General features: G+C 49.2%; 3 protein-coding genes across 4 annotated transcripts in view; all 3 read right to left on the bottom strand.

Moving 5' to 3' along the window:
* Positions 1-10,654: 10,654 nt before the first annotated feature.
* Positions 10,655-26,275, bottom strand: RBM38 (RNA binding motif protein 38). The gene is made up of 4 exons (XM_065921740.1): positions 25,860-26,275; positions 24,979-25,102; positions 24,463-24,517; positions 10,655-12,216 (listed from the first exon to the last, which is right to left on the bottom strand). Exons 1-4 carry the CDS (start codon positions 26,094-26,096, stop codon positions 11,913-11,915), a joined length of 720 nt encoding a protein of 239 aa, XP_065777812.1. The 5' UTR covers positions 26,097-26,275; the 3' UTR covers positions 10,655-11,912.
* Positions 26,276-40,472: 14,197 nt separating this feature from the next.
* RAE1 (ribonucleic acid export 1) lies at positions 40,473-57,429 on the bottom strand. Its single transcript, XM_065921741.1, has 12 exons — positions 57,243-57,429; positions 54,360-54,456; positions 53,677-53,781; positions 52,655-52,747; positions 48,871-48,957; positions 47,816-47,902; positions 47,612-47,683; positions 46,555-46,662; positions 45,093-45,199; positions 44,933-45,008; positions 44,165-44,359; positions 40,473-40,925 (listed from the first exon to the last, which is right to left on the bottom strand). The coding sequence occupies exons 2-12, from the start codon at positions 54,447-54,449 to the stop codon at positions 40,839-40,841; spliced, it is 1,107 nt and encodes a 368-aa protein (XP_065777813.1). The 5' UTR covers positions 54,450-54,456; positions 57,243-57,429; the 3' UTR covers positions 40,473-40,838.
* Positions 57,430-67,683: 10,254 nt separating this feature from the next.
* SPO11 (SPO11 initiator of meiotic double strand breaks) overlaps positions 67,684-70,851 on the bottom strand; it is a 14,143-nt gene continuing 10,975 nt past the window's right edge. For both annotated transcript variants that reach the window (XM_065919705.1, XM_065919704.1), the window contains 3 exons: positions 70,585-70,661; positions 68,287-68,398; positions 67,684-67,803 (listed from right to left, as the gene is read on the bottom strand). In XM_065919705.1, the coding sequence (XP_065775777.1) occupies positions 67,684-67,803; positions 68,287-68,398; positions 70,585-70,661 (309 nt within the window). The remainder of the gene's footprint in view (positions 67,804-68,286; positions 68,399-70,584; positions 70,662-70,851) is intronic.

Consider the following 70,851-nt stretch of genomic DNA (forward strand, 5'->3'; position numbering starts at 1 on the left):
TCATGGCTATGTCACTGCCTTGCTGCTGAGAAATCTGGAGTAACAAGCACAGATATTATTTGGAATTGGAGGGGCTCTCCTTTTGCACTTTTCAGAACTCTGTAACCTTCCAGTGTTTTACTCTGAGGTTGTATTTCTTTCTACTCTTTTTTTTTTATAATCATAGAAGCAACACACCTCCACAGCATCACATTCAAACAGAAATATGTATAGAGTAAAAAGTAAAACCCATATTCGCCAGAGAGCAGTCCTCAACCTGTGAATTCCATGAATGCCCCTTTAATCAGAGCCCTCCACCCCATGGGTTACACGTGATGCCCCCGTGTCCACCACAGACTATAGTGATGGAGGCCCAGGGCCAGACTAGTGTGGGTGAAGGCCTTGGAGAGGTCTGGGTCCCCTCTCCATCTAGGCTAAGCCCAGAGCCTCCCCTCCCCTTGTTCCCTGGAGACGAAGTCCAGCGCAGGGACTGAGCCCATGTTCGCAGCCTCTACCCCACGGTTCTAGCCAAGCAGACACCCGGGGAACAAACATCAAGAAAGGTTGGGAACCTATCACATGCGTCATCCAAAACAGGAGTGGTATTCGGTGATAAATCAGTGTGGGAGGGCCCAGAGCTCTGCTTTTTCCCGTGGTGACTTTCGTGGCTCTTTTGGAATACTCTTTCATTGTCTTTTCTCGTTTTTTCAGTGTCACTGCTTTGCTGGTTTCATGAGACCTGCCTGGTGAGGCGGGCCTGGTACGTGGCAGGCCACCCCTTGGCCCCCCGGCCCCTGCAACCACCAGGTTACTATCGCTATGGATTTGCCTATTCTGGACATGTCATACGAAGGGAATCATGGGAGACATGGCCTTTTGCAACTGGCTTCTGCCCGCTATGATCCTGTTTTCAAGGTTCACCTGTGCTGTAGCATATATCAGAATTTCATGTGTAGAAAACAAACGTGACTACCAAAAGGGGAAAAGGGGGGAGGGATAAACTGGGAGGCTGGGACTGACATATACACACTACTATATATCAAGTAGATAACGAATAAAGACCTACTGTGTAGCACAGGGAACCGCTACTCAGCACTCTGTAATGACCTATATGGGAATAGAATCTAAAAAAGAGGGGATATGTGTATATGTGTAATTGATTCACTTTGCTGTACAACAGAAACTAACAAAGCCTTGTAAATCAACTATACTCCAACAAAACTTTTAAAAAGGAAATTTCATTCCCTTTTATGGAAAATAATATTCTTTGTATAGGATACTATATTTTGTTTATCCATTTTTCAATGGTGGACAGTGTGTTCATTTCCACTTTGGGGCTATTGTGAACCGGCCTGCTAGAATGTTCATGGACAAGGTTTTGCATGCATGTATGTTTTTTATTTGTCTTGGTATACACCCAGGCGTGCAGTTTATGGGTTGTATGGTTATTGCTGCTGCTGCCACTGTTTAGTCACTAAGTCATGTCCCACTCTTTACGACCCCATGGACTATAGCCCGGCCTGCTCCTCTGTCCGTGCAATTTTCCAGTTTCTCAGGCAAGAATACTGGAGTGGGTTGCCATTTCCTTCTCTGGAGATCTTCCTGACCCAGGGATCGAACTTGGGTCTCCTGCTTAGCAGGCAGATTCTTTACCACTGAACCACCTGGGAAGCCCCATGGTAATTCTACATTTAGTCATTTGGAAACTGCTGGACAATCTTCCGTTCATATTCCCGCCAGCAGGGTGAAAGTGAAAGTTTTTCGGTCGTGTCTGACTCTTTGCGACCCTATGGGCTATACAGTCCACGGAATTCTCCAGGCCAAAAATATTGGAGTGGGTAGCTGTCCCCTTCTCCAGGGGATCTTCCCAACCCAGGGATCGAACCCAGGTCTATCTGCATTACAGGCAGATTCTTTACCAGCTGACCACAAGAGAAGCCCAGAGAGTTTCATTTCCTCCCACTCCACCAACACGGGTTCTTGCCTGACTTTTCCTCCCAGCCACCATAGGGGCTGTGAAGTGGCATCTCACTTTTTTGCTATGATTGCATTTAGTGTTATTCTTTTTATAAAAACCCCACGCTATATTCACAGAGGGTCTCAGAGCCACATAAAGGAAGTGGATGAGGGGCTCCCCTGCTCTCACCAGCTATACTCCAAGGGGATTCACAAAAAATATTTTTAAAACTGAATTATCAAAACCCTACAAAGAAGACAAATTTGAATTCTTCCTTCAACTACAGAGGACAGTCTTTTTGAACCTCTAAAGAAACGAGAGAGGATAAACAGGAAAAATGGACAGGTGGAAACATACAAAACATTAAATAGAACTAAACATGGTGGTTCTTAGGCCAAACTTCACTTTAAAATCATCGCGATGCTCTTTAAATAATACCCATGCCCAGAACCTTCTCCCAGGGACCAAGCTTCAGCTGGTCCCAGTGGGGCCCATGCAGTGTGGTTTGGGGAAGTTCCCTGGAGCCAGGTTCTGTGGGTGCCACCAGGAAACTGTTCCCTGCAGACTGTTTTTGCCTTTGGGGGGTTATATCTGTCTGGTTAAAGCCAGAGAGCAAGGGGTGCTATCAGTATTGGCAGCAGTCCAGTGAAATCCTGAGATCCTCAGAATGGAAGGGGAGAAAATGCTGAGTTTCCTCAGGGACTGACCTGTTTTCCTTGGACCAAGGACAACAGCATTGACTGTACTAAAGGGCTGGCACTCCTCAAGCTCCTCCCTCAAACTTAGCCCTCACTGCTTTTTCCACAGTTATCCCAGGAGGCATGGATGAGGAAACTGAGGATCAGAGAGGGTGAGTGACTCACCCAAGGTCACACAGCTTGTTAAGGAAAGAAACTCAAATTCAGACTCATGTCTGTCTAATTCCAAACGCTTGCACTGGACCCTTGCACTGACTTCACTGGAGTAGGGATGGGGGCTGGCGGTCTATCTAACCTACCATTCATCTTTCCAGCATCCCTCCATCCACCAGTCCTCCCTTCCCTCTCTCTCTGTCCACACTTTCTTCCATTCATTCATCCCTCCCTCCCTCCATCCATCCATCAAGGCTTAACTACATGAACATCCTCCACTTAGACGTTGATGAGGACAAAATGGATGTGTATCTGATGTGGCCCATGCCTTTCTCCCCCACTGACTCCCTCCTATGACTCCTAGCTAGCAAACTAAAACACCCACCAGAGCTTGGTGAGAAGTACCATCAGGACTAGTGGGGACTGTGGCGAAGTGGAGGAGCGAGTGTTCTATCGTTGCTCTGTAGGACTGTGGGCCAGAGAAGCTTCTGCCTGTGGGTGTTCTCCTTCCATGGTGCTCCATGAACATCTCTCCAAGTCACAAAGGTACCTCTACCTCATGGTTCTTCATGGCTGCACCAAATTTCACACTGTCATTCCTTCCAGTGGAGAAGCCAGCAGCAGCTTGAGGGGGTGGCTTTGGCATCAAACCCGCTGAGGTTTGGACCCCAGCTCTGCTGGCTTCCTAATTACTTTGGACCTCAGTTTCTGCATCTGTAAAATGGGGACAATGTACATGCATGCTGCATGGGGTTTGTGAGCTGACAGCCAAACGGTGAGCACAGCGCCTGGCAGAAGCTAGGTGCTCAGTAAGTACAGGATTCTCTGTCCGGCCTGCCCCACAAGGAGGAACACGGCAGCCTCATTCATCCCGGCCCCCCATGCCTTGTGACCTTGGAGGCTCCTATTTAAACCTCAGCTCCAGGCTCAGGATTGTGGCCTTTTTTGCAAGTCCGTCCCTCATCCTCCACCCATGAGAACCAAGCAGGCTCTTCACCTGGGCCAGGTGAGCTCATGCAGACCAACTAGGCAGAGGCCGGATCCGCAGCAAACAGGGGCAGGCGTCCTGGATGTGCTGAAGGCTGGTGAGCTGGGATGGTGGGAGGCCTTGGGTCAGGCAGGAGCAGGATGCCAGGAGAACACAGCCCAAAGGACCCAATCAGCTCCAAGGAGGAAGAAGGAGGATGCAAGAGGCAGCCTGGACCCGTTCCTACCTAAGATACTCTGAGGCCACACCCAGGCTCTTGTTCTGGGTTATGGCAACACAAGGAGAGACAGCCGCCCCGAAAGGGAAGAAAAGTCAGAGTGAATAAAGCTGGGGAGTGGGGGTTAGGGAAGCAGCTTCGACAAGGAGGTCTAGGAAGGCATCTTGCAGATGGGGAGCAGGGGTGACATCTGAGCTGAGACTGGTGACTTTTGAACTAAGGCTGAGGGACAGAACACCTGGGGGGAGAGTGGCTTGTAAGAAAGGCATCTGCGAGGTGGCAGGGCCAGTTCAGCCATGGCATAGAACTGAGGTTTTATTCCAGGGCAATGGGGAGCCACAGAGGCTTCTATGCCACGGAATGTGCATGTTCTTCGTTACCTTTTTAGAAGATTGAGTGGGTCACCCTAGATAAGAGGTGGGAGGAAGCAAGGAGAGCTGGGACCCCACCCAGCTCTGGCTCATCAGAGACACCCAGAAGACCAATATAAGCAAGCGGACGGGCACTGAAATGACCCCACCCTGGTAGTATTTGGAGTATGTGCACAGAAATGTAGCATCAACCAGATGCCAAACTTCGGTCTCCAATTTTTCCTGCTCAGTTGCATATTGTATAGAATTGTGTTAAGAAAAACATAAAACTTCCCTGTAGTCCTGGTGTTATTAACACCCCTGGTGGATCAGATGGTGAAGAATCTGCCTGCAATTCAAGAGACCCAGGTTCAATCCCTGGGTATGAAAGATCCCCTGGAGAAAGGAATGGCTACCCACTCAGGTATTCTTGCCTGGAGAATTCCATGGACAGAGGAGCCTGGCAGGCTACAGTCCATGGGGTCGCAAAGAGTCGGATGTGACTGAGCGACTATAACACTTTCACACTAGTTTCTTCCTCTCGTTTATTATACACACAAGTAAATTATTTGAATAAATTCCCCTTATTTTGGAATTTTCCCCCAACCTTGCTATTGTTATAATTTAGAAATAGAAGACCTTTATTTTTAATTTATCTACAAGTGTCTCCATCATGGGGCCCAGGGAAGCCAGCAGAAGGTACCTTGGACTCTCGAGTTGTCTCTAACGTAGCCAGCTTAGTTGGCTGGTGTTCGGGGCTTGGCGTGGGGGGTGGAGTTGCCCCATCCTTGATCTCCGGGCTGCTGTGTACACACGACTTGAGGTGACCAGACAGTGGAACAGGGCTGATAAGCACAGCCGGGCAGTTATCGGCCCCAGCAGGAGGCCCAGGTGGTATCTGGAAGGCCAGGTGCCCACCCCACACCGTGGCCCATGCCCCGTGCAGACACCCAGCCCAGGGCACGCTGGGCAGCTGCCCTGTATCTGGACAGCCCCCAATCCCAGGGGGCTCCCGGTTCCATGTTTACATCTTGGGGACAAGCACAAGTGTGACTCAGCTCTCTAGGCAGGGACAAGCGGGGGTGGAGGGTGAGGAAGGAGAGAATGGGGCAGGGGTGGGGGAGGCCAGAGCACAGCCCTTGGGGCAGGGTGGCGTGTGCCCTCGAGATTCAGGATTCTCGTGCCCAAATCCTGGTGGCCACACCAGCTCTCTAGCCACGGGCAGGCAGCGGACCCTCCCAGTCTTGGTTTTCCTGCCTGTGAGCTGGGCACAGTCAACCGCCTGTGGGTTGCCAGGAGGATTTAGGGAAAGAAGAGGAACAGACTATGTAAAGCCATCAGGAGTGTTCAGTGACGGTCGATTGTCATGACCCTGGGGACAGCCTTAAGTTCCAGAGCTGAGGGTAACGCAGGGGAGGGTGTGCCTCATCTGCTGGAAACATGGGGTCCTTTATCCAAAGGCGGGCGACCTAAAGGCAGCGGGCGGCTTTCACAGGAATTGGGGTGGTTTTCTCACCTCCACCCTCCACTGCTTGCTCAGCTTTCCCACGGGCACGGGGCTGAGGCTCTGGGAGCCGGGTGCCTGCCCCACAGCACTGAGCACGTTACCTAAGTCACCCTCTTTCATCCTAGTGGTGGTCTGGGGAGAGGACCGTGGTGATCAACCTGTGTGCAGGTGGTCCTGACCCAGTTACTGCCTAGGGACAGGCAGTGACGAGGAGAGACAGAGCCAGAGGCACCCACGTATCTAGTCCTTTGCACTGTAACATGTTGGCCTAGTGGGGTCTGCCTGCCTGGAGGAGGTTTGTGAGCAGGGTGGTGGGGGAGCCCTGGTCAAGACATTCCACCTCGAGCTCCCGGGGGCCACAGAGCCAGAGGCCAACATCACAGTCAAACCCAAGCCTGGACCAACCATGTAGCCCCTCTGAGTCTCAGTCTTCCCCTCTGTAAAATGGGACTATTAACCCACACCTTGTGGGAGGGTTCTGACCAGGAGGAATAGAGCCAGCACACGGGAGAACATCAAACGGTCCGCCCAGGGCAGCACCCCACTCAAGGACCCTAAATGTGAAAGCACCTTGGGCCGCAAGTCCTACAGGGGGGTCAGATGCCCCATGATGACTGTTCACCAAATCTGAGCGACACGATGAGGCAGAAACTTCAGCTGCCATCTCAGAACTGCCCCTGGGGAGCAGGGTGACCCTGGGCAAGTTCTGTGCCCACTCTGAGCCCCAATTTCTCCACGTGAGAAGTGGGCATGACGATGACAGACCCAGCTCACCTGGCTGGTGTGAAGGTCGAGAGAGGGACTGAGTAACAGTGTGCATAAAGCCCCTGTGAGTCGGATGTTAGTACCCTGGACTCACAGCTAACTGCCAGGAAAGTTTGAGACAGAAACTGCATGATGGACAGTCCCACCTTCCTCCTTAGTAACAAAAGGCTTTCTGTATTCCAGGTAAAAATCCAGCTAAACACCTGCATTGCCCACCCGCCCCTCATGGTTGAGTGTGGCCATGTGACTAAGTTCTGGTCAGTGAGATGGAAGAGAAATGTGCGATTTCTGTGAAACCTCCTTGGGAACTCCCAACTTGAAGTATTCCTTTCACTTTCCTCCTTCTTTCTTCCGTCTAGAACTCTGAGATGATGACTGGATTTCTGGCAGCCACCTTGTTTCATGTGATGTCTTGAGAAAGTAAACCACGCACTAAAACAGTGACATTCGAAGTTAGAAGGAGCCTGATTCTGATGACTGGAGCTCTCATTTAAACACTGGACCTTCTGCTTCAAATCTCCTTTACATGAGAAAAACAAAGAAATGAACGTGCAACTTGCTAAGAACCACTGTTACTATTTTTTTAATTATATATCACTCAGCCTAATTTTAAGTAATGCAGACCCTTTGAGATTGTATATGTCCAGAGTCTTGACTGCAAAAGGACAGAAAAAAATAAAATTAAATTGGGGTAAGTGAAAAAGGAAATTTATTAGCCCTTATAATGGGGGAAGTCCAGGGTCTAATTCAGGCACAGCTGGAGCGAGAGGCCCCATAGATGTCACTGAGACCTTGTTTTGACTCCTCAGCTCTACCTTCCCTAGTGCGGTCTCTTCATAGGCACACAGCCCTGCCTCTCCACTCCATGCCTTCGCCCCACCCACCCCCTCCCCCCGCCCCAGCAGCTCCAGGCTTATCTGCTCCCAGATTGGCTCCCCAGCAGACAGACAGCTTCCTTCCCCCAAGAGGACCAGTAGAAATCCAGAACTGACTCCCATTGACCCAGACTGGGTCATATGCCTAACCCTGAACCAATCACCGAGGCCCCTCTCTGGACACTGCCTGCTGGGGATGCAGCAAAGAAGGGACAGAGCCCTGGTCTCAGGGGGACTGCTGTGGCCCCTTTCTCAGGGAGGCAGAGACCCAGCTGAGCTCACCCTGCCAGCCTCAGAGGGTACCAGGGCCCCGGATCAGGCGCAAGCCCTTCACCTCCATGGCAGAGCACCTCCCACCGCCACTCCTCGGAGGCCCAGGCAGTGGTGACTCCACTTTTGTGTCTCAATTTCCCCATCTGTGCAAAGGGGCCATCTGAATGTCCCCTCGTGGGTAACCAACCATCCAGGAAAAGCGCTCGCACACAGCGCCTGAGCCAGGTCAGCACCGTGGATGTCGGCAGCCGAATTCACTATCCTCATTTACAATCATCGTCAGGGCATCCCATCTGCACAGACCACCGCCTGCCGCCCTCAGCTTGCTCCTGCCCTGCACCAAGTGCCCTGACTCTGGAGGTTCACTCTCCGGGGTTTACCACCGTCCAGAGCCCTCAGTCCCGGACCCCAGGAGGATGAGTATGAGGCCTCGAGGCCGGTCCCAGAGGCTGCCACCAGCCGATAGCGACAGGAAATGGGCTGGCCGCGAGTGGCCTTCCAGATAACCCTGGCAGCACCCGCCACCCACTCCCGCCACTCCCCCCCCGCCCCCAGGCCTTATCAACAGCAGCAAATGTCTTCTCGGAGCTGGGAGCCCCGTGGTGACCTTCATGACCCCTTGCCAGTATTTGCAAACTAAGACGCAGCCAGAGGGAGAGAGGCAGGGGGCGGGGGCAGGTGTGAGGGGGCATCAGGGGTCCCTGGTGAGACAAGGAAACCCTGCCTGGCAGGATCTCACCTGACTTGACCCCGGGAACCCTGACCCTTCCCTGGGCAGAGGCTGGGGGCCTGGACCACAGAAAGGGGGAATTCGTAAATCTCAGAATCAAAGGGACTGAAACAGACTCAAGGCGATCCCATGGGGACCCCAGGACAGCACAGTGTAGGTGGCTCCCAGTCTGCCTCAAGCCACCTGCCTGAATCAGGGTGAGTCATCTTGCTTCAAAGCCAAAGGCTGACCACGTGGAGTTGTCGGTGGACCTGGGGTCAGACCCAGCCACCCAGCTCTGGGCAGGCGCTACGTTCCCCATGCGTCATCTGCCCTGTTCCTGCGGATGCTGCGGCAGCTCTGGCCTCTTCCGCCCCTCCCCTCCCCTGGCCCCAGCTCCTCTCGTCTCAGATCTGCCCAGCACACTCCAGCCTGGATGGATGGTTCCAAAACTCCCGCTGGCGTCCTCCGCCAAAATCAAGTTCTAAATGCCAGCAGGCCTCAGTTTCCCTGCTGTGCCTGGCACAACACTACATGTGGAGGACATACAGGACACAAAGCAGATGCCCCCCTGGTGTCAGTGTTCCAATGGGGATGGGACAGGGACAGGTGAGGTTACACCTGACAGCGAACACAGTTCAGCTGTCTGGACTGAGACTGGGTCCAGAGGAGGCTGCCAGAGGACAAAGATGCACTGAGAGCTGGAGGAATTCAACAGGTAAAAGCTGGAGGATTTGACAGCAAGTACAAAGGTCCTGTGGCGGGCTCTGCCTGGTGTGGGGGGCTCTCCCAGAATACAATGACAGCCTTGGCTTTTTCCTTGAGGATGGTGGGGAGTCACAGAGGGCTCTGAGCTGGGGGAGCAGGGAACCCCACTGATGTCAAACAGGGCCCTCTGGCTGCAAGATGCAGACCATGGACCACCAGAGGATGGAGGCAGAAGCAGTGAAGGGGGCAAGGAGTGGGCAGACGAGAGATAGGCTTAACAGAAGTTGCAAGCAAGGGTGAGGGAGGAGTTTTGCGGGACCAGAGGAAGCCTGGCTCACCTACTGTGCAGGAGGTGAATGGGGGAGATGGCACAGACGTACACGCTCTGAAAGGTCCGGGAGGACAAGCATCCTGGTGCCTGGAGAGCAACTGCCCCAAAGTAGGCCAACCCTCGACCTCCGAGCTCTGCTCAGACCGGCCTCCCCACCAGGAGCACCCACATTTCCCCAGATCACCAGGAGGAACCCCTCCATCCAGCTGCCTTTGGTGCCTCCTCCTACCTGTGCAGTCCTCCCCTCCCGTCCCCCAGGGCATCAGCTACACTGTGCTGAGCTCGCCAGGCAGCGGGCGTCTCTGCACTGTCCCCCCCCAGTCCCACCCAGACTGTGCTCACAGCATGCTCACTGGTCTCTGCTGCCCCCTCAGCCCCGCCACCTCCTATGCTCACCTGCCACCCTGCCTCCCCTCACGAGCCTCTCCAGCCACCTGGGCCTCGGCGCCTGCTGTTCCTCTGCCTAGAACCCAGGCCTCCTCCTCCATCACCTGGTACTGCGTCCTGGCCGGTAGGTGAAATCACTGCATTTGCATGTTTCCTGCGTCTCCCTCACTGCTTTGCATGCTTGCTGTGCGTCCCTGCTAGATTCTAACCCCCCGGGCAGGACTGCGTGCTTTGTTCGTGACTACTCCCAGGGCTCTGCATGTGACCTGGCACAGAACAATTTCTTGGAATGAATGAGTGAGGGAACAATTGAGGGAATGAGCAAATGAACCTCCTTCTCCAGCCTTCACAGTCCTTCCAGAAGGCCTCCATGATCTCCCACCACTGACAGGGCTCCAGGTGGGTGGTGGAAGAGGTTGGGACTTCCCTGAGATGGGACCCCTTACTCACACACCCTAGACGTCTCTTCTCCACCCTGACTTGTGTCTGGCTGCCAGTGCCCCAAGGGTGGGTGGCCTGGATACCTGCTTCTCAGCTCTCTTAGCAGGTGCCACCCAGGTTCCACCAGCAGCACCCGGCTTTCTCTTTCATGGGGCTCTGGTGGCACCGTCAATGACAACACCCTCCCCAACCCCCTGGCCTCTGCCCCCAGGGCCCTGCTCCCAGCACATCAGCAATGCTCAGCCTGGTCGCTGTGGGGGTCGGAGGCGCTCCCTTTGAGGGGGAATAAACCACAGACCCACTTTTTCTTTAAAGAAAACAAGTTTTATTTTTTATAATCAGAACATTCTAATAAAAATATTATTATAATATTAGCTACCTTTACTTTCTGGGCTTTGACTCTGCACCAGACGTGCAGCGAAGCCCACGTACGTCAGCCCCGAGGCCTCCCGCGTCCCTGAGGTAGGTCTGAAGGAGCACCCCAGTGCCCCCAACCTTCCAGCCCGCCCGCCCCTCAACTCTCCCCTGCTCCTCCAGGGCGGGGTCCCATCGTGGTGTGGGTGAACCTCCGCCTCCTCTCCCCGAGCTCCCAAGGCAGCCAGATGTGTCTCAGCTCAAACCCGCAGGTTGTATACAGCAAGCGACACAAGGGGGTGGGGGGTGGGGTGGGGACCACCCTGTGCTCTGAGCCTCTATCCTGCCAGCCGGCCGGGATGCGGTGGTCCAGCCCCTCAGCCAGCACCCCTTCATGGCCTCGGGGAGCGGGTAAAGCTTAAGAAAACTCACTGTCAAGATGCCCACTCTCTGAGGAGCTCGGGCTGGCACTTATCAGAAGAACACCACCACCATCTCTTCAGGCGGACGAGCCATCGACCAAAGTGAGTTTCAAAGTCAAAAAAACAGGTTTTGGATTCTTGGCCATTGGAGTCTCCATTGAAAAAATAGACTGAAACTCTGAAATCATCTTAGTAGCAAAACAACAATGATAAGAAAAAGAGCCACAGTGCTTTGATGGAACGAACGGACCATGGCTGGCTGCCCCAGTCGCAGGTCACCGGGGGCGCCCTGCTGCACCTGGGAGCCCTGGGGGGTAGGGGGGTGCCCCTGGGCAAACATTTAGATAATGGGAATTCTGGGGGTGGGAGAGCCCCCTACCTGCGGTTCACAGTCATGCAGATGGAGTGACAACAGTCAATGCACTTCTCTGCGATCCTGGGCTTCCCTGGAGTAATAAGGCCTCACCGAACGGGACCCAGAGGGCGGTTGGGATTTATGGAGGGTTCAGAAGACCCCGCTGGGTGCTGGAGGGACCGCCTGCGGGCTCTAAGGTGTGAGAGGGTGGGGACGGTGCATGTGCGACATTCAGGCTGATCTTCAATTAGCTTTCGGTCGTTCAAGTCCTCTCTCGAGACATGATGTCCCAGGTGTAAAGATCAGTAGTCTCTGGGCCATCCAGGGTGCCGGCGGGGTCCCGCGGGGCCCCCTGAGGTCCAGGGGTGGGTGTGCACCCCTGGACTCGGCCAGCACCCCCCCAGCCCACAGTGATGGGGCCGTGGTCGCAGGGGGGGACAGCCTCACTGCATCCGGTCAGGCTGCAGCTGCGGAGGCTGGTACTGCAGGAAGGTGGTGCCCGCGGGGGCCGCAGCAGAGAGGGCCTGGGGCACGGTGGCCGGGTAGCTGTAGCCCATGAAGCTGGCGGCTGTGGCGGGTGAGGCGGCGTACGGGTACTGGTCATAGGCGGCCGGCGGGTACTGGGCGTAGGCCGGGCTGGCCGGCGTGTACTCGATGTAAGGCGAGGACAGCGGTGGGACCGGGGCGGCCGGGATCACCACGCTGGGCTGGACGATGGCTTGTGGGTAGATGTAGTGGGGGGTCAGCCTGCGGGGCCAAGCACAGAGGGTCAGGGGACAGAGCAGGGAAACACAGCTGGCTCCAAGGAGGAGTGGACGAGCTGGGACTGCTGGGCGATGCTGTCTCACCCTCCTGTGTCTCCACTTTCTCATCTGTAAAATGGGTGCAGTCTGAGCAATAAGGCTGCTCCCACCGCAGGGCTGTGGCACTGGCCATGCCTACAACTGCACAGCGACCCAGCACTTTCCCCAGCGACCCACAGGGCTCCCACCTCTCCTCTTCAAGTCTACACTCAAAATATCTCCTCAGTGAACCCCTTCAGGAACCCCCCCTCAAACCACCCTACACCCCAAATATCATCCACTCCTGACAGGAGCAACAACATGACCTGGGGGCCAGGGGGAGTTTAAAAATCATAAGCAGTTTCAGCACCAGAGCATCAAACCCAGCACAGGCCCTTCTGAGCACAAGTCCCCATGTGATCAGCCAGGGCCCAGGTCCATGAAGCCAGCCCTGTCCCCACCCCCACTTCCCTATTCATCTTCCAGCATCTTGCCACGCCCCCAAGTGACACCCACACAACTTACTTATTTCCCACAGCTGTCTCCCCCCAACTAAAACGTCAGCCACCTATGGACTGACAACACAGACCTTGGCCCCCAGCACGGGCTCACTTGCTGAGGGAACAAAGACAATGATGCATCGAAGTATAACCAGATGGAGGGACTGAGAGCAGAGATGACGGCCAAGCCTCAGGAACAGGGCTCAGCAGCCCAGCGGCCACGTCTCACCTAAGACTAACTGGTGAACCTTGCCCTAGGTGGCTCTCCTAATTATCCCAGTTTACTATAAACACTGGGCTCGGAGGCACACTGCCCGGAGTACCAGAGTGGAGGGAACGGGATGTGGCCCCTGGGCATCAGTCTGAGAGCTGTGACTTGCACCTGGCACGCATCGCATCCGGCAGGCTGCCCACTGTGGGTGCTGTGCATGCCGCACACCCAGCCCTCCACCACAGGGGTGATTCTGCACATGGCCAAAGGGCAAAGTGAGGCTCAGGAAGGCGGTATCAGCAGGTGCCTGCTCTGCCAGCCAGCCCCGAGCCCCACAGCCAATCTGCAGCAATGTCCACGATGGGGGTGGGTGCAGAGCCACCGGAGCGGGCATCAGCTCCTCGTCCTCCTCTCAGACCTGCTCGAGGTACACAGGACAGGGCCTCCACACCTGTAACACAGGCCAGGGAACCCCGTCCTGCCGCCCTTCCACTTGAAGAGAAGTTGCTTGGAAAGCAAAAGGGAAAACGTTCCCTCCTGGCAATCCCGCAGGTGGGGCAGCTGGGGAACTGCAAGTGGACAGCAAGCGGGGCCGTGGCAGCCAGGTTCCCTCCCCTGCCGGGCCCCTCAGCATCCGGGAGCCCTTGCTTCTGAACAAAGACGGGGCTCAGTGGGTCCTGGCCGCCCCCTTGGGAACACGGAAAAAGCAGAGGAACCCCAGTGTCATCCATCGGGACAAAGCAGCGCCCGGGGTCCCCCAGACCAACCCACAGGGCAGTGGGACAAAGTCCAAGCTCAACCTCAAGCCACTCCCTCTCCACGTGGCCGGGAGAGAAAACCAGGTCACGGAACAGACGTGCTGTTTATGCAAAACTGTTATATTTATACTGAACGGTGATAATGTTCACTAAAAAAAATCAGATGTGTGTTTATACCAATGCTAAGGATGGGTGAGATGGAATCGTATGAAACTGCCATTGTTACAGGCCCAAAAAGTTGACTGACAGCAACTTTATGTGGCCCAATGTTTTGAATGCAAAGAAAAGGCCGGGAAGGGGGCTGTGGAGGGGGCAGGGGGACGGGCAGTTAGTGCATGTGGGTCTGAGTATCTCCATGAGGCAAACGGACTCACGGGCACAGTTAAGAGATAAGAAGCACTATTCGCACCAGGCACAAAGGAGAAGCAACCCAAGCTCCCGTCCAAGGATGAATGGGTTTCCAGACTGCGGTGTGTGCATGCCAAGGAATGTTATTCCACCATAAAAAGGAGTAACACGCTGACACATACCACCACTGTGTTCATCCTCAAGGATGAACCTTGAGGACATGACGCTAGGTGAAAGAAGCCAGAAGGGAAAGGCTCCGGACTGCACAATTCCACTCATGGAAACCTCCACAGAAACGAGTCCAGAGAGAGAGTGGTCATAATGGAGGGGCAAGCAGGAGAGGGGAGGCGGTGCTATGGGGTCTCCTCCTGGGTGATGCAGAAGTTCTGAATCAGATGGTGGTGATGAATACACAACTCTGAAAATGCTTACTGCCCTACAACGGCAGATTTTCAGTTATATGTACATTTACCACGGGGCTTCCCTCATGACTCAGCAGGAAAGAACCTGTCTGCCAGTGCAGGCGACACCGGAGATGTGGGTTCGATTCCTGGGTCAAGAAGATTTCCCCTGAGGAGGATATGACAACCCACTCTAGTATTCTTGCCTGGAGAATCCCATGGACAGAGGAGTCTGGTGGGCTACAGTCCACAGGGTTGCAGAGGTGGACAGGATTGAGTGATGGAGCACACCCTCACACGTTACCACAATAAACGCACACACACGTAAGAAGCAATCCTGAGCCAGGGGTGAACCACCCAGCGAGGGCAGAGCTGAGGTGGGGAGGGGTACCACGGCCCTGTGAACCCAGCAGCAAACGCCTCCCTAGGGGTAAGAGCCTGGGCACACCTGGCCAGTCCCAGAGGAGCCCCAGTTGCCCACGGCCAGGAAGTTCTCACACTGAGGCCCCCCATCCCTGCTATGTGCCCTCCTGGGTGGCAGCACCCCTACGGTTGCCATGGCGACCCACTCCTGCTTGCCAGGAGGTCAGACAGCTTCCTGTAGGAACCTGCACACTGGCCCCAGGCCAAGCTCTCTCTCCCTTATTAGGGGCTTCTGCCGTCCACCCCCTCCTGCTTCTCTGGTGGGAACAAGAGCCCTGAACGGAGTAGGGCCTGGGTTCGAATTCCACCTCCGCCTCCCCAGGCTTCTCTCCTGTCTGTGGGTGTGCTCTGGGCAAGGACACAGCAGCGAGAAGATTACATGGCCCCTGGCCTCTCAGAGCTCGGAATCCAGGAGGAGGAGAGACGCAAATATGCCAACCCGCGAACCAGAGTCGGGAGTGGTCAGGGGAGGCTTCTTGGAGGAGGAGGCAGCTGCTCGGAGCCTGAGCTCCTGATCCATCTCCCCGTCTGGACCTCACATGAGTGGGTGGAAGCTCTACCCGGCACCTTGCCCAGGCCCCTGGATGGGGAACGGGCTGGGCATTCGGTGCTGACACCAAGACAGAAGAGGGGCCGCACCAACAGTTACATTTCTTGATATCTAGTCTGCCTACAGGAAATGACCTAAGTGTTTACACAGAAATATATGAGGACTTGAGAATCCACAGCAAACACGCCCCTTATTTAAAAGGGTATGTGATATGAAGCATATGAGTTGCCTTTTGGGTCTCAGTTTAATAACTTAACAATTTTATAATTTAATCAATTGGTAACAATGGAAACAGTGCCATCTATTTCACAAGATGGTGATAATTTCAAAAGCTATCATATATTTAAAAAAACAGGCAGAAAAAAAAACAAGGAACTAATATCCTGATCAACATTCTGCGTCTATTTCTTGGGTACCCACTACGTGACAGACTTTCTTTTCACCTTCATGGAGCACTTTTATTTTCAGTCTAATCATTAAATAAAAAAAGAGGGGCCCCAGCAGTCCAGACCGCTCCCTAAACAGAAGCCAGTGGAGACATGACGGAGTAGGTCTCGGAGCAGTGCTCCGGACACCCCAGGACATTCCTGAGGGTGAGGCTCTGGAAGTTTTGAGCCCAGAACTTCTCCCAACACAGGCAGGGACACCCCTGCTTCAGACAGCGGACAGCTATGTCTGATGGGGTCTGGGAGCCTGCATCCGGGGACGCAGGTACACATTGCACTGCAGAAGTACCCCCCAGACCAGGCACCGCGCAGGAGATGTACCCAGGGCGCTGAAATGGCAGGATTCTGGCCATGCCTGCCGCAAGGCTGCCGGCCAGGAAAGTCGGCATGTTCACCAGGTTTCCAACACTCAGCATCGTGGGGGGCATGGAGCTGCCCTGCTAGGGATGCTCAGACATGGTGGGCGAGTAAGCTTCAGGTTGGGAGGAAAGGGGTTCCCGTTTCCTGGCCTGTGGGGACATTTTAAATCTGCATCTGTTCACCTGTGTCCCTCAAGCACCCTGCCCCACCCTCCACTCTGAAAAACCAAAGATAACATACGAAGCATTTCACAGCCAGAAAATAGGTGCTGATGTTGCCCCATTTCTCAGGAAAACTTAGGCTCCAAGAGGCCAAGGGACTGCCAGTCACACAGCCAGGAGACAAGAGCAGGGCTCTGCCACTGCGCAAGCCCTGCAGAGTCTGTGAAGCTCCCCCCCAAACAGGGGACTGGGCCCCTCAGATCTGCATTCAAGTTACAGAGCTTCCACGAGCCTCAGTTTTCCCATCTGTAAAATGGGTCTGGCAGAAGCTGACCTCAGGGCTTGAGAGGTGAGACCCTCCACCCGACCAGCATTTCTCAGCCACAGTGACTTCACCCCAGGGGTCACTCAGCATAAATATGACATTCCTATTTGTCACCTGGCGGGTAGGGAGGGCCACTGGCAGCCAGCGGTGGAGGCTGGGGACACTGCTAACATTCCACAGCGCACAGGACAGTCCCCGCACAAAGAATCCTCCGGCATCATGCTGAGGTCAAGACCTGCTGTCAACTACAAGGCAAAAGGTCAATATACGGAGTCCTTACCACTGCCCAACCAGACACCCACACAGAGGGCTGGGAAGGCAGCCAGGTGGGGACCAAGGAGCCGAGCTGGCACATGAACACAAACACGCAGGAACGAACACACACACACATACACGCACCCACCAGAATCTCCAGTGAGAAGGAAAACCCAGCCAAACCAGCAGCTGGCCCCATCTGAGCACAGCCCCCTGGGTCCCTCCCCAGGCCTACACACCACGAAAGGACACAGGGTGCGTGTGCCCAGCGGGTTCCTCGGTGCCCCACCTACTCCCCAGAAAGGTCAGGGGCCGCCGGCCTCCACGTACTCCATCTACAGGCTTCTGAAAAGGGCACAGGCTTGGCACGTTCTGTTCCCAGACTGGACATGCTTCTCTCTGCACAGGGCCTTTGCACCTGCTGTTCCCGCTGCTGGCAGGCTCCTTCCCACAGCTCAGTCACCTCCACAGAGGCCTTCCCTGACCACCACCCCCTCACCTCCTGCCCACCGCTGGCCATACTTCCTTCCCACAGCCTCAAACCACTTTGTCATCCGTCTGTCTTCCCGAGGGCAGGGATATGGCCTGGACCGCATGGTCCCCAGCACCTAACCAGCACCGAGAGCCAAGGGCCTTGCTGGCAGTGGGTGAAAAAGGGGCGTCCTCCGGGGCCCTGCTGCTTTCTGGGCTGGGAGTCTCGGCCCTTGGAAGGCAGCGGAAGCAGCAGCCTGACCTGGAATGGCCTCTAGGGCCAGCACAGCTTGGCTCGGCAACTCACGCCATGAACCCTGGGGAGGCAAGAACCACAGCCTCCGTTCAAGTCTCACCCTGCACCTGTCAGCCTCAGGGCTGTCCTGGGGGCTTGGACTGCCCCGTCTGTACCCCCAGGGACCTCAGCAGCAACAATGACCCCTCCTCCTCGAGCCTGAGGGAGGGCAAGAACATCCCACCCAGCCAGGATGGACAGAAGGCCCTCCCAGCCCAGCCCCATGGAGGGCAGACCAGAGACCTGGAGGGAAAAGCAAATCAGCAAGCAGGACAGTTAATGGGTCAGAACTCAGGTGACCCAACGCCCAGGCCAGGACCTGAGCAAAACAAACCCACAAAACCCCAGACTGTGGGAAGTGGAGGGGGCTACAGTCGGCCAGGTTCAAAAGGCCAGACCATCTTGGGGGGGCACATGCTCAGGCCGAGCAGCCCCTGCTGAAAGGGTGATGGCAGAGATCTCTGCCTGGACCGGCGCGCCCAGAGTGAGCAGCTCCCAGCCAGGAGTGACCCAGCTGTCTCGGGCCGATGGAGACTGGGGTGTAGGACTGAGAACCCCGAGTCTGGATCTTGGCCACGGCTGCCCCAGCCCCTCGACCCTCTCTGGCCTGTTTCCCTGTCTGTAAAGCAAGGGTGACACAGAGCGTGACACAGCCTCCCCTGGACCCCTGGTGGCAGAAGTCTAGGGGTCTCATCAGCAGGGTCTGTGGACTCCTGGGCAGTCGGGGGTGGAGGGGGGCAGCTGAGGGAGCTGGCGCCAGGAGACAGACAGCCTCACACCACACACACTCAGAGCGAAACTCACAGCGCAAAGGGATGGGTTGCCGTCCCAGGCGCTCACTCTGTGAATGCACGGTCACCCTCGAAAATAAAAATAAAAAAGGCAAATGAGCCCATTTCACTTTTTCTGTTCTCTGGAGGTTTGGCTTGATGGGCTGGAGAAGTCGGCAGCTGCTGGGGTACAACTCATGATTCTCAGGCCAGGGAGGGGGCCCCCCAGGACTTCCCGGAGGGGGGCCTCCAGGCTCTCTGGGGCCACTGGATCAGAGCAGGTGCGATGCATCTCCCGTGGGGCAGTGCCGGGCCCTGGCTTGGCCTCTCCACCAGAACCTGTCCAAGCCCAAACGCCGGCTCTTCCCCCCAGACTGCAGCCTCCCCTCACTGCCAAGGCCCATCGAACTGCCGTGAGCTCAGGCCCAATGTTCTGGAATCCTCCTGGACTCCCTTCTTTCTCACCTTCTTTAAATGTACACAGAATCCCACAACTCCACATCCCTGTGCTGGTCCAGGGGCCCACCAGGCCCCCAGTGGTTCAGGCCCACCCAGCAGCCAGAGATGCTATAAAGATGCAAGTGACTCGGCCCTCACATGCTCAGGGCCCACGGTAGCCCCACATGACTCAGAGTAAAATCCAAATGCTCCCACTGGACCACTAAGGCCCTATGTGAGCTGAGGCCACCCTGCTGGGTCCGTGACTCCCTTCAATCTCCCACTTCCTCCCACCGGTCATACCAGCCTCCCATCAGCCGCTCCCTTCCCCCAGGAGCACCTGTCACCACCTCTGCCAAAGAAAGTTCTGTAATCACAAGCAGGACCAGGGTTCCCTTCATCCCAACCTGCCACAAACCGGCAAACGTCCTTTGAACAAACTGAATGGATGAGCAGGGCTTCCTCCCCACCCCTGACGTGGGAGGGGTCAGGAGAACGATCCGGGTGCCCCCCCAGCACTCTGCAGAGTGCTCATCACATCCACGCGGCAGCCGGGGAAGCAGAGACTCGAAGAGACAAGGTAGTCACAAGAACAAGGAGTCACACAGGCAAGTCATGGGGCTCCCAGGCTCCCCACACAGCCTCCTCCCGCTGCAGTGTGAAGGGCCTGGCCCACCTGGGAGCACCCCCCCACACTCCTCCCCACCCATGGGGCCAGGATGCCCGCGTCAGCCTGAGCATAGCCAGGCCTCTCCCCTGGGCCCGAGGCTTCTGGACGAGGCCCTGCAGCCCTCAGCACAGGGTCCCTCCTGCCAGGGCCAGCGCGGCTGGCGGGGAGCTTGCCCTTGGATGAGAACCCAAGAACCACCCGGAGGCCGGTGTCTGTTACAGCAGACGGCGACAAACAACAGGTGTGCACGGGTGCCCGCGGGGAGGGCCACGCGCCGGCCCACGCCTCGCTCCAGTGAGAGCTAAACAGGAAGCAGCGGGGTGGGGAGGGGCAGGACCACCCCAGACACCCTGAAAGTAAAAACAAGCCATGTGATGCCACACAGGGAGGGTACCGGCTTCCTCTCTGCCCCCCCCCCTGCCCCCCCGCCCCCCCCCCCCCACAAAGCCTCCACTCTGACCTCACTTCCTGCCACACCTCCAAGGTGCTGGCCCACCCCCCTGCCCCCCCGCCCAGGTGCTGGCCCCTATCCTAGGCACTGCAACTACCCCTGGCTTTATTTATGTCATATCATGAGATAACAAGGCTCTCCAGGTACAGTACCGGAGGCCCCCTGCAGTGTCCCCAGTGGTGACGTCTCATAACGCAACACGCCACCAAGCCCAAGAGTCCACAGCAGGCACGCTGCTTGTAGCTGGCTCCAGGCCTTGCTCTGATTTCACCATCTGGAGGTGTCCTAGGGTGCAGGTCTGGGACTGTCATGCTCGCAGATCACCCTCCCTACCCTTACATCATGAAAGAGGCCTGTCCTGCCCCCACGAGGCCTCCTGCAAGCCAGCTGCTCTGTCCAGCTGCACCCATCACATGTGCAGATGGATTTCGAACGGTCTGGCATCCCTGCCAGAAAGCGAGATGGAGAACCAACCACGTCTTTCAAAGTATCCAGCAGGTGTTCAATAAATACTCGAGGACAAAGCATTCTGGGAACAGCTCATTCCCTTCTGCCCAGTCCTGTGTGCTCCATGCTTTTGAGAAACAGACATCTTCCTGTCACCCTATGGCGCCCCCCGTCCCCGCCGCCCTGGGGACCCAGACACTCCACTCAGACCCCCTGCCTGGGCAGATACCCACGACCTGATGACAACAAGGGCAGTGGGTCTCGACCTGGGCACTGGGAACCATCCCAGAGACGGAGAAGGGGCCCAGAAACCTTCAGCCAGATGCAGTGCGAAGGTGCCGAGGGTGGAGCCCCTGGGCCCTGGTCAGTTCTGGGGGCTCTGGCTCTGCCTTGCCCAAGAGCTAGCCAGACAGCGGTGCTGGGCCTCGGGGAAGGAGGGAGGGGGCTGGAGCCGCCAACACAGGCTCTAGTGCCTGTGCCACGCACGGTCAGCTCTGGCGAGTTTGCCCGCACCCAGCACCCACACAGGTGGAGGGGGCGACAGACTGGCCGAGCCGCCGTGATAGGAGTCACTGTGCGCCCGTCTTCCCGTGGGCCCGGCCCTCACTGCGCAGTTCTGCACCAGGCACGGGCCCATCCCCACTCAGCCCGGCGAGGTGGCGCTGACACGGTCCCCACCCTGCAGATGGGGAGAAAGGGGTGGGCCTGACCCCGAGCCGGTCAGGCCTCCAGGGTGTCGCTCCGACACGAAGCCTGCCTGACACCCAACGGCCACACGACCCTGTCCTGTCATCTGGGCCCGAGGGCTTGGCCTGCTCCCGGCACTGAGTGGGGCTGGTGGTGGACAGGTGTGGAGCCACAGTGAGGCCCCCTTAAGAAGTTGGGGCGGGGGAGGTGAGCCTAGAGAAACAGGTAACCCTTCAAAAATACCCCAAGGAGAGGATCCTGGCGCAGTCGGGCCCAGGACACATCTCAGCTCCTACGGCCCTCAGGCCCAACCTGGACAGACAGCTGGCTGTCAAACAGCCCTGACACCAGCCAAGAAGCCCCTTCCAAGCCAGATCCGACACTCTGCCTGGACCCGTGCCTGTAGGCTGCTGACTGTCCCACTCGGTGGGTCGCTCAGCTGGGTGGTCTCTGGCTGTAGTTGTCTCCCCGTGAGACCGGCCACTTGCCACCTCCCAAAGAAGTCTTTTCCAGACCCAAGCCTCAGTCCCACAGAGTGAATGTGACAGAAATGTCCCACTCGAGGTAGATCCTGAAAGACCCTGTTCTTGAAGAAAAGATAAACAGGGGAGGAGGAACCCAAGCAGAAAACAGAATGTCAAAGTCCTTTGGCAAATCTTCCCACACTGATGTTTATGACCCGGTCAGGCGAGGATTCTGCAGTAGCTGAGCCCGGGAGTGGGGGGTCTGGGGTCTTTGGAGCTGCCCCGGGCACAGGAGCAGGGCTGGAAAGACTAGGGAAAGTTCTGGCGGGCAGGAGAGGGGTTAACGGGTTCGCAAACTCTGGGCTGCCCGGGCCTCCCTGCCAGCCTGGAGCTGACACAACTGACCGCTGAGTCAGGCCCGACCGGGCTCCCGGGCCTGATTGTTTGTAAAGACAAAAGGGACGCTGACAGCCCAAGTCTCCAGCCAGGCAGGCGGGCGCTGGGAGGAGACAGCTGACCCCGAAAGCCTGGCCGAGGCCCCTCCTGCCCCTGGGTCTCAGCGCAGCCTGGTGGGAGGCGACCATCCACCAGCCGCTGGAAAACGCAGAGCTGGACCATCCCCCCGACCCCTTGTCCCTGTTTGTCGACTGTCCTTCCACCCCTTGGCAACCAACAAATAGAGCCTCTGCATCATCATGGGTCTTAAATGGCCGGCCAGCAGATTCAGTTACAAAACACTTTCGCCAGCGCTCAGGAGCACATGGCAGTAAAATCTGAGTGACCCCTGACCACCCTTGCGTGGGCGGCGCTCTGAGGACCATGAGGGAAACCGTCTGGGCACCCTTCCCACCTCCCACCCCAGAGAGCAGGGGCTGAGAGCACAGGCCCAGAGCCAGCTCATGGAGGTTCAAGTCCCCTCACTTCAGCCACCCTGGATGGGTTGTTAACTGTTTTTAACCTTTCTCTGCCCGTTTCCCCACCTATGAGGGAGGGATGACATCCATCCCAACCTCAGAGAAGTGCCACGAGGGTGTGGAGCACCTAGCCCCATGAGCCAGCATTGCCTTTGTCGTTATTATTCCCATTTTCCAGATAAGGAAACGGAAGGCTCAGGAAGACATCACTTAGCAAGGAGGACCCCACTGGTAAAGTGACAAAGCCAAGATCTGAACCCAGGTCCGCAGGCTCCAGAGTCCCAAGTATCAGGACTCTGAGACTCAGTCCCAGAAGCAGCTGTGATGGGTCAGAACAGAGCCCAGGCCCAAGCAGAAAGTCACGGAGGCATTTTAAGCAGAGGAAAGCTGCGTGTGCTCAAGGCTCACACCTGGATCTCAGTGCTAGCCCCTGTCCCAGTCCCTACCCCAGGAAACAGAACCAGGACTGTGAAAAGTGAGAAACACCCTCCCCGTGTGGCCTGAACCCAAACAGGAAGAACCTGGGTGACAGCAGGAAGATGGGGGTGTCCCCAAACACCTTCCAAGACGCCTACAGACACAGATGAAGCAGATCCTAGGGTGGGAAGGAAACCAGAGCCCCCTACTCCCGGCTGCCCTCCAGGCTTCCTCCCAGGAGGACACACAGGCACCAGGCCCACACACAGTCTCTGACCCACACGGGGCGGGGGCACGGGACAGCCACAGAGACCGCCTGTCAGGACAAGGAGTCCCGAATCATGGCCAACCTGCCCAGTCCCCCCGAGCCCAGCTCCCAACCTGCTCCAAAGCCTGGTCCACACCACCCCAGTGAGCCAGGGGAGCAATCAAACCAAGTCTCTGGGGCAGACACACACACACACATTTGCAACTTTCAACACAAAACACAGGGCCTGGAATCTGATCTCTGATAAGCTTAAGAAGTTCTACCATCCTAAAGGGGGCTGCCTATTCTATAAATGGTCCCCCAACACAAACCCCCCATCGGAATCAGCACATTCCCCACACCAGGGCATCGAGCCGACATCAATCATGGGGCTGAGAATTCAGCCAGTACGGCAGGCTCCTTTGTGCATCTAAAGTTTGTGTCCTTTCTCAAGCAGCTACCAGGCCCTATTAGATGCTTTTTTTGTATTTAAAAAAAAAAAAAAAAAAAAAGAAGGCCCTTTTCGGGTGGAGGAGGGTGGGACACTGTACTCCAAAGCATGTTAGACAAAAGGCCCACAGGCTGAGCCCACTCGGGCGGAGACATCTGGCCCTGATTCCAGCTCACCTGCTGCAGCTTCACAAACACCGGACCGGTTGGCAGTGACCTGCTGCCGCCATCTGTTGGGCACCGGAGCAGGTCAGAGAGGCGCCCTCAGAAGAGCCTGGCCCGGTTCCTGGTCAGCAAACACTTCCAGCATGCTCACCTACCTGCCTGGCCTCCACCCACAGAACTCAGAGGTGCTATCACTATCCCATTTTACAGGTGAGGAAACCGAGGCACACAACCAATCAGGGGAAGCTTGGTCCTGAATTCAGGCCCATGTTCCCCATCTCTCTTCAGTGTGGCCTTTGCTGGGGGCAGAGAAATGCAATCTGCTTTCTCTCCCTTCTCCCAGCTGAACCCCTCCCACTCCCACAACACGATCATGCTTCTGAAAGACTGGAGCAAGTGACAGGTCTCAGACAGAGAAAGGGAGCTGCAGACAGCACCACCAAGGCCAGAGGGTTGGCGGTCCTGGGGTGATAGGCTCCCTCAGACTGAGGGCCACCTCCACGGGGAGACCCAGGAAGCCCACGGCCCCCTGGCCTAGTCTCCAAGGGCTGTGCGCCCCCCGGCCCCAACCGGCCACGTCCACTCACCCATAAGTCCGCTGGATCAAAGTGGGGGGCACCTGCTGCACGCCGATGGCAAAGCCTAAAATGAGAGACCAGTTAGGGAGGGGCCCAGCCTCACCCAGGGAAGACCCCCACAGCCTACTCCAAAGGGGTAAACAGCTTCCTCTCCCCTCCTGGCCACCTCCACCTGAACCCCAGAACTCCCGGCCAAAGGGGGCCCACGGAGCTGAGGGGCAGCAGCCCCTGGGCTTGCGTCCTCCCGACCTCCAGCTCTGGGACCCACTTCCTCCCTCCGGTGAGGACAGCTGACAAGCGGGTGACCTGCCCTCCTCGCCGTGTCCCACTGGCACACGCGGCAGGAGGAAGGGGTTTCACTTCTGAGCTGGGGGATGACTGCCCTGTGATGGCTCTCTTGGAGCACATGACAGCCGACTGCTACTCCTGGAGCAGTGCGGTGCGGGGGGTGCCTCTTCCACCCCACAGAGAGCGAGGCTGAATATAGCAACCAGAAGCACAGGGAAGGAAAGCACGGACTCTCACCCGTCTGGAGGCTGCGCGGCTTGGCACCCAGATAGGCCAAGTTCACGTTTGCCTTGCGACCATCGATGTTGGGGTTAGGGTCTTTGCAAGCCCTCTCAGCGGCTGCGCGGTCGGCCATGGTCACCTGGGGGTGCACAGAGGCATCAAGGGCTTCCCCGGAAGGTGGGGGAAACAGTGGGCTCTAGAGCCCAGGCACCCCCGGCATTCACTTCCCCTGACCTCAGGTGCCCGCTACCCAAGGCATCCGCCCAGCCCCCGTCCAGCCAAGGCCCCCCCACGCCAAAGCTGCCCCTGGTCCCCAGCTCCTCCCTCCGAGTTCAAGTGCTAAGAAACGCGGCCTTGAAGGGCAAAAACAATCCCCGGGGACTACAGCAAATCCGAAGGGAAGGAGGAGTCCTGGGGTGGCCTACCCGGCCCGTGGGGAACACCAATTTCCTCACGGGAGGGGTTTGGGGACACCCTAGTTAGAAAAGGAGTTAAGAGAAGTGTCTTCAGGCCAACTCTGACTTAGGTTGTTTGGGGTGTCTGTGGGAGTTGCTACAAAATAAAACACCGGTTGCTCAAAGGCTCCTAAGTGCCCCAGGGTGAAGCCCTGTTCCTCGCTCGCTTGTTGCTCCAGGAAGTGCCGAAAAGTAGCCGGCTGTCCCCAAAACCTCTCCACAAACTTAGAAGAGTCCTAATTGAACAGAGCGGCTCTCCCTTTTAAAGCCGGCGTGGCGTGGGGGCAGGGAGACGGGGGCAGGACCGGCTGCAGCCCGAGAAGGGTCAGCAGGTGCCGAGCCGGCGGGAGGCGCCCGGGGCTGGCGTGCGCCCGCCGCTTGACTCAGCGCCCTGGCCGCGATAAGTGAGGGGCGGGAGCGCACGGCCGCGGGGCCACTTACGAAGCCGTATCCGCGAGACTTGCCCGTCTGGCGGTCGGTGATGACCACGGCCTCCTCGATGTCCCCGAAGCCCTCGAAGTACTTCCTGAGCGAGGCGTCGGTAGTATGGTAGGGCAGGCCGCCCACGAAAATCTTGGTGAACGTGGTGTCCTTCTGCGAGCCGTGCATGGCGCCGGGGGCGGCCGGGGGCCGCGAGAAGCCCGCGCTCGGGGCGCACGGCGCGGGCTGCAGCAGCATGGGGGGCGCCCCGCCGCCTACGGACCCGGGCCGCGTGGGGCTGCGCTCATTGGGGGCGGTGGCGGAGCGAGCGCGGCAGCAGGGGCGCCGGTTTAGCCGACGGGCCCTTCCACGCGCGGGCCGCTCCCGCCGTGCGCGCCTCGCTGCGCTGCGCTGCGCTCCTGCCGGCGTTGCGGGCACTCTGCACCTCAGCGCCGGCCCCCGGGCTTTGTAGTCGGCCCCGCCCCCGGTCCGCCCAGGCCCCGCCCTGTAAAACCAGCCCCGCCCCCCAGCCTCAGCCCCGCCCCGCCCCGGGCGCGCGAGGAGCGCCGGGAAGCGTAGTCCAGGCCCCGCCCCACCGCGCCTCACGTGCGGTGGGGAAGCACTTGGAGCAGAGCGCGCACTTGCGGAGGGAGCACATTCGGGTTTTCTAGGGTACCTGTTTAGTGCTCGCTGAGTTCCGGGCCCCTCTCCTCGTGGAGAGCACAGTCTAGCGAATCAGATGTATACAATTCAGATCATGTTTAGTGAGACTGCGTTTCTCCCAGTGCTACCTCCAGTACAACAACATACTGAAGGTGAAATGATTTTTGTCTACGCACAGGTGCTAAGTAGCTTCAGTAGTGTCCCACTCTTTGTGACCTGCCAGGTTCCTCTGTCCTTGGAATTCTCTAGGCAAGAATACTGGAGTGGGTTGCCATGCCCTCTTCCAGGAGATCTTTCCAGTCCACAGACTGAACCCTCATCACTTATGTCTTCTGCACTGGCAGGCAGGTTCTTTACCACTAGAAACACCTGTGAAGCCCTGTTTGTCGAGAGTGTGTGTGTGTGTGTGTGTGTGTGCGCGTGTGTGCGTGGACTATATACATGAATATAATTAGTTCAAGGAATTTTAGTGTGTGGGTGTGTGGTCTATATACACGAATATAATTCATTCAAGGACTATTTATTAGGGTGCGGGGGTTGCAGAAATACACAGAAGACACTCTAGCCCCACCAAGCCGCTATGAACAAGACATAATGAAACGGATTCAGTTCAGTTGCTCAGTCTTGTCCGACTCTTTGCAACCCCATCAACTGCAGCATGCCAGGCTTCCCTGTCCATCACCAACTCCCAGAGGTTGCTCAAACTCATATTCATTGAGTCGGTGATGCCATCCAACCATCTCATCCTCTGTCGTCCCTTTTTCCTCCTGCCTTTGCTCTTTCCCAGCATCAATCTTTTCCAATGAGTCAGTTCTTTGCATCAGGTGGCCAAAATATTGGAGTGTGAACTTCAGCATCAGTCCTCCCAAGGAATATTCAGGACTGATTTCCTTTAGGCTTGACTGGTTCGATCTCCTTGCAGCCCAAGGGACTCTCAAGAGTCTTCTCCAACACCACAGTTCAAAAGCATCAATTCTTTGGCACTCAGCTTTCTTTATAGTCCAAATCTCTCCCATCCATACGTAACTACTGGAAAAACCATAGCTTTCACTAGACGGGCATTTGTCGGGAAAGTAATGTCTCTGCTTTTTAATTATACAATATATTACCCATTAGGAAATAAATCAGGGCACTGCCATCCAGGAGTGGCCAGGGTGGTCCCGGAAGCCCCTCTGATAAGGTGATTGGGCAGGGGGAGTAATTCTGGCCTCATTAAAAGTCCATCCCGGTGTTCGGGATTCCTCCGTCTCTGTCGGCAGCCTCTGGGGCAGAGCAAACAGAAAGGGCAGTGCTAGTCCCTTTGTCCCTTCTCCAACCATAGGGACAGGCCCACCCCTGGGACTCTGGAGCAAGACCTGCTGCAGAATTGTCAAGGCCACTTGTTCAAAGTTACTAGGAACTTCCTGTCTGACCAGAGCACTGAACACAAGGCCCCGGCACCAGCAACCCCCACCAGTGGGTCACACGGCTATGCAGAGCCAGGCCCTGAAGGGCTCAAACCCTCCACATGTCCAGGCACCAGCATTGAGATGTCCTGTGCAGTGGACATTAAGCCATCAGCCACTGTAGCCACCTGACTACACCCTGAGGGGATTCAGGTTGGGGAGGAGGCAGGATACTGATCCTAGATGGTTAAGGTACACACCAAAGGAATGATTTCCAAGAGCCCAGACTCTTGCATCTTTGCATGCATACAAAAGCGCTAAATTCATTAACTTATCTGGTTTTTCTTTAATTCACAAGAATCCTTTAATGTTCGACTTTTGGGTTTTTATTACAAAAACTCCCTGTATCCTGCCCCCTCCTTTACCGTTTAGGAACACTCTCTCACACTTAGGAGCACTCTCTCTGGGCTATCCTAGAGACTGCTTCCAGAGTTTGAGTCTGCATAAAGCCCCTTGAATAAAATACAATCCTCAGCTTCTAGTTGTGCACCTTTTTTTAAGTTGATAGTGCTCAAAGTGGGGTTGAGGGGCACAGGAAGGCAGGCGAGGTGTTTACTAGTCTTTGCGATTATCCAGTACATTCTGTTAGGCTACATTTGACCCCAGGCCCAGACCAGCGGTGCCTGAAGACCCCGACTCCTTAATCCCACTCTCCCGCAGGCAACCACTGTTCTGATCCTTGCCTCCCCCCAAGACGCCCGCTTCAGCCCCCTAACGCTGGGAATCGAGCCCCGAGTCTTCACGGAATTTCCTGGGGACACACTTTTCTGATTCCCCTGATTTCTCGTCTTGTCCTCGGTGTTACCCCCAGCTCCCCAGGCCCGCTCCTGCCTCGGGGCTTTGTCACACCGCTTGCCCTTTAGCCTTCTCTTATCCATTCATTGCACTTTTCACCTCCCCAAACCCTGGTCCCCTATTCGCGGGTTTAAGTTCTCTCTCTCCCCTGCGAGGTGGGGCCTTGGATGTTTTCCTCAAGCTGTACGGTCTGGCAAGCAGAAGTCCCCCGAGGAAAGGTTTGTCGAGTGAACGAAAGCATGGTGGAAGGAAAGAGCCGAGGAGAGCTCTCGACCAGAGAAGGGACCCTCAGCGCGCCCTTGGAAAACTTTGCTAAAGTGTCACCTACAGTTGTTGGGCCAGGGAAGGCGGCCATCTTGCAGCCGCGCGATCTTGGGCACGGTGGATACCTTCACCCGGCCTCAGTTTCCCCTTCCGTGATTGGGCCTCTAAGGGCGGGGGCAGGGCGCAGGCGGCTAGGCCTACAAGTCCCAGCACCGCCCGGGCCGGTCCCGCCCCGCCCACTCCGCGCCCCTCCCGACTGAGCGGCAGCGCGGGGAGGGGCGCCGCAGAAAGTGAGGCTGCGCCCTGGGCGGCCGGCGTCTGCTGAGCACGTGCTGACGCCGCGGGATCTGGAGGGTTCAGACCCTGGGTGGGCGGCCGCCCTGGGCGGGAACACGGGGTTAGAAAGGCAGAGTGCGCAGGACCCGTGCCCGACGTTTTCCGCTCGTGTCCGGCAGGATAGCTGCGGGCCCCTGGCGCTCCTGCCCTGCCCGGAAGAGGGCATGGGGCATCTTTTTCGTAAAAATGCGGATGCTCAGCCATGGTTCATTCAGTTGTTTATCCTCCGGTTCCTAGGTTTCTGCGTCACCAACCTCTCCGCCCGTCGAGTGGTCCCGTGTCCCCACGTGTCACCCCCTTGTGCCTGAAAATCGGCCATTCTCCCAACACGTACTTAATGATCTGTCAGGTGCCGGCAGGGTTCTAGACCCCAGGAAGACTGCAAGCAGGAAACTAATAACGTCCCCCACTCCCTCCACCCCCACACACGTCCAGGCTTACGTTTTAGGAGGACTAGAGAGAAAGTGAATGAGTGAATACTATATTTACTTTTAGGTAAATTTTTCTAGGCAGGTGCAGAGACAAGGGCAAAGAAGAGTGACAGGTGTTCTCTAGAAGCAAGTTAGGAGTCTAGGGGATCGAAAGCCAGAGCAGAGCCATCGGCGCAAAGGGCACAGGAGACCGAATGTGAAAATTCAGAGCAGGAGGAGATCCAGGCGCCATCACTCATGCAGTAACGTCTGAGTGCTGGGCACTTTTATGTGACTAATCCTCCCACACCACTAATAATAATAAAGGTCAATTGTTTTAATGCCTGTTGGGGTTAGGTCCTGAACTGGGTAATTTATATATTAGAAAGTGTGAAAGTGAACATGTTAGTTGTTCAGTCATGTCTGACTCTGCAATTGCATGGACTATAGCCCTCCAGGCTCCTCTCCCTATGGGATCTCCCAGGCATATTGAGGATACTGGAGTGGGTTGCCATTCCTTCTCCAGGGGATCTTTCCTACTCAATGCAGGGTCTCCCGCACTGCAGGCAGAGTTTTTACTGTGATTTAACCTCCAGACACCCTTTGTCACAGGGAGGGAACTGAGGCACTGAGTGACTTCCGCAACACCACCCAGAGCAGCAAATGGTCGCCCAATCCATGATCCTGTTTTTGTCCCCTCACAGCCTTTAGAGACGGCCTTTAATTTTTATTTATTTATTTATGCCTTTGCTGGTCTGCGTTGCTACACAGGGTTTCTTTAACTGTGGCGAGCAGGGACTACTCTCTAGTTGTGATGTGCTAGCTTCTCATTGCAGCCACCTGGACTGAGGTGGTGGTCCTGGACTCAGGCCCTTCCTCTGGAATTGTTGGCCCTTGTCTGAGGCCATGCCTGGGTGTGGGTATTTGCTATGGGTTGGATTGTGTCCCCCAAGAATACACTCAAGTCCCTGGTGCTCATAAATGTGCCCTTATTTGGAAATAAGATTTTTGTACTATCATTCATTTAAGTCAAAGTCATATTGAAGTTGTATGGGGACTAATCCAATGACTGTTGTCCTTATAAGAAGACTATATGAAAACTCAGACAAGCAAGGAGAAGGCCATATGACACCAGAGGCAGAGAGGTTGGAGTGATGTGCCTGCAAGCTGAGAACATGGTGATTGCTGGCAACCCCAGAAGCCAGCACTGAAAAAGGCATACTGGGAACAGAGTTCTCTCTCTGAGTGCCTTAACCAGGACCGTGGCCCTGCCGACACCTTGACTTTGGACTTCTGGCCTCCAGAGCTTGAAAGTAAATTTCTGTTGTTCTAAGCCGCCCAGTTCAAGGTCAGACGCTGCAGCAGCCCCAGGAGACCAGCACAACTGGAGGGGAGAGAAAGCCAGAGCCCCGGGTGGGTGGAATCGTGGCTGTGGGACTCGTGGTTTGGAATGACCGACCTTCAGAGTCACACAAGGGTATTGGGGCTCATTCCAGGACTGGGAAGCACTCCTGTACCTCCCTGGGCTTCAGCTGCTCAGCTAGGGAAAAGTCCAACTAAGCATCCTTTTACTTAGAACATTGCCAGTTTATGTCCTGTCCTGTTCTTCGCTGCCCAACCCACACTGGGAATGAAACTGATGGCGCCCACTTCCCTGACCCCTTCCTGGCCGTCTCCTGAGTCTGGGCCCTTATACTCAGCAAGCAGTCAGGCTGGGACCCCACCTTCCATCCTCACCTACATTTTGAAGGCAGCATCTGGCTGCAGCCCCATGACCCACACAGACCCTCTGTTCCCAGTCTGTGCTGAAGGGCAGCCAGCCTGGTGTCTGAATCTGCTATCGCTGAGCTGGACGCTCCCAGGGCCTGGGACTCAGACTCCCTCCAGGCCTCTCCTCCAGCATCCGTCAAAAGCTCGTGTCCCTTCCCAACCCTACTTTATACATCTGTTTGCTTCTGTGTGGACCATCTCCCCTGGCTCTGGGAGGACAGGCTACTGGCTACTTTGTTCACGTCCATGTATTCAGGGCCTGGCACATGGAAGGCACTCTGTAAAGATGTGCTGAGTGGAGTTAACAAGTGTGGCACTGAACACATTCCAGAAGACTGAGATCGGGGGCGTGAAGGGATCCCTAAAGCCTGTTTCTTAACGGAGATGCGAGCTACACGATGTTCCTCTGGAGTCAAGCCTGGGCAGCCCCATCTCCATCTCAGAGCTGGGCTGCAGCTGGGGGGCGGGGTGCTGCCACCTGCACCCCCTCCCCCACCCAAACTGGGGGGTCCAGGGAACCTTGAAACAAAAAACTGAGGCGGGGAACCAAAAGAGGAAGCGCAAGAGACTTTTGCACGTCATTCGGGCATGGATTGGGCCCTGCTGTTTCAACTTCAGAGAGTAACCTGCCCCCTGGCTTCCTCTGGTCATCCGTCAAGTAGTGAAAGTCCCTCTCCCTTCTCTTCGGGCAGAGGGCAGGCTGCGCTGCACAGAACATAGCCGCCACCTGTCTGGGCCTTAGCTTCCTCAGTTCTAGAATGGGCATGATGACAGTGACTTCCTCCTAAGTCTTCAGTGAGGCTGAAATGAGATCACGTGCAGAGTGCCGAGCTCGTCCTCACACTGATTGTTGTTGTTCAGCCGCCCAGTCGTGTCCGACTCTTTGTGACCTCATGGACGGCAGCACGCCAGGCTCCCCTGTCCTGCACTGTCTCCTGGAGTTTGCTCAAACTCACGTCCCATACCGACAACTACAATTTTGACTTTTTCACCAGGGATGCCTCAGTTTCCAGGCTACACAGGCCAGGTGAGGAGGTGGGCACCTGGCAGCCCTCCCGTGCGTGCTCCTTCCGTGGCTCCCCCAGTGCCCAGGGACAGAGTCCTGGATCTCTTCATTCAAGATACCTTCCCTGCCTCCCAAAACAGAGCCGAAGGGCCCAGCCTCCCAGGCTGTGTCCCCTTCCCAGGAGCCTGCAGCTGTGTGGGCCACAGTGCCCCTGGCTGCTCTGCTGAGCCCAGAGAACCCTCTTCAGACAGATGATCTTAGACACTTGATAAAATGCCCAGAAAGGCAAAGGAAAACCGTCATACTAAAACACAGCTATTAAAATGGTTAAAATGAGGAATGAGTGTGCTCCTTGACTAATGCAAGAAACAGCACGTAGCAGGGGCGCTGGTGAGTCAGTAGTTTCGAAGGACTAATGAGCAAGTCCCCTGTGTCAGGATGTCAGTGATGCCCTGGGGTACAGGGCATCCATGGTTGGGTCACAACTGCTGCTGTGGGGGCCCTGGCCCAGGTTGTGACTCATCTGTGCCTCAATCCGACCTCTGGTCACTAAAGATGTAGACTTTCCCCTTGCAGTTCACAGACCCTGAATTCTACCTGGGGGGGTCTGTGCATGCGTGCTAAGTCACTTCAGTCATGCTAACTCTTTGTGACCCTGTGGACTGTAGCCCGCCAGGCTCCTCTGTCCAAGCAAGACCACTGCAGTGGGTTGCCGTGCCCTCCTCTAGGGGATCTTCCCATCCCAGGGTTTGAACCCACATCTCACGTCTCCTGCATTGGCAGGCAAGTTCTTTACCACTAGCGCCACCTGGGAAGCCCATGTGATCTGTGGGTCCCAGGTAAAGACCCCTTTGCTTTAGTTCCAGGTGCTTGTGTCACAGAGGGCCTGCACTTCTTGACTTAAAGCAGCAGACATTTCCTCTCTTAGAGTTCTGGAGGGCAGAGCCCAAACGTGTCTCACGGGGTTTAAGTCAAGGTGTAGGCGACTCCAGGAAGTAATCTGTTTCCTTGCCTTTTCCAGCTTCTAGAGATTGCCAGCATTCCCAGCTGGCAGCTTCCTCCCAGTCTTTCTCCCACTGCATCTCCCTGATGCTCTCTTCCTTCTACCCACCTCTTCCACTGTTAGAGACCCTTGCAACTCCACTGGCCCCCCAGAAAATCCAGCATAAGCTCCCTATCTCAAGACCCAGAGTCTCGGGCACATCTGCAAAGTCCCTTTGCTGTGCGAATGGGCATGAAAAGCAGTAGGAAACTTGGGGACTGATGATGGTGTGCCAGTGCATACCTTGGGGCACCGCCTCTGTCAGCCTACTAAGAGCAGCCACTGCTGGGGTGAGGATGTGGATTAAACAGTCAGTCTCACCGGGAAGGCTACAGGAGTCTTGGTTTTTTGCATCCTCCAGACCAGCAGGTGTGCTGGGAAGCCTGTCCTGCCAACAGGAGCCCCCTTTCCCAGGATGGTTCATGGCTAATCCCCGGGCTGAGAGCGGTCTGCAAGATTCAGTGCAGGGATGGGGGCCAGCCTGACTCTGCAGCTGGAGGGAGGCTGCCCACCTGCCGGCAGAGGTCTTCCCGGTGAGCGCCAGGGGGAGACCCTGCCCCAGGTAAGTGCAGCCCTGCTCTGCACCTGCTCTGGGGGCCCGGGAATGCTCCTGTAGGTGTGACATGAACATGGGGTCTATTCCAGAGGGGACACCTGGTCATACGGCTGAAAGACACATGGCTACCTGGCAGCACTTAGCTCAGGGCGCTGGGGCAAAGCACCCCAGAAACCTATTTCCTCACACTGCTGGAGGCCAGGAGTCCAAGATCAAGGTGTGGGCAGTGTTGGTTCTGTGAGGCGTCTCTCCTTGCAGATGGCTGGCTGTCTTCCCCTTGTCATCCCATGGTCCTTCCTCTGCGGTGTCTGAGTCCTAACCTCTTCTTTTAAGGACACTAGTCATACTGGATTAGGGCCCATTCTAGTGACCTCATTTAATCACCTCTTGGAAGACCCTCTCTCCAATCCAGTCATAATTGAGGTACTAGGGGTTAGGACTTCGAGATACAATTGGGGGAGTGGGGGACAATTCAGCCCATGACAAATACCTCCTTTGCATCTGCAGGTGACTAAGTTGTTAGCCTTCAGAATCATGCTCAGGGCCTTCCCTGCTGCTCAAGGGCCCTCTCTGTGGAGGCCGCGGAGGCCCACAGAGGCAGCCGAGCAGTGGTTCATGTCAGGTGAAGTCCAGAAGCCAGGGAGCCTTGAGGGATTTCCTGGGCCTTGGTGCCAGAAAACACGCACTGAGCTGAGGACAGTGGGAAGCAACCTGCTTGAATGCTTCCAGGCATTCTCTCTTGGAAAAAGTCAGCCTCCATCGCACTTCTTTAAGGGCCAACCCCAGAGCCAGAAAGATCCATGAGGGAGTGGAAGTGATGGTAAATACAGTGCCTGAGGTATTCTTGCCTGGAAAATCCCATGGATACAGGAGCCTGGCGGACTGCAGTCCACGGGGTCACAAAGAGTCAGACACGACTGAAGTGACTGAGAACCCACACATGGCGCCTGATGAGGAGTCAGCAGGGGCTGGGGTTTGACTCCGCTGCAGTCGGCGAGCCCTGGCCAATGAGTAGCCAGTGAAGGGCCAGAGATAGGCCCTTCCCAGTCCCCGGGAAGGCTTGTGAAACCTGGTAAGTGATCCATGCCCCTAAGCTCACCAGGGGTAGTGTTGACATGGTACCAGGGGGCTGGCGGCCACATCTAAATTCAAGACTCAAAAGGAAGAGTCTCCACTGCTGGCCGGTGATGAGGAAGGGACGCCGAAGCCTTGGGGGTGACCCAGCACTGCCAGGGGCCCTGATGACCTAAAGGATTGTGCTGGTTTGGCCCATGGGAGACAGGGGATTGACGGTGTCTTAGTACTGTGTCCGTGTCCTCTCCCCATCACCACCCTTGCCCCACACCTGGGAGGGAAAAATCAAAAGAATGCACACGAGTTGCTTTTCAGGGGCTGAATTACTGTTTAAGCAAGTGTATAACTGGTTTTTCTTATTTGCTTTGGAAATGGCCCTCACCTTAAAGAATATTTCTCAACACATCGATGCAAAATTCACAACAGACTTACATCAGGCTGCGAAGTTATTTACTCTGCTTCTGTTTGCTCTTTGGTGACATAACACCTGCTGTGATTAAAAAAACAAAAAACCCTCTCAAAACTGCAGCCACAGGATTTTCCCGCCTTCTCCCGCCTTCTGATGAACAAGATCTGTGAAATCCAGGAGTCCTCACTTAGCAGGAAATTCTGCAGAGCTATGAAACGCTGGGTCTCTGGGTATCAACCCGGCACCTCTCAAGGAAATAGGACTCTAGTGTTGAAACTGCCTTTGCTAAACACTGCAGCCCCGAGAAACTTCCCACGAGGCACCCTGGACCCCAGACCTGGGGCTTATATAGCTTGTTCAAAGGCCTACAAATGTGTCTGGGGGTGGGGTTGGGAGCAGGAAGGAGAGAGTGGAAATTGGCTTCAAAATATAAAAACAACCCCAAACTAAGGTAAGTGTCCACAAATACAATACTATCAAACTCTTCAGTGTTCCAAAGATTTGTCAGAAAACATGTTTTGAGAAACTTCCTGGTATTCTAGGTGATTGTTAAGAAATCATTGCCAAGTATGAGTTAAAGACTGCCAAATAATCTCAGAAGTAAAACATAAAAAAATTTTTTCCCCAAAAACTTACAGCAAGAATATGTATTTAAGGTGGGATGTGGGTGCATTTTAACATATGATGTGATGAGTAGGGAGATCTTCAAAAAGTCAGAGGGCCTGGGGCCCCAGTGTCCTGGGGAAATACACTGTGGTGGATTTACATTTCTAGTAGCTGCAGTTACAAAAGTATGACAGGGTCATACCATCATCCAGAATATTATTTCAATGTGATATTAAAAAGATATTTATATTCTGTTTTTGAAATCTACTGTGCCAAATTACTTCACTTTCACTTTTCACTTTCATGCACTGGAGAAGGAGATGGCAACCCACTCCAGTATTCTTGCCTGGAGAATCCCAGGGATGGGGGAGCCTGGTGGGCTGCCGTCTACGGGGTCGCACAGAGTTGGACACTACTGAAGCGACTTAGCAGCAGCAGCCGTAGTGCCAAATTTTACATTTACATCTCCATTCTGACTAGACACATGGAGGCCTGGAGCACCCCAAGTTATTAAAATGCATCTTAAAATGGCCTGTTTGCCACCAATAGCCATGCGGGATGGAGATTTTCTGAATCTTACTTTCCTAAACCAGGGCAGAGATGCTAAAGGGTGAGCAAGTGCTCAGAGCCCCCCCGCCCCCCACCCCACACAAGAAGGCCTCAACATCCCAGGAGGAAACCAACAGGGACATTAGATCTTAAGTAGAAATTCAGGAATCTGAGCTCTGAAAAACTGTTCCCTTCAGCATTGTGACTCAGACGATAAAGAATCTGCCTGCAAGGCGGGAGACCCAGGTTTGATCCCTGGGTCAGGAAGATCCCTTGGAGAAAGGAATGGAAACCACTCCAATATTCTTGCCTGGGAAATCCCATGGACAGAGGCGCCTGGCAGGCTACAGTCCTTGGGGTTGAAGAGTCGGACCTAACACTTTCACTTTGACTTTCAGAATTTCCCACACAGAACATCAATCTTCTAAGATAAAAATGTATTAAAGACTAGTCTTTTAGCAGCATCAATAATCCTTAGACTCTACTTCCCAACTATTTTACAAGCTTAGTAACAAGAGCAAATGGTGAGCCACACTGTTTCTTCTAATGAGCTGAAGTCAGTGAAATTGAATACAGAAGCTGGTCCCCAACACTGGCACTGGCATCCTTGGCGCCCTCTGCTGGTCACATTGAAACACAGCCTCCCTGGGGGAGAATCCTCTTAGGGACGTTAAGGTCCCAGCAGGCTCCCTGGGACAGGAAACTTCCCAGACGCCATCCCCCTGAAGCTAGCGCATAGCAGCTGACATTTATTATGCGCCAGCCACGGAAGCCCTTCACACCCATTAGCTCTTTGAATACTCACACCGACCATTTGTGGCAGCTACTTTTTAATGTCTCCCATTTTAGATGAGGTCACTGAAGCTCACAGACGTTTAAGTCACATGCTTAAGGTCGCAGAGTTGGTCATCACTTGATAGCTGGGACGTGGAGGCAGGCAGTCCAACTCTGAGTGCATGTTCGTAACTACGTCATACAGGCATTTCAAATGTCATTTTGGAATCGATGTAATTACCTTTTCCATTTGGGGAGAATGCAAGCACACAGTTAAAGACTGGTGGTCAGACAATAAATGCTACTTGAGGTTATTGAACCTCAAGAATCCACCCAAATCAAAAGTCCCCAACACCTGGGTTCTAATGCCTGACAATCTGAGGTGGAGCTGATATAATAATAGAAAAAATGTGCACAAGAAATGTAATGTGTTTGAATCATCTTGAAACCATGCCCTCCACCCCCTTGTCTGTGGAAAAATTTTCTTCCACAAAACTGGCCCCTCGTGCCAAAAAGTTGGGGACCACTGCCCTAAATCATGTAAAAAGAGGGACAAAAAAAGAAACCCCAATCCAGTACATTATTAAACTTGTAATGTTAGCACACCACGCAAAACATTTACCATTACTCTAAGCCACATACTGGAATAGGTTCTGTCGTCTGTGGCTTCACTTGACACTACAATTCGTTGTAATTGTACCACCTACGAGGGGTCATGATTTAATTGGAAAATGCTGGCTTAGATGTTCCTATATGCATTCAAGGTTCATTTCTTACTGAGCCTTTCCTTTAAAGGAAACTAAAATTTTGTATTAAAAAAAAAAAAAATCCCTCCCTCTCTCTACGTAGCCCAGAACACATGAAATAGTCACCTTTGTGGAATCTTCACTGTATTTTTTATGGTTACTTTCTATTTGGGGTAAGAGATACTAGTTTTCCATATAGTATTGAAATTTTTTTCTCTAAATTTATGTCAATGACAAATTTATTTTTGAGGAGCAAATGTTTTCAATAAGTGAATCGATATAAAAGAAAAACAAGGAATGGTAGCAAAGTGTTGACTGTAGCATCTATGTGTAGATAAATGGTCACTATAAAACTCCCAACTGCTTCATATGTTTCAAATTTTTCATTAAAAAGTGTTGGGGGAAAAAAATGAACAACAAAACCTGTCTTCTCCATGAGGTTTACATACTCCACCTTCAGTGAAAGCAACTCCATCTTAAACTGGGTATAAATTTTTAATGGCAGAATGACTTGACATTAATTAAAGTGGAGTGAAGATTATACTTGGGTCTTCCCAAACTAGATGACGCCATCAAATTATGAATACCTACTGAGCACCTGGGGCTTCCCAGGTAGCTCAGTGGTAAAAAATCCACCTGCCGACGCAGGTTCAACCTCTGGGTTGGGAAGATCCCCTGGAGAAGGAAATAGACGCTCACTCCAGTATTCTTGCCTGGGAAATTCCACGGACAGAGGAGCCTGGTGGGCTACAGTCCATGGGGTCGCAGTTGGACTGCCACCTGCCGTACGCAACACATAGTATTATGTCTACAGGGATGTCGAAGATGGAGAGTTCCTCAGACCCCACATACCTCTTACAAAACATGAAAACAAGTATCTTACGAAGTTTAATGATTTCAGCAAATATTTACAGGTTCACTTTTATGTTTCAGGTTCTAGATTGACAGAGGACTGAACCCATCTCCAGGACTCACATCCTGGGGCCCTTACTTACTCCTGGTTTCTGGCAGCCTTTAAGTCCAACCAGGGACTTAAATGTTTTAAATCTGACCGTTAGAAAAGACCACTCTAAAAGGATCATGACTTAAGATGTACTATTCTATGGTCACTTTGAACCACAGCCAGTCACTAGCTTGTAAAAAAAAAGAACAGTGAAACTCTGGCTGAACTAAAAGTGATATGTTTCTTCTCATCTCCAACGAACATGGACTACCGAGACAATCAAGCTTGGCTATAGCCTGGCTCTCTTCATAGCCACATCTGCACATACATACAGATGACAGGGCTACAGCGCTGATTCATAAAGGAAAGGAAAAAATTAGCTGTAAACAGTTAAGTTGAAAACTAAGACCTTTCTAGTGCACCTGCCTTTCTCTCTCAGAAAATTAAAAAAATTTAAAAAGCCAAAAGAAAACAATCACCACCCAAAACAACAAAACTTTTCAGACCAAAAGAGCCAGAGAGTTAATGGTCTGAATTCATCTATGATTTGATGAGCGAAGAATTTAAACCACTGAGTGCAGGTTATGTCTTTCAGTAGAAAACTTTATTTTGTCTTTTAGGAGTAGGCAAACATGTCTTACAATATTACAATACCTGACTTCCACACTGAGCAAGTTAATTTACAACCGGCCCCAAGGAGTAAAGCAGAAGCATTTGGGTTTGCAGGGTAAAAACACAATAGACTCTCATTTCTGATACTTACCAATCAGGAATTTTATTACATGAAATAAAAAAACACTCCAAAACTATGGCTACTGGGGGCACGAACTCAGAGCACTTTCCATGCAGCGGACTTGGGTTCTAACTTGGGAGTCCACAAAGGCATCAACCACTTGGGCTTTGCCCACAAAGGGCTGTGCCTCAAAACAGGAAGAAGAACCATGGTCCAGTCACCAGGACACCCAGCAGAAGTGAAAAGCACTGCAATGTCAAAGATGGGAATAAGGGAAGCAAGAGAAAAGCACATCCAAACTGTCCAGCAATGCTTGGAGAGGCTGCTGCTGGACATGCCACAGGGCAGAGACAACTCCAGCTCAGGACTGTCTCTTCTGAGGGGCGCGATCTCTCATTTCCGACAGGGCATCTGCAATCACGAACCAAAACCCAACGAGGACGCTGAGCAGAACAACCACTTCAGAGCTCATGGGTGGGTGAGAGGAGAGTCGGACAAAGGGAGCTTAGGAGACAATCTTCAAAATGTTTATTACAAAATACAGTACAGGCTTGCCAAATGTTTCCCAATGTTCTCTAATACATACACTGCGGGAGGAAGCACTGCAAATACCTGGCAGGCGCCCATGTGAATCTAAGGACGTCTATAATGATTTGAATCTCCTTAGAAGTACAGACGAAACCTGTAACCGGCAGTGGAATGGAGACGGACAGTCACTGTGGCCGCCTGGCTCCTGACTGCTGAAGAATGACATCATTTTCTCCAGAGGTTGAAATCCACATCCAGGGCTGACAACCTACTGAAAGCTGGGACCCAAATTCGTACAAAGACGAGGCAGAATGGAGAGAAAACTCCGGACAACCCACATGTCTCCAGCCACTACTTCTTGTTCCTGGGTTTTAGTTCTTCAGCTGCGTTACGCAGGAAAATGTAATTTTTCTTTTGGGGATTATAAAATTCATGTCCCTAAAGGGGAAAAAACAGTATCTTAAAAACGATGAAAAATCAGGTTAGCATTTTGTGGTACTTTTAACATGCCAAGTCCTACGCCCTGTGCGTGAAGCATAATCTCTTAGGAGTGAAAGAAGTAAAGGAGAAAAATAAAAGTCAAATCTTAAACAAAAACTTCAGTCCCCAGAGAAAAGGTTAAGGATGTGGGACTTGCAATGTCCCCTTGGAAGGATGACCTTTTACATATTTCTCTCTTCAGCACTGAGACTCCTGTCAAGCTTCCACCCACTGTTTACTGCTGAGACGACTCCCCAGACAGCTTGGCATCATCCAAAAGGAGACGGGTTGGAAAATCCACCCGATGTTTATGTCCTAGGTTAAGGTGCTCAGGGGGTGCCCAGGTGCAGACACCCCACTGGCATGGGTACACAGAGGACTGGGGCACCAGGTCAGGAGGAGGTGAGACACGAGAGCCACCAGCTTATGCTGGAGGTGCTTCATGAATGCAGATGTGCCTGAGGAACCTGAAGGAGAACTACAGAAAAAGGCCTGCGTGCAAGAGTTGGGAAGAAGGGCAAGAAGTCACCAGAGACAGCCTGGGGAGGGGAAGGTGGTGGGGAATGAGCTGCAGGTTTCTCAGCACGGGAGACACCTGGTCTGTGACGTCAGAGGGAGCAGATGTGCCATCCCAGACGCTGAGGGAGGTGACGTGCGGGAGCTGGTGTTATCTGCCGGGGAGGGAGGGGGGCTACCTGACACTGGGGGAGCTGGAAACACCCAGTTCAGGCCAGGCTATGAACGACGAGGGGAAAAAGGAATGGCAGCCACAAAGACTGTAAGTGACAATGACAGTGACAGGACAGGAAGAGAGCAGAGTGGGTGGACAAGACAAGAGGAGTGGAAAGCCACGGTAACCGAAAGGCCTGGACCACGGAGGTGGGAAGGGCCTCTGGGTGTACCCTGCCACCTGCTCTGCAATGGCACGCTTTATTCTCATTCCTTGACAGCTATGCCGAGATGGTTCTAGAAATTCTGCTCAAACAATGACCAACCAGTCTTATACAAAGTATAGCTTTTCTTACTGGTTACACTAAAGCAGCAAGCTAATATTAACCACGTAATCATGACTCCATACCACAGATACTGTCCTTCAACTGAGAACAATGAAAAACTCCTAAAACAACTTTTTTTTAAATTAAAAGATTATAATTAAGTATTCCACTGTAAGTTGACATTAACTGTTCTGATTTAAGGATTTCTGAGCAGCATTCAAATCAATGAGCTCTGGTTATACACTTCTTTCAATTTACAACTATTTTTTCAAGGCTTGAAAACAGAGACCTGAGTGTCATGTGAGCAAAACATGGAGTTTTGATGTGGCTGCAGGTCAAGCAGGTGAAGAAGATGAGTTCCATCAGAGGCCCACGGGGAGCCTCAGGCCCCAGGCCAGAAGCTGGCTCCAATTCCAGACAGGCAGAACCAAAAACAGCACACTCTTTGTAAAACCGAGGGTATGGCTTCCACAGGTGAATGAATAAACAGTGATGCCAGGCCATGGGATACTACTGTCATAAAAAGGAACGAACTAGTGACATACTCAACAGCAAAAAAGCCTATCTAGTGTATGATTCCATCTGTATAGAATTCTAGAAAACACAAATTCATCCATAACAACAGAAAGGAAATCAATGTGTGTGTGAAAGAAAGGATTACAATACACAACCTCTTGGGGAGATAATTGTTAATCTTGACTGTGGTGATGGTTTCCTGGGTACATAAAGATACTGAAACTGATCAAAGTATACTTTTTACATATGTTATGTGCAATTTACTGCATTGAAGTTGCTTAAAAAAAGGGGGGGGGGGGCAGCTGCATGGCTCACAGAAGCAAAGACTCAGAGAGGTTGTGCCTCCCACAGACCAGAGCAGGCATCACAACAGTGTTCTGATCGGGCAAGATGTACCACATAGGTGAAGTAGATGCAGCTCAGTGACTGCCCAGCTCTTCTGAGAGAAAGAGACAGAATCATAGGTGATTCCAAGACTTCTTGGAATCACACCACCACTGACCACGTGGTGTTTAAGTAAAGAGGAACACAGGAGAAGCAGCAAGCCTGGAGGATAAAAGGAGACGGGTTGGAAAATCCACCCGATGTTTATGTCCTAGGTTAAGGTGCTCAGGGGGTGCCCAGGTGCAGACACCCCACTGGCATGGGTACACAGAGGACTGGGGCACCAGGTCAGGAGGAGGTGAGACACGAGAGCCACCAGCTTATGCTGGAGGTGCTTCATGAATGCAGATGTGCCTGAGGAACCTGAAGGAGAACTACAGAAAAAGGCCTGCGTGCAAGAGTTGGGAAGAAGGGCAAGAAGTCACCAGAGACAGTGAGCAGTCAGGAGTAGGAACACAACAGACAGCAGATATGTCAGAGACCAGGGAGAAGGCTTTGTGAATGAAGAGGAAGGGGTGGCCCACAGTGCCCAACGCAGACAATAAGCAGCTTCTGGACCAGACGAGGACAAAGGCAGTGAGGTCCCAACGACAGCTCCAGGAAACTAAGGAGGAGACAGAGGCGGGGGAACAAGAGGGCAGGTGGTTACCTCCCTGGATGAGTTTAACAGTAAGGGGACACTGGGATTCTTAACGCTTGTTTCAGAACAGCTGAAGTGTGTGCTTAGAGATGGCAGAAGGAGACAGGGGACAGGAAGAGAAGATGGAATAACAAGAGGCAGAGAAGAAATGGAGTTAAGTGTGTTGGGGATGGGAGGAGAGGGGGGCAGGACGAGTGAAGACAGACACGTGTGGAGGTGAGACTGGCTGAAACCTGAGTGCTCGGGTCAGTTCTTTTACCACAGCACTGGGATGACTCAAACACAACCAGGACCCCATCAGTCCGTAACCTCCCTCCCCAAACAGTGAACAAACAAAAAGCTTATGCCTCTGGTGAAGGCTGGGCACCTTGCCGAGCCCTCGTCACTCTCACCCAACAACCCCCGACATCACTGAATGACTCAGATGACCCAGAGTGTCGGCTGCTGGGTTTACGCTGACCAAGCACCTCACGTGGGCATGTTCTCAGGGAAAGGCTGAGAGGGAGGCCCTGCTGCTTCCTGCTGCAGTGAGGTGATGGTGACAGGTCACGTGCAAGACACACAGCACGTCTGGAGAGGCCTCATGACTAAGCTCAGGCCTTCATACACCAGAGCCTGGCTCTGCTGCTGGATGGCGCCAGTGCAGGCCTGGGGATTCTCACCTTTGACCAGTCGTAGCTGGAAGCATACGCAAATATGTTTCCATTGTGATTGAAGCAGCAGGCCGATATTGGCTGATCTAACTGTTCTGAAGTCTTTAGTTTTGTTCTGGCATCTTTGTCCCAAAAGCTGAATCTACCATCAGATCCCACAGTAGCAAGGGTGCCATGGACAGGATGGAACGCAATTCCATTAACCTACGAAGGATGGATACATACAATGAGGAGGGAGGAGAAACCGGGTTTTTGACAACGCAGACTTCCTGGTTCAATGAGAACATAAAATGAACAACCATAATTTCATTAGAACTGATGGCCTGCTGATCACATCAAAAATCAGCCCCGCTTTCTGAACCAACTGACAGCTCAGGACTGAATCTTGTTTCTCGTTAAAAACACAAGTCAGCAGAAGTTAACAGTATGTAAGCTAGTGGCACCAAGGAGCAAACCTCAGGAAAATGCCTTTTTCTTTTTCAGCAAATAGCAATTTCTCAGTTTTAGCTAAGCGTACCAACTGTCTACTATACTAGCACTCATACAGGTGGAAGTTGCCCCCCAAAACGCCTAAGCTTGCATTTCAGAAACAGAGAATGAAGAGAGTCAACATGTTCATAAAAACAGAAAACCGAAACCTCCCATGTAAGCCATTTGTCCCTGCACATGAACACACACAATGACAGTGATCTTTTCTGATCCCATAATGACTCAGCTATCCACCGCCAAGTTTAGTTTCTAGACATATTCTCAGGATTAACGTTTCTAAAAACTCACCGCGTAGATGTCCTGAGGAGCTGAAGTGTTGGTCCCGTTAGATCGATGACATTTAAAGGTGAAGTTATCCTTGGCACTGAAAAACAAAGGCCCAACTTAGCTTTCCTTCAAAACAAAATGTCTCACATGAACATCTGCAAGCTGACCAGGCCTCACTTACGGATTTGGGGGGTTGATGTAGTGGATAGCAACTCTCCCCTCAATGCTTCCCAGGGCAAAACCTGTTGGCTTGTTCTGTTTGTCTTTAAAAATAGCCACACATCGATGCTATAGTTGGGGAGAAAAAGTATATCATCATCATGTGAAGTATAACATTCCATAAATAACGTGAAAGTAAACAACTTTTACTCCATTTTTGGGTTTTCAAAGAACCAGAAACATATTTCTCAAACACGATAAAGAATATTTTTCCATTCCTCCAGTAGGCATTCTTTTTTTATTCAGCCACATGATTTTATGAATAAACCGCAGACCACGTTCTTCCGTCCAGGTGCTGCTGCTCCTCTGCTACCCTGCAGGCCTCGCTGTCACTGCAGCAAGGCACGCACCCCTCAGCCCCACCAGCTCCTATTCCGGCACTGACCCCCTGGTGGGTTGGGAGGACACGTCCCTTTGATTTGCAGCATAAAACTGACTAAGCGAGTGCCCTCTAGGAAGTCACCCAGTGTCCCAGGGTCTCTGCATCCCCACTGGAAAAGGGAAGTAGTGTTTGCTGGGGGAGGATGTGGGAACAAGGGTCAAGCATACAGTGGATGTGGCCAGAACTTTCTAAACCATGAATAAGCTATGCAAAAGCTAGACACTACACTTGATCCAACACTGAGCCTGAGGGCCCAAAGGAGGGTCTCCTGGACTCCACAGAAGATCCCAAACAAAGAGCCCATGGCCCAGTCTCCGGAGGCAGACACGCATAGGTTCACACTCCTGCTGTCATTCAACAAGAGCTGCATTCGAGTTGGAAGGAGAGAAATGGTCAGATTTGAAACCACACACAGGGTGCAAGTGAGCGTGGTGGTTAATGAGATGGGGGAGGAGAAAAGGACGGACAGTGAGTAAAGGACAACTCCTGATTTCTGGCCTAGACAGCTAAAGGCTCCACCTAGTGAGATGCAGAACCCAAGATGAGAGGTGGGAGAGAGCAGAACCCAACCAAAACTGGCCACTGGAGAGCATGGACCACTCTTCAACAGGTGGGAAAAGGTAGGCAAGAGGCAGGTGTAGCCAGAGTTCTAGGTTCAGCAGGAGTTAAGATGAGGAAGTTTCCAATTATCAGCTTCTGTGTTCTAGGAGTAGAGCCAGATCTGATCTGCAGAGACAAAGGCCAAAGGAGGGAGGGATCGGAAGAAGGTGAAGAAGATCTAAGAATCTGTGGCAGGTGGAAACCAGGCTGAAGGCAGAAGCTATGGACTCACAATGGAGCCAGTTCACTGTGGTGTGTACCCCTTCAGCAGCATTCTGCTACCCAGGGCATGTCTGCCAAGGACGGTATTTACCCACCAATACTGTGTTTATATCCTTAAAGTCGCCTCCTTTTAATATCCAAAAGTACAACAATTTCCACATGCACGCATTTACTCCCTATGATGCTAAATACTAGCTTCCTGATCTGATTCATGACTCACCTGATGCTTCAATGGAGACTCTATCCTCCTAAATTCAGAAGGCTGAGTCTCTAACTGATACACAATCAGGCCCCTCTCTGCAGTTGCCACCACAGCCATAGGATATATCTAGGAAAAAGAGGAAAGCAGAGACCTACTTAAAGTGGGGTGTGCTCTTTTATATACCAAAGTATTCTATCAATTTTTTCAGAGTCGCAAAAATTAGTGAATTTTTTTTAAGCTTAACAATCCAATGGTATTTACATGTTTCAAGGTAACCTAGAGAAATCATATTTGAAAGTAGAACATACCTTTTTAAAAGACTCACTTTTTAAAACTATGAAATATTATGAAATATTTATTTAGAACATATACTGAGGAATAGAGAAGAAACAAAAATCATTGTTCTACCACCCCTTCAAATGATAACAGCTGTCAGCATTACGGTATGTTTTCTCGTGTCTTTTTTTGGAGCAGTTTTTACACGTGTGTGTGTATGTACATTTCTATATAATTCACATCCTTTACTAGAGTGTGTTCAGTGAGCACCGCTCCACACATTTTCCTGAGAACAGTAGTGGTGGCCATTTAAGTAATGTTCCCTCAAATCAAACGACTGCAGAGTTGGCCCACTGGGTCATTTCCAATATTTCACTCTATTATACAGAACAAAGAACATTTGCATCTCTACTTTTCTCATGATAAATTCCTAAAAGTGGAATTATGGGGCAGTTAGTACACTCTTAAGACTTATTGCTACACCAACAGAGAAAGTTCTTCAGCTTCTATCCCACTCAGGGACAGTCACCAAAGATCTAGTCCCACATCACAAAGTTATTGCCAGTTTTTGTATAGTACACATCATACCGGTGCCGGCATGGCCTGTGACTGAATATGTTCGTATAATAAGTGACTAAAAAGTGTGACATCCAGCTTTCTGTAGTTCTGGAACATATGCAGTACAAAAATCTAGGTTTAAGACAACTGAGGCAATCCAAACTACATCCCACATCTATTTTTAAAGGAATTTTACGTTGTCCTCTAATTGTAAGGTATCATAAAGTAATAAACTTCTTACCACATCAGCACAGTAACACCTTTCAGGGAGCTGTAACACCATCATAGGATTTGATGATCGTGTATCCCAAAACTGAAAGACAAAAAAACACAACAAAACAAAAACAAAAAAACAAGTGACCAACCATTCAGAGCTAACATCCAGATAGTGTAAGAATACCACCTTGGTCAGGCCAGGAAGTCCCTTGACTATTATGTAGCATACCTTCAAGGTCTTATCCCAGCTCCCGGTCATCACACAGCTGTAGTTTGGTGCTTTGATCCAATGTATTGTTTTGACAGGAGCATCGTGCTTTCAAGAGAAAACCAAAACAGATCAAGGCAAAGGTAATGTAACATGCCACACAGCTTTGGTTCTGGAAATTCAAAGAAAAGGAATCTTAAATATTGAGGTCATACTCAACAAAAACCAAAGGATGGTATAGTTCTTCCCCATGACCAAAACATTCTGTGTAACATTAAGAGCATGTAACTACCTTCCATACCAACAAAATTTAATTTGATTTGAACCATAATTAACTAGTAATGAGAGTGAAGGGGGAAGTACTTAGAAACAACTCACAGGGAAGAACTCCCCCACAGTTGTATCACTGAGAAGACAAACATTAGAGATCGAAGAGGTCCTCTAGCACACGGGACTGCTGTCTCAGGGTATGTGACACCTTCCTGAAAATGTCTCAGCGTCAAGAGGCTCTTCCTCACCAGGCCTGACCCTCTGGCTCTAGGCTCTCTCCTCTTCATTGTTTCTGCTTTTCTTAGCAGTCTTCACACAAGAACCTGCCTGCCATCCTCAAGCAGGCTGTAAAAGTTCCTGACACAGGGGATGGTGCCTCTCACTCACTGCTGTGTCTCTACTCCAAGGACAGTGCCTGCGGTTTCACTGGCAATTGATACATACTTGTCTAATGAACAAGTGGCCAAACGCAGCCTGGGACAACGCAAGCCAACACAGGTGCTGGAATGCTGAGGATCAGTTTTAACACTGCCTTTTTACAGGTCTGAACATCACTAGCTCCTTATGATGCAACCCTCAACCACACAAATGCGGAAGACCCTTGATAGAACAACTTGTGAAACACCAATAAAAACGAGAGTGCTCATAAAATTGGTGTTATTTTGTGCTGAAGAGGTTTCTGGTATATTTAAGTCTAATTGATTTGGTACAGCTGAAATGCACCTTTCCTGTAACAAAGAGTAAGAATCATTACAACCCTGCCTTGCCCAGCATCTCTGCAGAGGATAAATTTTATTATTTATTACCTGTGCAATCTGTATCGCCTGGTTACTATTGAGGTCCCACATTTTGGCAGTTTTATCACATGAGGCTGTAAATACTTTGCTCCCATCCTAAAATAAAGTAGAAAAACATCTGACATTCTAATAAAAATAAAAATTCTATATGAACACTTAGATATTAGATTGAACATACTGAGGCAGGTTTTATTTTGCAATTTTTATTTTTCCAATTATTTGGGAGCTTGTGTATTGCAAACTACAATGTCATAAAAAACACATTTCCAGCTCTCTTCAATTATCAATTTTTTTCTAAGAGACAATGTGCAAACAGGTTAATAAAAAACTTAAACAGCATTTAGAGTTACATAATGAAAACCAAGTCCCTCCCTGACCCCAGCTCACTGTTCAGAGGCAGTCATGGTCACTGGCAGCCCTCTAGGAGCAGCCTTTTATATCCTGTATCAATGTGTATTACCTACCAGGAGCCACTTAAATTTTTTTTTCTTATTTTCATCAATTTCAAGCCTTCACAACAGGTACAAGAATAGTACAATGAATACTCACAAACACATCATCTACATTCACCAATTTAAACATTTCGCCACATATACTGTATCTTTCTCCCCGCAATTTCTGCTCTATACCACATATGCTCAATCAATATCACTTGTGTTCAGTTCAACATCTAACAGCATTCTAAAGTGCATGCAATAAAACTACACTAATTTACAATGATCATTGGTCCAATATAAACTACAGAATAGCTTAAAAAATTGGCACTGTGTTATAGTTTTAAAATATTCACATACAGAATTCATAAAGTAGGTCAGTCAATTATGAAGTACAAGATAATTTAAAAACAGTAAGTACCGAGTTGAAAATCTAGACCTATCATCAACAATTCTTTTTCCTAAAAGGTAATAAATATTTCCGCTTTGTAGGTCAAGTGGTCTCTGCTGCAACTCCTAATTCTGCTGTTGTAGCTAGAACGCAGCCATACACACTGTCAAATGAATGAGTGTGCTTGCGTTTCAAGAAAACTTCATTTACAAAAGTTAGCAATGGGCCAAACTGGGCCCATGGGCCATAATCTACAGACCCCTACCATGTCACTTCTGGTTCCACAGTTCAGATTTACCATTATCCTTCCCTAGCAAAAACTTATTTGAAGTCAACAGCTCTTCATCTGAAAGAAGAGAGAAAACCGTCTTCTCTATTAATGAGGCTCTAAGGTAAGTCCACAAATCCTTGGAAAGATGCTAATGTGGGCTGTCCTGAGGCTGAGTGAAACACTGGCCCCTCAATCTCCTAAAATGTTGATCCTACCAGCTGCAGGATGCCAGGCCCCAGTGGACACACTGAGACAGAGGCCAGTCTATCAAAAGGCTGGCGCAGAGGAATGAGATTGCTAAATGCTCCCAAATCAGCTCCTCTAAGCTCCACCTGTTGTGTCCACACATCGAGCTCTGTCCTTGGACTGCTGGAGAATCACCCTCACCAGCTGGGCTTTTACACCTCGAGGGTAACTCTGGCTCTTCTGTGCCTTTCCATATATGCCTTCCTCTTCCACGTCAGCTCCTATTTCCTACAAGCCCCTGTGAGGGAGGCTGTCAGTGCCTAGGCTCTGGAGCCAGAAGGTCCAAGTCTGGGCTCAGCCTTTCTCTATGTTACCTCAAGCAAGCCTCTTAACCACTTCCCACAGGTGCCATGCTAGTCTTTGAGTGACTGGATAACAGACTCAGAGAGATTAGTAACTTGGCAAAGACAAAAAGTGAAGATAGAGCTGAAATTTGAATCCACATTTGGAATAGAGACAGTTCTCTAAAGCTATAAGCAAATGGTTTGCTTTTAAGATTCAGCTCAATTCTTGCCTCTTCTGTGAAGCTTTCACTGCACCCTTCCCAACTTCATAGTTGCCTTCTGGGTTCTGTCCACCCAGCACAGTGCATCCATCCTGTCTCTCTAAGAACTTAGCTCCCTGAACTGGAACTCTTCATGTCTATATTTTGACTCTTCCACTAGACGGCGCATGACTCTAATGGAATTAGAGAAAGGAAATAGGCTGTGTACATTTCTGTAAAAGGCGATGCAGGAACACCTGAACAACAAACAGAATTCTGGTGTCAGGTAATTCTATTTCTTACCATACCCGATAAGAAACTCACAATTCTGATCTGTTCTCTCATCAGTAAAGAAAGACAGGTAAAATAAATTAGAAGTATTTAAAATCTACTCAAATAGCTGTTTTTCTAAGTGTAATTTAAAACTATTATTAATCTCATAATAACCTAATCAGACAAATCAGGAATACACTTTATACAGATTGACAGAAATGCCTTAGAGAAGACTTTCACAGATGATTAAAACAGGAGCAACTCAAAATATTTATAAACAGAATCATTTGCTATGTGTAAACTAAATACAATCACATAAATGAATGGTGTGAGTAGTCTGGTGTTTCTCATAAAAATTAACATAAATTTTTCATATGACTCGGCAAGCCCACTATTAGATATAAACTCAAAAAGAAAGAAAATTTATATTCACGGAAAATCCAGCATACAAAATGTTTACAGCAGCATTTATTCATTACAACCAAAAATGGAAAACAACCTAAATGTCCTTCAGCTTGTGGATGGTGAACAAACGGTGAATATCCATACAATGCACTACTACTCAGCAACAAGGAGGCAAACTACTGCCAGACCCACGCTAGATGGACCTCAAGTGCGCTGAGCTGAAAGCAGCCAGACTCAAAAGGATTCTACTGATGGCGTTCCAGTAAAGGCAGAAACACAGGGACAGAAAACACACCAGTGGTCTCCAGGGACAGTGGCTGAGGAGGATCTGACTACAAAGGGCAAGAGGAAATCTTTCGGCTGATGGATCTCTTCTAGATTTTGACCACAACTCTATGCATTTCTCAAAACTCACAGAATCATACACTTAAAAGGTTTAATTTTAGTGCCTGCAAATTACACCTAATAAAAAAAATTCTATGAGCCTGGAGAGGAACCTTGAGACTTAGCTTCCTCAGCACATCTGCCTGACTCTTGAGTCAGGCGCTTTTGTTTTCGGCTGTCAGAGGGGAAGGAGGGGAGGGAGGCTGGGCCCTTCACGGCCAAGGCTCCTGCGGTGCATGACTTCACCATCCCTGTCGGCTTCTTTGTAAATGGTATACCTTCATTAAACACCCCAATCACCCACCTTATCCCCTCAAAAAAAAAAAAAAAAAGAGCTCAGAGTTGAATAAACTCAAACATATTTACTTATAATGTTAATGTTCAGGATTTGGAAGGAAAAAGAATTTCAAAGAAAGGAAATATTTCAAAAGTCTAATAATGGTAAAGGATTAATTTTCCCCATAGGACTTACTTCCAGGGACTGTAAATTTTTAATTTTAAAACAACATAAGCTCCTGGCACATCAAGAGATATAGGAAAAGCTTTAACTGTCTAACCCTTGCTCAAGAAAATGGCAAAGCCCTCCAGTATTCTTGCCTGGAGAATTCCATGGACAGAGGAGCCTGACAGGCTACAATCCATGGGGGGAGGTGCATGCGGTGCACAGAGAGTCAGACACGACTGAGCAGCTAACACTTTGCTCAAGCAAATAGGTCAATAAATTAATGGATTTTTTTTATGCAAGAAGCTTTCAGAGAGACTAACTAAAACATAACAAAAGTTAACTGACTACATTATGAATATCAATCAATGACCGTATTTAAATTCAGAAACAGCATTTCTAAAATGTGCATGCATACATGCTATTTGTATTTCAGGTTATATAAAAACATAACGAAACTTACATCGCTCCAGCAAACATCTAGCACAGGCCCCGTGTGCATCTGCTGGGCTTTTGGAATAGTCTGTCCGCTATCTTGAACTTCCCAGCATCGAACCTACAGTAATAAAACAATGCAGACACAACAATTAATGATAACCCCTATGCTCCCAGCCATAATCAGATAAACACAAATTTACATGGCAGACACTTTCCCCTATCAAACTGGCATAATAAAATGAGTAATACTAGTGGTAGCTGTACCCTATGTCTCAGACACTCCCTTTCTGAAACTTGAGAATTTTCCATGATGCACTTTGTATGCATTATCTGAATTCATCTCTACAACAGCTAAACCTCTGTGTACTTACTGTCATCTCCATCTTATTTCAGGATATGAAGCTTAGAGAACTAAGATAACTGGCCTAGGTCCCCCACTTAAGTGAGCAGCAAAGCCACTATGCATTTATCTGATTATGAGTGTGATTAAATGGTTCAAGTTTGCTCTAACAAGTCACCTGCATTTTTGTGAAGTGCTTCTAAACATCTTTTGCCTTTTTTTCTACCAGAATTTTTATCTTTCTTTTTGAATACTACAATTTCTGTTTGGTAAGCATGGTGTTGATGCAGGACTGTTAATACAGATAAAGGTGAAAAGCTTTAACATACGCCTAAAGAACAGGCATCCTTCAGGATGCCTAGAAGAGAAATTCCCACAAAGCATTAGGGACAACATTTATTCTCAATGAATACTGCATATGATCAGGGAATATACTCAAGATACTGAACTAGAGTATAAATTTTTGAATGATGCACATGATCTTGCTTTCTTAAAAAAATGGCACAAGAAGTGATGCCTGCCACTCAGAATGGTTCACACTCTTAAACTCATTTCTTTAAAAAAAAAAAAGGTCATGAATAAGCCATAACTTTGCTTTATTCACTTGGAGCAAAAACAAACAAACAAAAAACCCAGCCCTGCCCATGCAGAGAGATACATGACAGAGAGCACCTCCATTTAAGGAGATACATTTAAGAAGCACTTACATCATTAGCCCACGATCCTGCAATAAGAAAGTTCCCCGGCAAGGTTGGGGGGCTAAATGATAGACAACCAATGCTATCATCAGGAGAGGATGTTACTTCAATATCCTGGGGTGGAAAAAGTCCATGTTAAAATGTATACATCATCACAATTCAAAATTGCTTTCTTTCTCACTAACACATCAAGGTGAAGTATCCCTGTTCCCAAGAACTAAGTGAATCAGATCTCACTTACTTGGATAAAAAGGGGGAGTGTAACGCAGCCAGTGAAAGTACTGGCACTGCTGGACCGCAGGCAGCATCTCAAAGTCAGGCCTGTAGCCTCGTTTCCCAACAACGGCCCACCAGGTCATTCCTGCCCCGCAGTGCTCAACCATCATCATCACCTGCCTCCCTCTCCCAGAGAAATTCTCATTCAACAGTTGTGGACTGGACCCTGGGCACATGCAATTTTAACAAGCACCTTGTGTGATTTCAGTGACTAGGAATGTCAGGGGAAATAGGACACTAGTCCAGGGGACACACAATTTCTCTGCTCCAGTATTTGAGAGAGCAGGCTGAACAAACTTTCAGCATTTTCACCTCAAAGGAGGCTCCCACACCAAGTGGGATTGTCTTGCTATCACGGATGTGGGACTCTCTGGCCTGCACTGTTTCTAAAAACCCCGTGAAGCTGTATGTGGTACCTTCATAGGGTTGTGATTATCTGTGGTTGTGCTGCCAAACATGCTGGTCCCACCGGATCCAAAACCCGAGGTTGTTCCAAACAGACTCATTTTGGCCCTAAAAAATAATGGAAAAAGTAAAGGACAGGTCCTCTCATAAGCAATTAACATCCTTAAGAGGCAATAAAAAGATAAGTTATAGAAGGGATATAGAGAGTAAATAAATAAATGACTTGGTATCACGCTTCTCTCTTCTGAGAAGATTTAAATATGCAACAAGCAGAGTGCCTTTTAACAATAAGACTTCTATTTTTAGAATAGTTTTTAATGGAAAATTCCAAAGTCAGAAGAGTTCCCATATATCCCACATCCAGTTCCCTTCTTACATTCATCACAATTAATTAACCAATACCGATACATTACAGCAGAGTATTTTTCAGTCATCAACTAGAAAATAAATTCATTTTTACACAGTTTGAGACACAGCACTGAGCAGTAGGAATACAACAGGAAACCAGCAGAAGGCTGTTCTTCCAGGTTCCCATTTAGTGACAGTTCACTTTCCTCATACAAATTTCCACACTCTGGTTTAGATCACTATTTCTGCATGAACTTACTAAGAAAAGCAACCAATCTTGGCAGCAACCACAGGAGTTTTAAGGAGTAACCTACCTTTATCTAGTTTGGCATTGTGCTGGACATTTGCCCAGCAAGAATTCCCCACTTTTATTTTTAGGGGTGCCATAGTCTAGTGGGCCCACCTAGGTTAGAACCATGCCTCTGCCACTCACCAGAACTAGGATCCTAATCTGACCAAGTCTCATTTTCCCTATTCTGCAAATACAGAGAATATTAACACCTTATCCAGGGTTGCTCTGAGTATCAAATCAGATTATCTATGTAGAAAATATAGTATCTAGTGGATAGTGGGTCATAAACCAGTTTCCTTTTTTCCTTACAAGGAGAAAGTATATATATTATAACTCTCTGATGATTCACTTACATTGATGTATTTTCAATTCTGTAACTGGTTAGTAAATTCTTACATCCAGCTGCCTACCCAAAGGAGCCTTGCAGTTGAGTGACATGAGATAACAAGAGTAGCATCTCTTAAGATGACAACACCGAATGGGAAAACTATGAGGAATTTTGGAAGATATCTGAGTTTCCTGAGCTTCAAGAAAAATAATCAAGTGTAGACATACTAGGTCTATGAGTACATTAATATCTCAAAAAGTGACTCTGTGCAAGGATGTGGGGCTTGCTGACCATCTCTGACTCAAATGACTGAGATGTATTTGGAACACAAACTAACTGTGTGAACAAAGGAATGACAAAGGTTCTGCAATCAAGTCCAGGAACTAAATATATGATTTTGGGCAAATTATTTAGCCCCACTGGCTCAAACAGTAAAGAATCTGCCTGCAATGTAGGAGACCGGGTTCAATCCACAGGTCAGGAAGATACCCTGGAGGAGGGCATGGCAACCCATTTAAGTATCCTTGCCTGGAACATCTCACGGACAAAAGAGCCTGCCAGGCTACAGTCCATGGGGTTGCCAAGAGTTGGACAAGACTCAGCAACTAACACTTTCTCATCTACAAAAACAGACACTAAGATCCACCCGAAGTGAAGCTGTACACACAGTGCCTGAAACTTCTATTCCTTCTTTCTCTTCAACCATGGAGCATTAATCAGCCTGTGTGGACCATATGTTGCACAGGACACTGGGAACCCACAAGTTCAGAAGGCAGGTGTTCATCTCTAGCCTACCTAGTCTCTTGCTCCCTCCTTGAGCACTCCAGCTCTGAGGGTTTCCTTTCTGCCTGTGAATACAATAAGCGCCTCCTAGTCTGAAGCATTCCTACCAGCTATTCCTGCAACCTGGGGTGACCCGGCCTCCCCCGGTGGAGGGAGTCGCTTTTTGAGATTAATGCGCTCATAGACCTAATATGTCTACATTTCATTATTTTTCTTGAAGCCCAGGAAACTCAGATACCTTCCCAAATCCCCAGCTGTCTCAGTGTGAATTTTCAGGTCCCACTTCAAAAGGTAGCTCCTCTTGTGAACTTTTGGGGGGTGATGGAAATGGTCTAAACTGCATCGTGATGATGCTTACACGACTGTATTAAACTTTCCAAACTCATCAAACTGTGCACTTTAAATAGGTTACAGTGTGTAAGCGACGTTCGGTGAAACTCTTGTAGCATCTTTTTTCTTTTAAAGTCACCTCCTCTCCTCAGAGGTTTCCCTGCCTTCCGAAAATAATACACCTGATCCTCCATCACTTGCCCCTTTTCTTCACAGCACCGGTCCCCATCCGGGACTTGTCTGCAACCAGCCCCCTCCCCAGGAAAGTGCCAGCTCCAAACGGCCCAGAGTTGTCTGGATGTTCCCCTAAAACACACCTGGCCCGCAGCACAGCGCCTGGCGTGTCACAGATGCTTGCCTGGGCGGAGTGTGAGCACACGGATATAATAAAACACTTGGCGGAGGAAAACAGAAACACAGTTAAGTGCAGACACTGATAAGTGTAACAAAGGCGCTCAAGCACGTTACCCTGGAAGAGACTACCAAGAATAGTAGGGAAGGTCTCCGAGGGGGCCGCTTGAGTCTGAGGAGAAGCCTGACGTGTAACCAGGAAGGGCAGAGGCGATAGGGGCTGCCATTGACTCGGCCCTTTCTCGGTGCCTCAGTTTCCCCACGAGAAAAACGAGGGGATCAGACCAGCGGTGATCCTAACGCACCCTTGCAACTCCGACGTCCCTCCCAGGGGCCACTCAGGAAGCTCGCCAACGGTCCGGCTCGCGCTCCGGCACCTCGCGGCGGGACGCACTCCCCCGGGGACCCGGCCTCAGCGGCGCCATGGCGGCGGGGAACAAGGAGAATCCGCACGGGGCCTACCTGAGAGTCGCGCAGCGGAGGGAAGCCGGCGATGGGAAGCGGGAGGAGCTCGAGAGCCTGCGACCCCCCCACCCCGCTCGGGCGCGGAGGAGACAGAGGCGAGGTGACGGAACACTAACCCTGAGGGACTGGAATCCCCTCACGCCTGCCGAGGAAATTGCCCTAATTACCGCGGAGACAGTACGCATGCGTCCCTAAGCCACTTCCTTTGGCGTCCGGAAGTCAGGGAAGGAAAGAAAAGGCTTCTCCGCCCTCAAGGCAATAGCACATGCGCAGAAGCACTATTGATGCCTAGAAGTCCTCGTGCCAGCAGTTTGCGGATTGGTCGAAAGTTGGTGTCGACGCAGTTGCCGAGCGACCGCTCTGATAATTCCGCGGCCCCGGTAGGAAAAAGGTAGTTAGAATCTTCTCTTGTGAATTTACTGTAGCAAAATTCTTATTGCCGCAAATTCAAGTTCAGGGCCATCCTTCGAATAGCTGTCTGGGTGGTTTGCTGTCTGGGTTCCTACCGTGGCCTCCCTATTTGCGACTGGGGGTATCTTGAGCCATTAGGGCTCTTTGAACCTCAGTTTATAGCTGTAAAATGAGGACAATGATGCCTAACTTCCAGGACTATTCTTAGCTAGGCTCAAGTGAAGTAACACGAGTGAGGGTCTTTTGCTAAGTGTAAGGTTTCATAGTAATATTAAGGGACTGTTGTGACGCACATATGCCAACTCTGAATATATCAGCTGGCTTCCCCCTCCTCCTTTATGAATATCTAAAGGAAAAAAGGGGGGTTGTGGTACATACACTGAACCTTCTCCTTTTCTACTCAGTGTGGGCAGCGTACCAAAAACCTTGACATCTGAGAATCCGGGGGACCTAGTTATAGCATGAAGATTCAGAAGGTCTAGTGTGGGTCCAAGAACCTACAGTTCTAGCAAACTCCCAGCTGAAGTCGCCAAGCAGACCACAGTTGAACACCAAGAATCTATATGTTTAGAAATCACTTGGGGAAACTTTTAAAAAAAATAACTGATGCCTGGGCGTCACTCTTGAAGATTCTGATTTAGCTGGTTTGGGGTGGAAAAAGGGAATTAATATTTTTTAAAAGCTCTCTGAGTGATTCTAAAATGCAGCCAGAGTTCAAAAACTTTAGTCTAAATAATGATAATAGCTCGTTTATTGGCTGGCTGCTGTTTATTATCTGGGTGCTCCATCTTGTGTAATTTCCAGAGCAGCCCTATAGGGTAGCTGTCTCCATTTTATAGAAAAAGAAAAGGAGGCTGAGAGAGGTATTGTGACCCGTCAGACATCACACAGCTGTTAGGTGACAGAGCCAGTTGAAGTAGGTCCTGTACCTAAACTCTCCCAACCAACAAAACCTTAGAATCATCTCTGACAAGTACTCCCTCCTCAGTGACACCTTTCCTCATTATTTTCCACATGAATCATCTCATACCATCTCTCCTTTCATCTTTCAAAGTCCTCTCAATTCAGTTTAGCTCAGTCACTCGGTCGTGTCCAGCTCTTTGCGACCCCTTGAACCGCAGCATGCCATGCCTCCATGTCCATCACCAACTCCCGGAGTTTACTCAAACTCATGTTCATCGAGTCGGTGATGCCATCCAGCCATCTCATCCCTCTATCGTCCCCTTCCCCTCCTGCCCCCAATCCCTCCCAGCATCAGGGTCTTTTCCAATGAGTCAGCTCTTCACATCATGTGGCCAAAGTATTGGAGTTTCAGCTTCAGCATCAGTCATTCCAATGAACACCCAGAACTGATCTCCTTTAGGATGGACTGGTTGGCTCTCCTTGCAGTCCAATGGAGTCTCAAGAGTCTTCTCCAACACCACGGTTCAAAAGCATCAATTCTTTGGTGCTCAGTTTTCTTCACAGTCCAACTCTCACTTCCATACATGACCACTGGAAAAACCACAGCCTTGACTAGATGGACCTTTGTTGGCAAAGTAATGTCTCTGCTTTTTAATATGCTGTCTAGGTTGGTCATAACTTTCCTTCCAAGGAGTAGGCGTCTTTTAATTTCACGGCTACAATCACCATCTGCAGTGATTTTGGAGCCCAGAAAAATAAAGTCTGACACTGTTTCCACTGTTTCCCCATCTATTTCCCATGAAGTGGTGAGACCAGATGCCGTGATCTTAGTTTTCTGAAAGTTGAGCTTTAAGCCAACTTTTTCACTCTCCTCTTTCACTTTCATCAAGAGGCTTTTTAGTTCTTCTTCACTTTCTGCCACAAGGGTGGTGTCATCAGCATATCCAAGGTTATTGATATTTCTCCCGGCAATCTTGATTCCAGCCTGTGCTTCCTCCAGCCTAGCGTTTCTCATGATGTACTCTGCATATAATTTAAACAAGCAGGGTGACAATATACAGCCTTGACGTACTCCTTTTCCTGTTTGGAACCAGTCTGTTTTTCCATGTCCAGTTCTAACTGTTGCTTCTTGACCTGCATACATGTTTCTCAAGAGGCATGTCAGGTGGTCTGGTGTTCCCATCTCTTTCAGAATTTCCCACAGTTTATTGTGATCCACACAATCAGAGGCTTTGGCATAGTCAATAAGGCAGAAATACATCTTTTTCTGGAACTTTCTTGCTTTTTCGATGATCCAGTGGATGTTGGCAATTTGATCTCTGGTTCCTCTGCCTTTTCTAAAACCAGCTTGAACATCTGGAAGTTCACGGTTAATGTATTGCTGAAGCCTGGCTTGGAGAATTTTGAGCATTACTTTACTAGCGTTTGAGATGAGTGAAATTGTGTGGTAGTTTGAGCATTCTTTGGCATTGCCTTTCTTTGGGATTGGAATGAAAACTGACCTTTTCCAGTCCTGTGGCCACTGCAGAGTTTTCCATATTTGCTGGCATATTGAGTGCATCACTTTCACAGCATCATCTTTCAGGATTTGAAATAGCTCAACTGGAACTCCATCAGCCCCACTAGCTTTTTTGGAAGCTCTATGGTCATTCATAAATATCCTCTTGTATTAAAACTGAAGAAGGATTTACTAATGTGAATAATAGCCATGACCAAAACTGAATTTTAATTGCTTTTTGTTTTTCATAATTTCACCTTTATTTTATGGCTAAATAATCATACCCCCCAATACAGATGATTTTGATCCCTCTTCCTCTTTCTGAGGGGAAAAGTTAGGTGACACCACAGCCTGTCTTCCATCTGTAAAGTCACATTTTGAAGGGCAGGATGCTTGCATCCCAGTTCCACTTCTTCTCACTGCCTTTCTAACTGGGAGAAGTTACAATCTGGCCTTGGTTTCATCAGCTGTAAAATGGGGATAACAGTAATAATAGCTATTTTGTAGTGTAACTGTTAGGACAAGTGTGGGTTTGAATAACACCCTTGGAATGTTACTGCTATATTTGGTGCACAGGCTGCTACTATTGTTCCACTGATAGGGTATGCAAAAGCAGCTTGTCAATTACATATTCCTAAACAGCAGAAAGATTTTTTTTAAAGTATGCTGAATAACCAGTATTATACAAGAATCTGTATATAATAGAGGCTTCTGGAAGATTCCTTGGAAATGGAAAATATAATTCAACACATATTAAACACCAAAATATGTAAGACTGTGCTCGGTGCTACATATGTGGGTGTAAAATACAAAGTTTAAAATCTAGGAAGCTAGACAAGGCAAATACACCCATGACCATATGAGACAGAATACAATAAGCACTAAATAACTCCAAAAAGAATGAAAGGATGGAGCCAAAGCAAAAACAACACCCAGTTGTGAATGGGACTGGTGATAGAAGCAAGATTTGTTGCTGTAAAGAGCAATATTGCATAGGAACCTGGAATGTTAGGTCCATGAATCAAGGCAAATTGGAAGTGGTCAAACGGGAGATGACAAGAGTGAACATCGACATTCTAGGAATCAGTGAACTAAGATGGAACTGGAATGGGTGAATTTAACTCAGATGACCATTATGTCTACTGCTGTGGGCAGGAATCCCTTAGAAGAAATGGAGTAGCCATCATCGTCAACAAAAGAATCCGAAATGCAGTACTTGGATGCCATCTCAAAAACGACAGAATGATCTCCATTCATTTCCAAGGCAAACCATTCAGTATCATGGTAATACAAGTCTATGCTCCAACCAGTAACGCTGAAGAAGCTTAAGTTGAACAGTTCTATGAAGACCTACAAGACCTGCTAGAAGTAACACCCAAAAAAGATGTTCTTCTCATTATAGGGGACTGGAATGCAAAAGTAGGAAGTCAAGAAACACCTGGAGTAACAGGCAAATTTGGCCTTGGAGTACAGAATGAAGCAGGGCAAAGGCTAATAGAGTTCTGCCAAGAGAACGCACTGGTCATAGCAAACACCCTCTTCCAACAACACAATAGAAGACTCTACACATGGACATCACCAGATGGTCCACACCAAAATCAGACTGGTTATATTCTTCGCAGCCAAAGATGGAGAAACTCTATACAGTCAGCAAAAACAAGACCGGGAGCTGACTGGGGCACAGATCATGAACTCCTTATTGCCAAATTCAGACTGAAATTGAAGAAAGTGGAGAAAACCACTGGACCATTCAGGTATGACCTAAATCAAATCTCTTATGACTATACAGTGGAAGTGAGAAATAGATTTAAGGGACTAGATCTGATAGACAGAGTGCCTGATGAACTATGGATGGAGGTTCATGACATCGTTCAGGAGACAGGAATCAAGACCATCCCCAAGAAAAAGAAATGCAAAAAAGCAAAATGGCTGTCTGAGGAGGCCTTACAAATAACTGTGAAAAGACAGGAAATGAAAAGCAAAGGAGAAAAGGAAAGATATACCCATTTGAATGCAGAGTTCCGAAGAATAGCAAGGAGAGATAAAAAAGCCTTCCTCAGCGATCAATGCAAAGAAATAGAGGAAAACAATAGAATGGGAAAGACTAGAGATCTCTTCAAGAAAATCAGAGATACTGAGGGAACATTTCATGCAAAGATGGGCTCAATAAAGGACAGAAGCGCTAGGGACCTAACAGAAGCAGAAGATATTAAGAAGAGGTGGCAAGAATACAGAGAAGAACTGTCCAAAAAAGATCTTCATGACCCAGATAATCACGATGGTGTGATCAATCACCTAGAGCCAGACATCCTGGAATGTGAAGTCAAGTGGACCTTAGGAAGCATCACTATGAACAAAGCTAGTGGAGGTGATGGAGTTCCAGTTGAGCTATTTCAAATCCTGAAAGATGATGCTGTGAAAGTGATGCACTCAATATGCCAGCAAATATGGAAAACTCTGCAGTGGCCACAGGACTGGAAAAGGTCAGTTTTCATTCCAATCCCAAAGAAAGGCAATGCCAAAGAATGCTCAAACTACCACACAATTTCACTCATCTCAAACGCTAGTAAAGTAATGCTCAAAATTCTCCAAGCCAGGCTTCAGCAATACATTAACCGTGAACTTCCAGATGTTCAAGCTGGTTTTAGAAAAGGCAGAGGAACCAGAGATCAAATTGCCAACATCCACTGGATCATCGAAAAAGCAAGAAAGTTCCAGAAAAAGATGTATTTCTGCCTTATTGACTATGCCAAAGCCTCTGATTGTGTGGATCACAATAAACTGTGGGAAATTCTGAAAGAGATGGGAACACCAGACCACCTGACATGCCTCTTGAGAAACATGTATGCAGGTCAAGAAGCAACAGTTAGAACTGGACATGGAAAAACAGACTGGTTCCAAACAGGAAAAGGAGTACGTCAAGGCTGTATATTGTCACCCTGCTTGTTTAAATTATATGCAGAGTACATCATGAGAAACGCTAGGCTGGAGGAAGCACAGGCTGGAATCAAGATTGCCGGGAGAAATATCAATAACCTTGGATATGCTGATGACACCACCCTTGTGGCAGAAAGTGAAGAAGAACTAAAAAGCCTCTTGATGAAAGTGAAAGAGGAGAGTGAAAAAGTTGGCTTAAAGCTCAACTTTCAGAAAACTAAGATCACGGCATCTGGTCTCACCACTTCATGGGAAATAGATGGGGAAACAGTGGAAACAGTGTCAGACTTTATTTTTCTGGGCTCCAAAATCACTGCAGATGGTGATTGTAGCCGTGAAATTAAAAGACGCCTACTCCTTGGAAGGAAAGTTATGACCAACCTAGACAGCATATTAAAAAGCAGAGACATTACTTTGCCAACAAAGGTCCATCTAGTCAAGGCTGTGGTTTTTCCAGTGGTCATGTATGGAAGTGAGAGTTGGACTGTGAAGAAAACTGAGCACCAAAGAATTGATGCTTTTGAACCGTGGTGTTGGAGAAGACTCTTGAGACTCCATTGGACTGCAAGGAGAGCCAACCAGTCCATCCTAAAGGAGATCAGTTCTGGGTGTTCATTGGAATGACTGATGCTGAAGCTGAAACTCCAATACTTTGGCCACATGATGTGAAGAGCTGACTCATTGGAAAAGACCCTGATGCTGGGAGGGATTGGGGGCAGGAGGGGAAGGGGACGATAGAGGGATGAGATGGCTGGATGGCATCACCGACTCGATGAACATGAGTTTGAGTAAACTCCGGGAGTTGGTGATGGACATGGAGGCATGGCATGCTGCGGTTCATGCGGTCACAAAGAGTCAGACATGAGTGAGTGACTGAACTGAACTGATAGAGCTTCCCAGGTGGTGCTAATGGTAAAGAACCTGCCTGCCAATGTGACATAGAGAGTTGCAGGTTTGCTCCCAGGGTTGGGAAGACCTCCTGGAGGAGGGCATGACAACTCACTTCAGCATTCTTGCCTGGAGAGTCCCATGGTCAGAGGAGTCTGACAGGCTACAGTCCACGGGGTTGCAGAGTTGGACATGACTGAAGCAACTTAGCACGCACACATATAGTTTATATTCCATTTTTAGGTGAGTAGAGAGTGAATATATTTGTAATTTTAGTATCAATTTCTTTTCATTTGAAGTGATCTTTAATTCTTCTACTTTAAACGTCCTAATATGTTGTCTTAGGTTTTTGTAAATAGCTTGGTTGCAATGAAGCACACATTAGGTGTAGCTTTACAAGGAATTGGGGGCATCTAAAGCTGATGATACAGAACGGGTTCCTGTGTGTAGAAGTACTCAATTTCACACAGAAAGCCTCATGGTTTTCACAACCTCTTGTTTCTCAGACTCTTTCACCCCATTCCTGAAAACAAGGGCTTGAAAATATTACAAAGAAATATCCACCCAAAATAGTGGGAAAATTTGAGAGAACTATAGAGCTTCTGCCAGCAGAGGGAGACCTTGACTTGTTTTTACAAGACTGTTTTCTTGGTGAACAGAAGTCCAAACAGAAGTAATGTTTCTCAATAGTTTACTACAAAAACATCTCGCTGAAAATATTTTTTAACATCTATGTGGCTTAGCTTTGACAGCATCTCTTCTTTTCAGCATCACTGAAGAGGTATTTACATCAAACAGTTCAAATGAGACACTAAGGGAAGTCATAGATGGAAACCCCGTTTTTTTGCCTGTTTTGTAGAAAGTGCAAAATGGGTTTATTTTCCCATGAAATCATGACTTCTGAAATCAATTAGCATCATCAATGATGACAGCTAAATTTCCCAGAAACCTGGGGATATTATGAGAGCTTTTATTTTACAAGGGTGATTATGAGCCCTTAAGGAAAAACCAAGATTCTCTGAACATCTTTCTGTTGCACCAGTTTTTATTCACTTTAATTATAAACAGATTCCAACCCAAATGTTCTTTCTTTATTAAAATTATGAAAATATTAAAAATAAATACAGATGGTAGAGAGGATGTCTGTTGTCAGTTGCCATTTTAAACTGCTGCCTATTTTACAGTAATCCTTTTTAGAAACAAATCTTAAGACTTAGAATTCTAGCTGGGTCCCAAACAGCTACTAACATTAACTTTTCATCTGTATCTAATAAAGATAGGGAGCTAAGTCCAACTGCAGTGTATTTTACTCTCCTCTCTCCTCCCATTTTCGTTTCCCAAAATAAATGAAAATTAGTTTACATAAATTTCTAACATAAACTTGAAAGGAATTTAATTATCCAAAGTGAATGTATCTGCAAAACTTTTTCAAATCTATTTTCAGATTTTAATGACTATGGTAGATTTTTTTTAATTTCTCATGTTGACAGTATACCCTAATCCAGACCTTCTGTGGCTTAACCACATATTTCTAAGTTAGTATTTTTCTCCTTTACAAAACTTGTCAAAATTCAATGACTATTAGATGTTAAGGGAGGAAGTGTTGTATACATTCAAAGAAAAGCTTGCAATTTATAACATGTTTTTTAGAATTTGCAGTAGTCTCACAAGTAAGTCAAATTAATGGTATACCAGAATATACTCAAGAGGAAATAATCTGGTTCTGATGTGACTAGAGAACGTAACATAACAGGCTTGGCATCAGGGACCCTTACTGGGCAGTGTGCATGCCTGGCCACACATGACACCCTTGACAAGCACCAGTACCATGATTAAAGCGTGAACTGTGGAGTCAGACTCCCTGGGAGCAGGTCCCAGCTCCACCGCTTTGTAGTTATGTGACCTTGGGAAAGTTACTTAACCTCCCTGCACACTTGATGCCTCATCTGAAAATGGAGATAGGAAATGTACTTGCTCACAGGGTTTCTGTGAACATGAAATTAGTTAATGCTGGTAAAGCACCTGGAAAAATACCTGGCAACATAATAAGTGTCATACAAGTATTTTTCATTATTGTATTTGACCTTATTTATCTCTTGAGTAGGGCTGGCTTAATGGCCTTGCCACCAGTGCAGTCACACAGGTCCTTGTGCTTGCTTTAAGTCTCTGCTGCTGTCATCTTGAAATTCTTAATAACTCTGAAACAAAGGACCCTACGCTTACCTTCTGCACTCAGTTCAGTCGCTCAGTCGTGTCCAAATCTTTGCGACCCCATGAACCGCAGCACGCCAGGCCTCCCTGTCCATCACCAACTCCCAGAGTCCACCCAAACCCATGTCCATTGAGTCGGTGATGCCATCCAACCATCTCATCCTCTGTCGTCCCCTTCTCCTCCTGCCCTCAATCTTTCCCAGCATCAGGGTCTTTTCCAATGAGTACCTTCTGCACTGGGCCCCAAATATTCGGTACCTGGTCCTGCCCTGGAGGTAGATGGTGTCACTGTCCCCTTCTGCTACATCTGGCTGGGGCTTTAGACAAGCAACAGCCTCTGTGTTCTCACCTGTAAACTGTGAGTCTAACTACTGCCCTGACAAGGCTCCTGGGAGAGTTAAGTAAGATAATATGTAAGCAGTGATTGGCACATGTAAGTTCTCAGAGGTATATTCTGTTCACATTTATCATGATAAAAATTAACCCAATGTTTCTTCACTTCTCCTGTAAATACATATTCTTGCCTACAATTACAAGAAAGTTTTCAGTGCAGTTAAAAGTTTGTTGAAAATACAGAATAAAATCATAAAACTCATCTCTGGAAAATTAAGATAGGTTACGAGAGGAAAAGATCACACCTTTACTGTTATAGATAGGACTTATTAAAATTTGAGGTTTCTGTAAATCTTAAAGCTGAACAAGTTCTTTGTTCGATAAACCTCGGTTAGAGAAGAACTCAAGTGACTTGAATTTGGGTGAGAACTGATAAAACCCTGGGGAAATTTTTCAAATAAGTATATTATTAAGAAGTATGCTCAAAGTCAAATCAAAGCATTGAGGACAACATCAACCCAGTATTTATTCATAATAAACATTACCAATACTTTCACTGTGAATGACTGAGGCATGACCCCTACACTATGAAAGCAAAGGAAAATGTGACTAAGAAGAAACTGCTTGATACTTTCATTAATTTGCAACCTTTCAAATTTAGGTTATTATTACTTTTGTTACTGGGGCTTCCCTGGTGGCTCAGATGGTAAGGAAACCTCCTGCCATGTGAGAGACCTGGGGTCGATCCCTGGGTTGGGAAGATGCCCTGAAGAAGGGAACAGCTACTACTGGAGAATACACTCCAGTATTCTGCATAGTCCATTGGGTTGCAGAGTCAGACACGACTGAGTGACTTTCACTTCACTTCTTCACTTATGTTACTAATAGGATACTTCATGAAGTAATAGGATACTTCATGCCTTAACATTACTTGTACTGTAGAAAGTAAATAAAGCATTTCTGCAGACTTTGATGACATGTGTTAGACATTTTTTCAAACAAAATTTAAAAGTCAAAATAACATACATTCTTCTATGACTTAATTTGGAACACAGGATAGAAATTAATCTCTAAGAGATAAGCCTTCTCAAGAAAATTAGAGTATAGCAGTTTTTGACAAAAAATACAATTATGAAAAATTATTAATTTTACCTCTATAAAATGAAGAACATTTGCTCTTTGCACAACAGTTATCTACTGCTGAAAACAAAACTAATGAAAAGCCTTTGTGATCACAAGATACATTCTGACATATTTTTATATCCACCCACCAAATTTTAATTTGTTAGGTAAGTATACTCTGGAAAGATAGTCTGATGATAGGAAGGTCAAAGCTTGAATTTCTGCCTTCATTTTAGAGTCTGCCATTATTTCCATCTGTCAATAAAAGTAAACTATAGTCATACCAGAGTCCTTTGCTACAGTTCTGTCAGCTCAAACTGGTAAATCTAGATTTGTTTTGGTCTCCAACACCATGGGCAATAAACTTTAGGTATGCCAGAATATTTTAGAGTTGCTACAGCTAAAAATATTAGTATGGATTCCTTCAATAGTTAGGAATGGTCTGGCATCTTTATAATTTCCTTCGCTCCTTTTTTCCTTCATGAACTACGATAGCACCGTAGACAATGGGTATTTAACTATGATGAGAATAAATTAGGTCAACTCCACCCAGCTAACCTTATCTATTAGCATTCACAAATCAATGTTTCAGCAACAATTTACTGCCAAACAATGCACATGGCAGTTGCTAGTTATATAAAAATTCAAGAAGGATAGCTTCAAAATATGATGCAAATAGCCACTGCTAAAAGTAAAAAGCAATAAAACATGACATTTGCATTTTAAAAAGAAACATACTTCTTTTCTCCAAAACGGTTGACAAGTAATATAAGGTCTCTTTAGGATGCTGTCAAGTTTCATCTGGTCCCGTTTTGTCAGTGGAATTAAAGTACATTTGGGTATATTTAATCTGGGGGGAAAAAATAGGTAAAAAAAATCAGTAAAAACAAAGTGCTCCTGTAACTTTAAGGTCACATACATTTCATTTTTATTTATCGTGCTATTTCAAAAGACTCAGAAATAACAGATGAAAAAATCAGTACAGGTTCACTTTTAAATATGGAGTTTGAGGGAATCTGGTATGTCTTCGACCAGCAAGTGTTCAAGATCATAGTGGAAGTCTGTTTCAAGTTGTTGTTTTCTTTCATGCCACACTTACAGGACGATGACAGGAAGATAGACATTGGTTATAAAACAAATGCCGGGAGCACTAACATCATGTGTCTCAACACCAAGGCTGCCCCCAGAGCACCGCAGTCTTAGAGCAGTGAGTGCCAGTGTGTGTGTGGCCAGCAGCGAGATCCACTGTGGGATTTCAGGTCCCACTGAATCCTTAATTCTTTGTAATTCAATGAGAATTTTCTGGGCCAAGGAAGTTAGTCTATCAATTTTCACTTATGCAGTCATGCATGCACACAGACGTATGTACACACATCTATCTTGTTTCAAATTTTTAAAAAGTGGATTGTAATTTTATCTTGGTATGTGTTTTAAAAATAGAACATGAAAAAAAATAGAACATGAGAGGTCCAGGATTTATGCTGTGAATTGCTTTTTGAAGTCACAAATCCTGGATTTCCCAGCAGAGCTCTAGTTTCAAACAGTCTTTCTCAATGTCCCCACAATAATGACTATTTGCCACTGGCAGCTCCTGGATAGGGTGACAATTTGATTGAAAGGGAGGGCTAGAGGATTTCCCTTGAAGCCATGTTTGTGTAGCTATCATGCTATATTTTCTTTGATTGTACATTTATTTAGAGTATATTTATTTTGAGGGCACTGGTGGGATTTATGAGATACACCTAGAGTTTCTTCGTTTTCTGCCTTAATCAGATTCTCTGTCCTAAACTTGTATTAGAAACGATCTCAATACAAATAGATCACCCCCAAGGGATTTTGATCATGATGTATACACTAAACTGAACAAAACTTTGATTCACTACAGCGTAAACATTCGAAAGTCAAAACCTGAATGTTTTCTCTTATGCCCTCATTTTGTAAGAAGCATCGATCATTCTATTTTTTAGAAAATAAGCGCTTTAACCAAGGTTTGCTCACTGCTTGAAGAAATCCAAATATGTTTAATTTCACTCTCACCTCTCACTAGCCAATTAAAACAATAAAATATCTTAAAATATCACATTAGCAGAGATGAATAAAGTGATAATGTCTTATGCTGAGGGGCAGGTGGGCTCTTACTCTCCAGGGAAGACAAAATAATTAACCTATCCAGAGGGCAGCCAAAGCCTTAAAAATGTGCATACCCTTTGACCCAGCAATTCCGGGAATTCAGCCTATGGGACTAATTAAGGATACAGGCAAAGATTCAGTCACAAAGGGGTCGGTCAGAGAAGTATCTTTCAAAACAGAGATTTGGAACCCATCCAAATGTCCAACTACAAGGGACTGACCAAATAGAGACACTCAGAATTGAAACCAAGTGGAAGAAGACATTCAAATAAGATCATAGGGATGTATTTATTGATAAGAAAGTGCAATTACATTATGTTGTGGGAGAAAAGAAGATTACAAAATCAAGCTCTTTCAAATTCTTTTGGAAGAAATTATGGCAATGCACAGCAAATAATCTACAAGGGCAGAACTGTTCGTCTATAGGTGACTTTTACCCTGTTACTTAATGATATTTTTTTCTATAACGAATACATATATCTTAAAATTGACAAAATGTAGATCCCCCAACTTTAAGTAATCTTAAAATGAGATTTTTAAATGAAATTAAGAATCTATGATAAAATCAATTCAGATGGCAAATGGTGTTGTTAATGATTACTATTTAGATTCAATGTCTTAATACTTTGTAAGTATAAAGAAATTATTAAAGACTTTAACCATAAGGGTAAAACAAAAAAATGTCTTCTAACTAGCTAAAGGCTCAATTAACCAAATATATTTAAGTATTTTAGTAGTTGAAACAGAAATATCGATAAATTAAATTTATAATGATATAATCCTGAGTTATCGTGAACATAAGTAAAAATCAGTAAGCACTTCTACTGGTAGTAACTCTTCAGGCTGAGTGCTACATGTTACAGTGAGTCATCATTTTAAATACCCTCATTCTGCTAACTGTCTAACCTTTTGATATCAGAAGGGAGGAGACCAAGCCATCTAATAGCTGGAACTGTGAGATTATGGGCTTCAAAAGACATAGCCTAAAATAAAGAGCAGAAGTATATTAGCTAAACCTTTTGCAGAGAACTAGCAATACTTGTTTCTGCAGCAATTTTTTTTCAACTTATTAAGGACTAGTACTGAAGGCTTCACACTCTCCGAGGCCACAGAAGTAAGATAATCACCAAGAGCTTAGCTAAACTGGACTTTCAGTGGAGGTTTTAAAACTGC

Source organism: Muntiacus reevesi, chromosome 2 (genome assembly GCF_963930625.1).
Source record: "Muntiacus reevesi chromosome 2, mMunRee1.1, whole genome shotgun sequence".
NCBI lineage: Eukaryota > Metazoa > Chordata > Mammalia > Artiodactyla > Cervidae > Muntiacus > Muntiacus reevesi.

Bases quoted from the DNA above. Each gene is read 5' to 3' on its own strand.
- RBM38 (XM_065921740.1), bottom strand. From the start codon at position 26,096: ATGCTGCTGCAGCCCGCGCCGTGCGCCCCGAGCGCGGGCTTCTCGCGG. The intron at 25,103-25,859 runs GTAAGTGGCCCC...GTGCACCCCCAG, and splicing joins AGTCTCGCGGATACGGCTTC to GTGACCATGGCCGACCGCGC. The intron at 24,518-24,978 runs GTGAGAGTCCGT...CTCTCATTTTAG, and splicing joins GCCGCGCAGCCTCCAGACGG to GCTTTGCCATCGGCGTGCAG.
- RAE1 (XM_065921741.1), bottom strand. From the start codon at position 54,449: ATGAGTCTGTTTGGAACAACCTCGGGTTTTGGATCCGGTGGGACCAGC. The intron at 47,903-48,870 runs GTAATAAATAAT...TTCTCTTGAAAG, and splicing joins AGGCGATACAGATTGCACAG to CACGATGCTCCTGTCAAAAC. The intron at 46,663-47,611 runs GTAAGAAGTTTA...TCTTTTTCCTAG, and splicing joins GGTGTTACTGTGCTGATGTG to ATATATCCTATGGCTGTGGT.